The 53,334-nt window shown below is 39.3% G+C and overlaps 2 protein-coding genes across 3 annotated transcripts; one reads left to right on the top strand and one right to left on the bottom strand.

The window, feature by feature from the left end:
- Nucleotides 1-25,631: 25,631 nt before the first annotated feature.
- plg (plasminogen) lies at nt 25,632-43,830 on the top strand. Its single transcript, XM_006793555.3, has 19 exons — nt 25,632-25,786; nt 27,718-27,853; nt 29,567-29,673; nt 29,971-30,085; nt 30,170-30,309; nt 30,533-30,653; nt 30,758-30,876; nt 31,920-32,082; nt 32,962-33,086; nt 33,184-33,343; nt 34,315-34,496; nt 34,600-34,748; nt 34,848-34,941; nt 37,633-37,747; nt 38,352-38,426; nt 38,526-38,666; nt 41,267-41,373; nt 42,122-42,267; nt 43,428-43,830. The coding sequence occupies exons 1-19, from the start codon at nt 25,738-25,740 to the stop codon at nt 43,587-43,589; spliced, it is 2,406 nt and encodes an 801-aa protein (XP_006793618.2). The 5' UTR covers nt 25,632-25,737; the 3' UTR covers nt 43,590-43,830.
- slc22a2 (solute carrier family 22 member 2) lies at nt 43,579-52,586 on the bottom strand. 2 transcript variants are annotated; one of them, XM_006793556.3, is made up of 12 exons: nt 52,119-52,586; nt 49,970-50,017; nt 49,710-49,813; nt 49,296-49,450; nt 48,890-49,058; nt 47,413-47,527; nt 47,050-47,150; nt 46,758-46,972; nt 46,562-46,670; nt 46,370-46,482; nt 44,242-44,341; nt 43,579-43,911 (listed from the first exon to the last, which is right to left on the bottom strand). In XM_006793556.3, exons 1-12 carry the CDS (start codon nt 52,467-52,469, stop codon nt 43,821-43,823), a joined length of 1,671 nt encoding a protein of 556 aa, XP_006793619.1. In that variant the 5' UTR covers nt 52,470-52,586; the 3' UTR covers nt 43,579-43,820. The 2 variants fall into 2 exon arrangements, 1 of the variants encoding a protein (XP_006793619.1); XR_437010.3 differs by lacking the exon at nt 46,370-46,482 and having other exon boundaries at nt 43,823-43,911.
- Nucleotides 52,587-53,334: the final 748 nt, after the last annotated feature.

Raw genomic sequence — 53,334 nt, forward strand, 5'->3', positions numbered from 1 at the left:
TTTTCTTTAAATAAACACATTACCAAACATATGTGAGTCAAACAACAAACATTAAACAATATTTCAGATGGCACAAGCATAACCTTTGCTTTGTCTGATTTGGAATGCTTTTTTTTTTTTTTTTTTTACAAGTCCAGTCTCTCAGGTTTCCTGATCTCTCGTGTAGACCTCCTGAGCACAGGCTTGCTCGAATTGTCCATTCCAGTGCCGCTCTGGTCACGTGGAGATGTGGTTGCATCCTTACTTTGGATCTCAGTGACTTCTGAAGAAGCGTGTGGTACTTTCAAAAGGCTTCGCCGATTGCGACGAATGATTTGCCCATCTTCAGTCCTCACATTGAATGACCTTGGAGCCACTTCTTCGAGAACGGTAGCCTTGGTATTCCAACCATTTTGGTCCTCAACCCTGACTGTGTCCTCAACTGCTAATGGTCGAAGTTGCTTAGCTCTTCTGTCATAAAATGACTTTTGCTTCATCTTTAAGTGTCGAAACCTCTGACATACGTTTGAATGCGTTGTGGGCTTGACGCAGCTTGGCAGTGTGGTGCGCAGCTTTCTGTTCATCAGTAGCTCAGCAGGCGATAAACCACACTCAACTGGTGATGCTCTGTAACTGAGTAAGGCAAGATATGGATCTGAGTCACTATCAGCGGCTTTCTTTAATAGCTGTTTGAGAATGTGAACTCCTTTCTCTGCCTTACCATTTGACTGTGGATACAGAGGGCTAGATGTCACATGCTTGAAGTCATACTGCTCTGCAAACTTCTGCCACTCCTTGCTGCTGAAACATGGCCCATTGTCACTCATCACTATGTACGGGATACCATGTCTGGCAAAAATGGATTTTACATGTGTTATGACACACGCCGATGACAAGTTTGAAAGCAGTGCCATTTCAGGAAAGTTAGAGTGGTAGTCAATGACCACTAAATAGTCTTTGCCTTTAACATGAAATAAATCCATCCCTACTTTGTACCATGGTGCTGTTGGTGTTTCATCAACAACCATGGATTCTTTGGTCTGTTTGTTGCTGTACTTCTGACATGTCTCACACCTTCTTATCATGTTCTCAATGTCTTTGTTCAACCCAGGCCAAAAAACTGTCTCTCTAGCCCTTCTTTTGCACTTCTCAATTCCGAGATGCCCTTCATGTATTCTGGTAAGCATCTCTGGCCTCATTTTCTGTGGAATGACGATTTTGTCTTGTTTCAATAGCATGCCCCTGACTACACTCAGCTCCCCTCTAACGTGGTAGAAGAGTGGACACGAACCAACAGACCAACCATTTGACATGCTTTTCATAACATGTTGCAGTTCTATGTCTTGTGCAGTCTCATCAGCTATTTGCTTGGATTTCATGTCTGACACAGGCAGTGCAGTAAAGACCATGTTTATGTGAGTTTGAATGTCTTCCTCTGTTGTACTCAACATGCCCCCTGTGGGTGCTCTTGAGAGCGCATCTGCAAGTATCAGGTGTTTTCCTGGTGTGTAAACTAGCTGACAGTCATATCTCTGCATTCTCATCATCAGACGCTGAATTCTGGGCGTCATTTCATTTAGGTTCTTCTTGATGATGGACACTAGTGGGCGATGATCTGTTTCTGCAATGAAAGAGGGTAAGCCATACACAAAGCTGTGAAACCTCTCTAGGCCAAAAACCAATCCCAGACATTCCTTCTCAATTTGAGCGTAGCGACACTCACTCTCCGTCATGGACCTGGATGCGTAGGCTATAGGTTTCCAGTGCTCACCTTCAGCTTGCAGAAGTACTGCACCAATTCCATCTTTTGAGGCATCAGTTGACAGTTTGATCCTCTTTGAAGAGTCATAGAATGCCAATACAGGTGCAGTTGTCAGCGTTCTTTTGAGATGTGCCCACTCACGTTCATGGTTGGCTGTCCACTCGAACTCGTGCTCTTTATGGAGGAGTTCACGAATACAGGATGTGTTTGCTGCCAGGTTAGGAATGAATTTGCCGATGAAGTTCACCATTCCCATTATGCGTAGCACTCCTGTCTTGTCAGTGGGTCTTGGCATGTCCAGTATTGCCTTGACTTTATCTTGGTCCGGCTGAACACCTTGTGCAGAGAGCTTGTCTCCAAGAAACACAATTTCTTGCACTCCGAACTGGCATTTGCTCTTGTTGAGCTTAAGTCCATACTTTCGTACTCGCTCAAACACTCTGATTAGTCGTTCATTGTGCTCTTGCATTGTCGAGCCCCAGATGATTATGTCATCCACATAAACTCGCACACCTTCCAGTCCTTCTATTATGTGCTCCATTGCCCTGTGGAATATTTCAGATGCAGATATTATTCCAAAAGGTAGTCTCAGGAAGCAGTATCTGCCAAATGGTGTGTTAAAGGTGCAGTATTTGGTGCTGCTTTCATCCAGCTTTAACTGCCAGAAACCTTGTGAAGCATCAAGTTTCGTGAAGTACCTGGCACCCGCCATTTCACAGGTAATCTCCTCCCTCTTAGGTATTTGGTAATGCTCCCGTTTGATGTTTTCGTTTAGATCCTTCGGATCCATGCATATTCTCAGGTCACCACTCTTTTTCTTTACACACACCATGGAGTTGACCCAGTCGGTTGGCTCTTCAACCTTTCTTATCACTCCCAGGGCTGTCATTCTGTCCAATTCCGTCTTCAACTTATCTTTCAGTGGCACAGGAACTCTTCTGGCAGCATGCACAACTGGCTTTGCATTTTCCTTCAGTGCGATTTTGTATGTGAAGGGTAAGGTGCCCAGTCCTTTAAAAACATCTGCAAAGCTCTGAACTATGTTGCCTGCAGAGTCAGGTGGCGAGTCCACATCTGTGTTGATGTAATACACGCGTCTCACCAATCCAAGATCTTCACAGGCTTTGTCACCAAGCAGTGACTCATGTGCTTCAGCAACGACAGAGAAGCATAGTTGGTGCACTTTATCCTTTACAGTCACTTTTAGTCTGCATGTGCCAAAACTCTCAATCTCCTGTCCATTGTAGTCTTTCAGGGCCGATTTTGCTTTTTGTATTTTGGGCTTTTCTTTCATTTCTTTGATGTCAGATAAACTGATCAGATTTGCTTTAGCACCAGTGTCTAGTTTCAATGTGACAAGCGTCCCATTAATTGCCAGTGGCACTGTCCATTTGTCTTCCACTACGGCATTTATCTCTGTGTCTGGCTCAGTTTCACAGTTGACCAGACCAACAAAAAATGTGTCGCTGAGATCAGCATCTTCAACTGTGTTTATTGGTCGTTTTGTCTTGTTCTCTTTACCTTTTGAGAAGCATTGCTTGGCAAAGTGGTTCTTTCCGTGGCAGGCGGAGCATATTTTACCATAAGCTGGACACTTTTTGGGCATGTGCTTCAGGCCACAGCGCTTGCAATCCAACATCCTGTTGTCAGATCGTGGTAGTATGCGTTTCCCTCTCTGACTGGAAACTGCTCCCACAGTAGCGCTGTCACCAATGGCACTTGCACCCGTTTCACTGAAAGTCTTAACATGCTGCTGTGACAACTCACATGCTTGACAAATCCGTATGGCTCCCTCTAGCGTCAGGACGGTTTCTCTCAGCAGCCGTTCCCTGACTTTTCTGTCCACCACGCCAAAAACAATCTGGTCGCGGATCATCGAGTCACGTAGCGTAGCAAAGTTGCACGTTTGCGCTTTGAGTTTCAGGTCCGTCAAAAAGCTGTCAAATGACTCGCATGACTGCTGAATCCTCGAGCGAAAAATGTATCTCTCATAAGTCTCATTCTTCTTAGGAGAGCAATGGGCATCAAACTTTCCCATTATAATGTCAAACTTATCTTTATCACCCGGCTCATCGTATACAAATGTGTTGTACACTTCAATAGCTTGGGGCCCTGCTACTGTAAGCAGTAACGCTACCTTTCTTGCATCCGGCTTGCTCTCAAATCCCACGGCCACAATATATAGCTGGAAGTGCTGCTTAAAGACTCGCCAATTGCTGTCGACGTTTCCCGTCAGCTTCAAACTCTCCGGCGGCTTGATAGAATCCATTATCGCCGTCCACAATGCACCTCAGCCCAGATTTAGTTTTACTCCTGGTACCATGTTTTGTTTGTCTCCTTATTTATGAAGAAAGAGTCCTTTTGTGATCTGCGACGTACTTTATTCACCATGCTTGGTTAACCGGAAAAACAACAACCACCTTTTACTCTTAGCGCTCATGCCCATGTTCTTTACAGATAGTGCCACCTTGTGGTATGGCATGAAACTATGTTAACTTACAGCAACAGCTGCTTATCATTACAGTAAGTGCCCTCACTGACACAAACAACAGCTACACAACACACTAACTACACACCCCACACTAAACGTCACAAATCTCCTAGATCGAAAAACTCCCTCTCTCTCTCACTTGCTCGCTCTGTCTCGCTGCCGTTACCATCCGATCGTTTAGTTTGATGTCACTAGCTGTGTCTGGGCCTAAACTCTGCTGCAAGTCCATATATCAAATGATCACTGTGGCATTACTGAGAGTTAAAACACTGTTTAAAGTCTTTCATCTTTAATAAAATGATCAGCGTTCTGCTCTACCAGGTGTAACAATTGAGTTTAACATCCAGGCATCCATGAAAACGGAATTTATGACATTTAACGGAGTTAGAAGTTAGCAGGAAGTTAGCTCGCTAGCTTCTATCTAAATACAATATAGCATGTCCTGACTGCGGGGGTTTGGAAACAAAGTAAAACGTACAGCTCTGCTATCACTTCCAACATAAATTAAGACAGAAAACTAAACAGCAGTGATGTTTGTAGGGTTACTGAATTTGGCTAGCTGGTATACAGCTATGTTAGCATAATATAAACAAGCTAACTTTTTTTCCACTCGCTAAAAGTTAATGTGAGTGTTCTCAGTGGTCAGGAACAAATGTAATCGCGTGGCAGGATGCTGTAAACGGACCAAACTTCAGCCAGGAGAACAACTGAGATAATCCATCACTGACTGTTTTTAGGAGCTTTTTGAGATTAAATAGAAGAAAATACAAAGTATTAAACATGTTAACAACACAAAAGCCATATTAAACGCAGACTACTTTAGGCCCGGAAGTAGGATTCGTCATGTCATCACTTAATAATCTGATAACTCCCAAAACTTTCTCCTCTCCCTAAACAACCACATCCCACGTGTTGACTTTTTTTTTTTTAATTGGTCTACATGGTACATTTTTCCACCAATAGGAAATAGGTGGCTTTTCCCCCTTTCTTTACTGTTTTCGCGCTGTCCTTAGAAAATGCTTTGGAAAAAAAAAATCTAAAAAGTGATATAGAAAAAAGCATGGCTCATATATACTTATATATATGAGCGAGACAGAAGTTAAGCCGACATCATCCTAGTGCAAAGACAAGTGGAAGCAGACAAAAACAAGCATGCATGCTACAAACTTTACCCGAGTCATTTAGACAGCCGTTAGCCTATGATTCTCCTTAAGGGGACCTGATATGTTTAATATGCTGCTGAGAATATACCCCAGAAGAAGCGTATAGTATAGCTTTAATTTTGGAAAGAGCTATTTCTCTGTAATAAACTCTCTTTTCCAAAGATGAGTGGTTCCTCGATCAGATAGATTTGTCTTTTTATTACTTTGTTGTTTCAGCAACATTAAATTTAAAAACTGTACTTTTGAGTTAAAATATATATTTATAATTTTAATAAATGACAAATTAAAAAGGCATGAACATTTTTTTGTATCAAAAAAATATCGAACTGTAACACCAAAGTATCGAACCAAACCGAACCGTGAATTTTGTGTATCGTTGCACCCCTAATAAATATATATATATATATATATATATATATATATATACAGTGGGGCAAAAAAGTATTTAGTCAGCCACCGATTGTGCAAGTTCCCCCACTTAAAATGATGACAGAGGTCAGTAATTTGCACCAGAGGTACACTTCAACTGTGAGAGACAGAATGTGAAAAAAAAATCCATGAATTCACATGGTAGGATTTTTAAAGAATTTATTCGTAAATCAGGGTGGAAAATAAGTATTTGGTCACCTCAAACAAGGAAAATCCCTGGCTCTCACAGACCTGTAACGTCTTCTGTAAGAAGCTTTTCTGTCCCCCACTCGTTACCTGTGTGAATGGCACCTGTTTGACCTCATCATCTGTATAAAAGACACCTGTCCACAGCCTCAACCAGTCAGACTCCAAACTCCGCCATGGCCAAGACCAAAGAGCTTTCGAAGGACACCAGGAAAAGAATTGTAGACCTGCACCAGACTGGGAAGAGTGAATCTACAATAGGCAAGCAGCTTGGTGTGAAAAAATCAACTGTGGGAGCAATCATCAGAAAATGGAAGACATACAAGACCACTGATAATCTCCCTCGATCTGGGGCTCCACGCAAGATCTCATCCCGTGGGGTCAAAATGATCATGAGAACAGTGAGCAAAGATCCCAGAACCACACGGGGGGACCTGGTGAATGACCTGCAGAGAGCTGGGACCAAAGTAACAAAGGTCACCATCAGTAACACACTACAACGGCAGGGAATCAAATCCCGCAGTGCCAGACGTGTTCCGCTGCTGAAGCCAGTGCATGTCCAGGCCCGTCTGAAGTTTGCCGGAGAGCACATGGATGATACAGCAGAGGATTGGGAGAATGTCATGTGGTCAGATGAAACCAAAGTAAAACTTTTTGGTATAAACTCAACTCGTCGTGTTTGGAGGAAGAAGAATACTGAGTTGCATCCCAAGAACACCATACCTACTGTGAAGCATGGGGGTGGAAACATCATGCTATGGGGCTGTTTTTCTGCCAAGGGGACAGGACGACTGATCCGTGTTAAGGACAGAATGAATGGGGCCAAGTATCGTGAGATTTTGAGCCAAAACCTCCTTCCATCAGTGAGAACTTTGAAGATGAAACGAGGCTGGGTCTTCCAACATGACAATGATCCAAAACACACCGCCCGGGCAACAAAGGAGTGGCTCCGTAAGAAGCATTTGAAAGTCCTGGAGTGGCCTAGCCAGTCTCCAGACCTCAACCCCATAGAAACAAAACAAACCAAAACATCACTGCTCTTGAGAAGATCTGCATGGAGGAATGGGCCAAAATACCAGCTACTGTGTGTGCAAACCTGGTAAAGACCTATAGTAAACGTTTGACCTCTGTTATTGCCAACAAAGGTTATGTTACAAAGTATTGAGTTGTATTTTTGTTATTGACCAAATACTTATTTTCCACCCTGATTTACGAATAAATTCTTTAAAAATCCTACCATGTGAATTCATGGATTTTTTTTTCACATTCTGTCTCTCACAGTTGAAGTGTACCTCTGGTGCAAATTACTGACCTCTGTCATCATTTTAAGTGGGGGAACTTGCACAATCGGTGGCTGACTAAATACTTTTTTGCCCCACTGTATATATATATATATATATATATATATATATATATATATATATATATATATATATATATTATCATAACTCTGGATTTACTGGCCTATAATTAAAATTTAAAAACCGGTGTATACTTTGAAGTCCGATCTTTCAGCACGGGCTGAAAGACTCAGCGTAGCAGCTTGTTGCTATGTCAGCACTCCAGAGTGCATCAACCAACCACCTGTGTGAAATCTGAAATTTCCATGGTGTTGTTCAAAATGTGCTCTGGCACAATCATAAGCATCACTTGCTACTGAAAACAAGAAAAAAGCTAGTCTGCGCTATGGGTTGAACCATTTGTTATTTGTGGAGGGGGGTAACACTATGCAATATATTCAGTTTTAGCATTTATATTCACTGTTAACTGTAACTATGCTCAAAGTGTTAATGGTATCTTATTTTAATAAACAACACTGTCATATGCAAACCTAGGGTGGCACTTCGGGTGGCAAGAGATCATTTTAGGGTGGCACCTGCCACCCCATGCCACCCTTCTAGATCTGCCCCTGAATGAAACATTATAAGTCATCAGCCTAATGCTTAGGCATCAGTTGTTCCTCTTCATTATCCACAGAAGAAATACTTGAATATCTGTGCTTTCTAGAGTGACCTAACTCTGCAATGGGTGGAGGTCTTGGAGGCAGAGGAACATCACAAGGAGACATGAAAAAGGCCACTTCATCATCCAGTGAAGAACATTAATTTTTAAAATCAGGATGCATAACCTTATTAGCAGGGGCGGTTCTAGAGAAAAATTTTTGGGGTGGCATGAGGGTGGAATGGAGATCAGATAGGGTGGCAAAGTCGAAGCCATTTCTTTACACATTAGGTGCTACATTTTCTAATACATACCATATATAGTCAAAATACATCAATTTTTGTTTAATATAACGTAGTCTAACATTCTTTTTGGCATTAGCCGAAATAACTAAATATTTCAGTTACATTAAAAATATTTTAGATTTTATGTACTGTATAGCCTTTACAACAAATAAGCATATATCCCAATAAGTACAAAATCCAGAAACCTACACAATACAAGGTGGATTAAGTTGGACTTGTATTTTTAATTAAGTTTCACACTCTTTTTATGTTGGAAATACATTCAAAAGTGTATTACATCCTTACATTTACAGCAAAAGGTCAGAAATCTGCACTTTACAAAAAACACTGAACAAAATAATATGAAAAAAACATTTTTCGCCATCAGGATTCACTAGTCAAGTACTTAAAGTTTATTTTTCATTACATTAGGCCACGTTGAAGAATATTGTGTCTACAACAGCTGAATGCGGCAATTTCCATGTTGATGAGCAAACTGTCTGACAAACTCATCCGAATCCAATGCTTTTGTGCGTTTGGACTCAATACTGAGTATAGACAGATTGGACAGTCTTTCCTCTGTCATAGTTGATCGTAAATAGTTTTTAATTATCCTCAAAGCAGAAAAGGTCCTTTCACAAGATGCACTGCTGACAGGCAACACTACAGCTATTTTGCACAGCCGGAACAGTTCAAAAAACACATCATTATACGACTCCAAGAAACTCACAAATTGTAGGAGAGTGGTAGGAACTGTTTCATCACTCTTTGCAACATTACATAACAACATTAAATAATAAACATTAAGTACAGGAAAACTATCAGTGAATGTACAGAAATATAAACCTTGTTTTTCATGATTTATTGGGCTAATAACACTTACCTTTATGACATTCCCAGAGAATACAAATCAACAGTCTGAGTTGAAATCTGAATGCTGCGTGCAGTGTTCATTCAAAATGTCCCCTTGCACCAATCAGAGCATAGTGTTGGTAGCTATTGACAACACGTTGGAGGAGCTATGGGCTGAACCATTTTTTTAGGAGGCAAGGGGGGATTGTGCAATCAATTCAGTTAGTTTTAAAATTCATGCTCAGTACAAATTGAAGCTAGCTTGATTGAAGCATTAATGCTATCGTATTTTAATAAACAACATTGCCATATGCAAAACTAGGGTGGCACTTGGGGTGGCAGGGGCTCATTTTAGGGTGGCACTTGCCACCCCATGCCACCCTTCTAAATCCGCCCCTGCTTATTAGTGTCCTTTCACTGAAACCAGGCATCAGGAAGTGGAGGACTTGGAGGCAGTGGAATCTCATGAGGCAGTGGGCTGATACACTTTGGATCAGTGTCATCAGCACACACAGGTGATGGTAGAGGACTTGGAGTCATTGAGAGGCACCAAATAAGACCTCTCATGTTGGGGTGGGCTTTTATAATCGATTTATCGATTAAAATCGATTCTGGCTTGGATAACGTAAAATCGATTCATTAAAATCCTGATGAAAGCCGACAGCTCGCTGATTCTGATCTGTCAGCGGGTCCGCGCTTTATGTTCACGCCCTTTATGCGCTGATTCTAAAGCTGTTTGATGTCTCCCCAAATAATATTGACCGAACCAGCAGCAAAAGAAGATCCAAACTACGCATCACATAAACATCGTCATGTATTCACTCTTACTTTTACTGTTTTGCTTCGACCACGATGCACAGCTCTCTCTCGCGTGCGTGCTCGCTCTCTCTCTCGCGTGCATGCTCTCTCTCTCGCGCGCGCTCTCTCTCTCCTGCGCGCGCTCTCTCTCCCTCTCCCCCTCTCTCTCTCTGTACTGTTTTCTGCATTATTCGCTTGCTTGTTACGCACAAGTGTACCGTTGTTTACAGCGCTGTCAGCCGACGTTTTTTTCGTTTTATATACTTCCGATAAGAAAACCTAACTTCTGCCGTTCAATACTGAACAAATTTAAACTTTTTAAAATTATGCAAAATGCAAAACACTTAGCCATGTCTCTAATAAAACCGCTGTAACTTCAGAGGTAATGTTCATGTGTTGATTAATGGTTTTCTTTCGTTTTTGATGTACTGCAGAATATTTGTATAAAATCCCAGGCCAGGAAAATCACCTTCATGTTTTTCTGTGTTTTATCTTCAGCTACTTTGACACAAATGCATCTGCTGTGATGCTTACACCTTTGATAATGTGTCAGCTTCCTTTTTATAGATACAAAAATATGTAAATGTACTGATCTGAATTATAATATTTCTGACTGTCAAAATTTCGCAGATTCGAATCGAATCGAATCGAATTAAATCGAATCGTGGATCGAATCGATTCGGGACCTTGGGAATCGGAATTGAATCGATTCTAGAAATCAGTGACCATACCCAGCCCTACTCTCATGTTTAAGAGAAGGAAGGCAAGCATACTTCTTTTCAGAAGGTGGAGGACATGGAGACAGTGGAACATTACAAGTCATCAGCTTTATGCTTTTAGGTATCAGATGTTCCTCTTCATCATCCAAAAACAACAAAGTTGACCTTCGGTGCTTTCCACAGTGACCAAAAGCTTCAACAGGTGGAGGACTTGGAGGCAGTGGGACCTCACATGCAGGCAAGCTAATAGGTCTAAACATGACTGAGGGCACTTCATCGTCCAGAGCACAAAAGTCTTCATTTGATGAGTCTGGCTGCTTCTCTTTTGTCTGTGGAGGAGGCCAACTTTGAGCCAAAGGGATCTTGTGTTTCAGAGGGACATTCAGTTTATTTGACATTTTGCTCTCTGGTTCCCAAAAATCCTTGCAAACAAAGGACAAGCAGTAGTATTTCTTTGGAGGTGGTAAGATCCCCACATCTTAGAAGCAGTATTTGCTGCACACAAAACAAGGAAAATCAGCAGCTGATTATTTTTGCAACATATGATGCAAACAGATGTTTTAATGTCTTATTTTTTTCTTAATTTGAATAGCAAACATACCTGTCAGTACTGACATGCGAGTTAGTTTCTGAGTCAAACGTCTTAAGATGTGGATTTTCCTAAAAAAGTTAAATATTTTTATTGTTGTTGTATTTTTCTTTAAAAATTCACATGACTTAATGTTTAGAAACAGAAACAGTGAAGGGTAACTTACCACAGCTCAAGCCATTTTAGGTGTCTGTCAAGGCAAAGACCCACACAGGATTTGGTTTCTCTGTGTAACATTGCAGAACAGTTGTCATACATTTTCAAGTCAATTTCAACAATGCAATATCTAACAATATCTAATCAAACTGTATCATTAAAGCATTGTTTGGGTGGATAAATATGAAAAAAATGAAGATAAAAACAGTAATAACTGGCAATCAAGGTAAAACAACCTTATGAAAAAGGTCTTAATCATTATTGTTTAAAAGTCAATCTTTCAATCCTTACTTCAGTGACTTGTTTGAAGACTCTGTGCTTGCTGTCGGTTGCAGATTTGTGTCAAATAGTGAGCTCCAATGTTGTGTCTGTTCACTACCAGTGTAATGAGAAGACGGAGTGCAGGTTTGAAATTGTCAGTGGCAGAAGAATGCAGGAAAATCCTCAATGCAGCAGTGTTTGAATTTGTTTTAATGTGTATTTCATCTGTATAAAGTGCTTTGTTACGTCCTACAGAGCAGAAACTCATCTGGGGGCCTGTCTTCTCCTGTTTTTTTTTTTGTTTTTTTTGCTTATTTATTTTGATTTTTTTCTATAACCTACAGTCCAATTAGCTGCCCCATCCTGGATCAGTGGAAGCTTGAGAAGTGACAAAAAGCCATCACCTCTGTCTCAGCCGGTGGAAGCTGGCAGAAATCATGCTGTTAGACAGAATGGAAACCCCCCCAGTGCATTGCAATTTTTGCTTATCCTTATAAAATGTCTTTGGAAAAATTAAAGAAAAATCTTCTAATTCTAAACACCTTTTTCCATGGCAGATATGTTGAATTATCAATCAACAGTTACAAATAATTTAAGGGAGATGCAATTTTTTTTTGAAGACTTGGTCACTTCATGGAATTTCAATGACACAATCATGCCTGTTTTTAATGCAGTGCTGCCTGACGGCCCTTTGTGATGCAGCGATCCTATATGATTTTCTGCTTTGTCCCTTGATAATACTATGTACATGATGAGATATAAAGTACACTGGCAATCAATTGTAGTGATGTTCGAATCATGAACGAAGCGTTCAATACTCGAGAATCACTTTACTGACTCGTGAATCATAATTCACAAGCCCAACTGACTCACTGACTCATCCCTATTGCTGTTAGCAAACTAATTTCATTAGTAGAAATATATCAAACATAAAATTTAAATTGTGGGGAAAAAAACGACAGCCAGTTTCTTAACAAAAACATTTCTGCTCTGAACTGGAAGAAAAAACCCTAAGTAGAAGCTCACATCAAGACAATAGCTCCTCGGTTCACAGTAGCATTGCTCAGCTAACATGCTAATAGCACATTGTGGAAAAGATTTTGGCCTGATGCGCCATTTTCGGGGTCAAAACAAAGCGCAAGCAAAAAAGGAGCGAAGGCACACACAACAGCCATGGTTCGTATTTGCTGTGTGGTCGGCTGCAATGTTCGATCGCACGACCGGCAAGAGAATAAGCTTGAAAATGGTTTATCTTTTCATTCTTTCCCAACCTGGAAGCAACATGAGGCAGCTTGTGTATCAGATGTTACCAAACGAAGGCGTCTAGTCTGGATAGCAGCTGTGAGACGAGCTGATATCCAGTTCTCTTCCATCTCCAAATATCTGTTGGTGCTCCAGACATTTTCATTCCAGTAAGTTCTAAATATGTTCATATCACTCTTTATAGCCTATTAGTTTTATTTTCGATGCACTCTGAGGTCATAGCAAATTAGAACCTACATCCTACTGAGTGATTTTGCAGAACTACCTTTTATTTATAGAGTTGCTAATTATTTGGCATTATTGCAGGCAAACCAGCCTATGAAATGAGTGAAACACATCATGACTGGGTTCCAGCGCTACACAAGGGGCCTGCTTCAAACATACCACCATGCCAATCAGATTACTTCTTCCATGTGAGGGTGAAGAGGTGACCCTTCTGGATAAGATGGTGAAGATTTGCTGCGTTTGGTGAACAGTTTGGTAGTAAAACCAGGGAAAAATGAAACCTGCTCCTGTTAAATATTCTTAAGTCTTTTGCTGTATAAATAGCGGTATTTTTAAAAAAATACAGTAAATAAAGTAATGTTAGTAGTGGCTGATATCATGTAAACACTGTCATGATTTGGTGTAAACATTTTGTCATTTGTAAACTATAAATGATATGGATTCTACATTGTAACTGATGTGATGTTCTATAAAGTGTTTTTAATAATAAAAAAAAAGAGGCAAAAATTAGTTTGTTTCTTTATTCAATTTTTGAACAGTGGTTCTCAGTCAGTACATATTCAGTAAATGCAAATTATTTACATGGCAGTGCACTACAGGCATAAATCTAGACCCCTAGATTAAACATCCCACCTGCTCCACAGTAGCAGGTGAGATTTTTCTTTTTTGAGGACGGCTCCTTTGACCTTTCATTACGGATGATCTGTTTATGTTTTGATCAAGAGCCTTTTTTTGGGCAGCTGAAGAGGAGAAGTCTATCTTATGGCCAACCTCTGGCTGTATCTTGGTCATATTACCCAGCAAAACCCCAACACGTTCTCACTCCCAAAGCGTAACATTTTACCCTAGGTGACAAATCGTCAACATATTACGTTTTCGGCTACCCACCACGTTCCTAAATGACGACCTCGGAAAAATGCGGAAATATGAGAACCGCATGGACTCAATCTACACATGCTCTTTTTCTTCAAATCACTTAGAAACACGCTATTTAACATCATTAAAGTCCTGGTTAACCTCAGGAAAAAGGTTATGATTAGGGCTAGGAATAAGGTTAGGTTTAGGGCTGGAATACAGGGCTGGAACGTCTATTACTGCGGGAGCGTCATTGCACTGGATTTCGGCCATAACCCGCTGCGTACCATAAGAACGCCGAAGGTCTCCTTTTGCCTCAGGAACGCCCCGGGACGTGACAAAACGTCGGCATGTTACGCCTCGGGAGTGAGAACGGGCTGAAAACCCAGTATGCAGGTTCATCTGTAACAGTCCTTGTGCCACAGATCCGCACTGTTGCTTCTACATTAAACAGAAGAGCAGTGACATGGGTGCAGGTCTCTGCCCATACAGGTGCAGTGGGCGGCTTCAACCTTCCCTGTGATGCTCACAGTGACCCATGGCTGCAATGCTGGTTCATTCAGTCTTAGAGTGCAGTGCCTGAAACACACACAAAGTTCATTTAAAGACAAGAACTATGAGCCAAGGCAGACATAAATGTGTTTTATCTACTTTATCATAAATGTAACAAAGTGTTTAGAAAGTTAGCACATACATGTAATTTTTCATTTTTTTATGCATCCATCTATAGAACGCTGCATGTTATAGTGTAAATTTGCCTGTTCTCTCTCAGAAACCTGAATGAACCTAAAGTATGTAATGCAAGGATGTAATGACTTTCAAGATGGAGAAAGCATAAAGTGACAATTATGAATCACTTAATATGATAAGGAGATTCTGCAAGTCATTAATCAATGTATAAAACTAAAACAAAATGTATTTTTAGTGACACAAGATACAAATATGGAAGCAAGATGTATAATTAGAATTATTTAGAATAAATATGAATAAATCATTGCAATTTCTTTAACCATAAAGAATAACTAAATCCTTCAGGACAATGTCACATCAATGCACTGAACTCACTATGTTATCCCTCTAACAAAGCCTCCACATGTTCTCACTGTAATTTCACCCTCGTGAATAAATTTATGCTGCACTAATGTGAATGTTTGCAGGGAAATCAAACGCATTTCACACGCAGTACTCAAGCTGACTTACCTTTGTTTGAATGATGACTTGTACGCGCTGACTCCACAGACAAGGTATGAAAATATGTCAGGCTACGTCAATAGCGGTAGGTCTTCAGGGTTTCTACTCCACAGCCGTATTTCATTTCCAATGCACGCTATTTTCTGTAAGTACCGTTGCTTCGCCTCTGAACGCAATCGGTCTCTATACAGTCCATTCTCTTTTGAGGTGCTTTTAATTATCTGTAGTCGTCGTTCCAACACAGCGTGTTCTTTTTGATTCGTAGACCCCGAAAATGGCGCCGCGCTCCCACAATGCATTGCGGCGTGACGTCAACTCCAAAGCCCTACATCCCGCTTGTGGAGGCTGCCATCTTGCATTTTTGGAGCCAGAGTCTGCGCAGTAGTGACTTGAGGTGGAGCAACTGCGTCACGCTCCCGCCCACACACCCGCTGGACATGACCGCAACCACGCCCCCTTACACTTTTTACGTAGCCCGGCTGCTCCAGTTTATTTGCTGATGGGTTTACCGCGACTGACTACTCGTTCGGTTAAGGTAAATACAACCATGTCACTGTTACGAAAAAGACACACAGCTTATCATCTAAAGTCACTCTGTTGTTAATTCGTTTGCTAGATTAGCCGCTAGCATACGCAATGTGTTGGGGGCTTGTTGCTAGCTAGTTAGCGATGCTATACACCTGGTACTCTAATAGTCTGTATCATTGAATGATTCAGCACTCCTTAGGTTTTGTTATACATTTTTAGACAGCGATAAGATCAGCTACACACTCCACGGAGGCCCAGAGTTACTGTTAATATCAAAAATGCTGTCGTTTGAGATTTTAACATAAGGCTGTGAGTGTAATGGATCTAAAACGGTTTAAATCTTCAGAACCGTCTACAGTCAGGTAACATGGGAACTTTAAAAACAACAGCATGAGGTTTCAGTTGTGTAGTGTAATTTGTTCTTTTCATTTAATAATAGAGTCCATATTATTTCAACAGCTAAATTCATCCTGGAGAGAAACTAGTGAGGGAGACCATCAGGACCAAGCTGGGTTTCCTGGGTCCAGAGGTTTGGAGAAACTTCTTTCCTTTTTTTTCATCACAGCTGTCCTGATCTTCACCAGCAGCTCCCTCACAGGGAAATCTTCAGACCTCCTCCATAGGCCCACCCCAGGAGATGGATAAACCCAGCATTTCATCAACACTGTGATGAGACCTTTGGTTTGTGTAATGTTATAAATACTCGGATACTCCCCAGAGGCTCTGGACTTTTAAATAAAGATATTATATTCAGTCCTGTAGAAAGTTATATATTTAAAAATATATGATCCTCTCTGGCTACTCTGGTATGAGTAGCTGAATCACTTTATGGTAAATGACACACTATCTGCAAAAAACTCTAAAGGAATTTCAGATCACAAGTTTATAGTTAAACATACAAGACCTTCATCAAGTTTTATTTTATTGCGTCAGAGAACCTCAAACGTGCTCTTCATGCAGCTGAGTACATCAAGTGTTTAAAACGGAAGCTGTGCAGGTCTGAGATCTGCAGCTCTCTGAATCACCAAACTGAGGTCCTGTTAATGCTGATATATAGTGACACAGTTACATGGGTGATTAATACTTTTGTTTTTTTGTCTTTAACTTTATCAATAAAGCTGCAGCTTTCACTACAGCACATGTGGTACTTTAACCTTTGTACTGTTTTCATCAGTTCATTTTGCAGTTAACATGTGAACATGTTGGATGATCTGTCTGCTGTCACTCAATGGGGCTGAGGTCTGAATCTGAGGGCAGCTCCTGTAATCACAAAGAGAACAGAATTATCACAAACTGAAATATAATGTTTATCTCTCAAATCTGAAATAAAGCTGATCCTTCTCTGTCACACACACTCAGGATCTTACATTTTTTCAGTTCTACAGTTTAATTCATAGTTACAGATTAATGAGGAGTTACTGAAGTACAAGCTTAGTGTTACTGTCTTTACACATGTGGAGACTGAAAACATGCTGTTCTTTGCACATATTTAATAATCAGCTCTGCACAGGAGCTGAAGCAGAGTGCAGCTTGTTGTTTTTACAGTATAATACTTGTAATAAAAGTACAGTAACGATAATTAGTGACTGAGCAGCCCGGGGCGTTTCTCTTGATTTCTTTAGTTGGTGTAAATTCATTCACCTGCACGGATAAGCTAAACAAACTTTACAAAGCAAGTTTCCCCGACAGCCGAGTGTTCATCTTAGCTAGCGAGGTCTCAGGACTAAGCTAAGGACAGTAGTTACGAATTAGCTTGCAAACACGTTTAACTAATGCTGGGCTTACACTTTGCGATCTTTGGCCCATTTTGAGCCGATTTTTGAGTCGTGTGACCGTTTTGGTGGTCGGCCCGAGTTTGGCCTTCATCGTGTGTGGTGCATCGTGTAGTATACGTGGGGTAACGAGAAGCAATTAACACCTCACGACCAACTCCCGATCAGCAATTGCTTGGTTGTGAGGGTGTCACCGTAGCCGCTCACACTGCGCACGCACAAACACATAAACATCAGTGAAAAAGACAGAGTAGCACAGCACTGCAGCATTATCTGGACACAAGCGATGGAGGCACAACTTGTAGAACTTTGGAAAGCTCATCCGAGCCTTTTCGATGTGGCCTCACAAAATTATCACGACCAAAACAACCGTGAAAATAGTTGGATTTACATTGTTGCTCAATCACAGCTGCCTGATCAATGTTTTCATTAGCAATTTAGCAAAGTTGATGGTGTGTGTGTGTGTGTCTGTGTGAGTAAAAGACAGAGAGGGAGAGCGAGCGACAGATTTTCTGTTATAACCTTCATTTTATGGACGCACAGTGTGAGCACTCGGGTCGCATCAGAGCATCGGGCCGTATAGTAGACTTGTAGTCAAGACCGCCTAATCCGAGACCAAGACAAGACCAAGACCAGAGGGTATCGAGACCAAGACAAGACCAAGACCAGAGGGTATCGAGACCAAGACAAGACCAAGACCAAGACCAAGTCGAGACGAGACCAAGACCGAGACCAAGTTGAGGCGAGACCAAGACCGAGACCGGGACAAAAAAGACTAACTTTTGTGTGCTTTTGAGGGCTGACATGATGGTGACTGGCCCCAAAGTCATCTGACAAAACAGCGATCACCTCCAACAACTGTCTAAAGAATGGGAAATATGTAACTGGTTTCAGTTATACTTTATATATAGATAAAATTGTAACATCAAACTGAAGATTATAAACTTGAAATTGCATCATGTCCTATTGTAGTAGTACTAGTCAAATTACACTGTATGATATCAACTTCCCTAAAATGAATAATGCCTGTCAACACAAAGTGATATGCAGATGTTATTTAAAAGTCAATGGTCACATTTATTTAGTCAAACAACACCATTTTAAGTAAAATTCTGTAATCAAACAATATAAAGACATGTGCACACCTCACATGAATCAGATGCAAACTACAAATATTACATACCAATACAAATTGTGCATTAATAAGAATAAGAACAAGTGCTTAAAAGATTCTGGCATCTTGATGTCTTCAGTGGCATGAGATTACAACACTGCCAATTAAATCAAGCCTGTTGTTCAGTAGGGCAGGAACAATAGAACACAGACATTATGAACAAATAACAAATATCTTATGAACAAATATATAATGAACAAACAGCATATTTTCAGAGAGGAGGGAGAGAAAACAGTTCACATTTTAAAACAGTGATTGATTGCACTTCAAGAAAACTAAAGATTGCAACATCTTATAGCCTAGCCGTGCGCGGTGGGGTCTCATTAGAATGCCTCCTCTACTAAAAACCCTCTCAACTGGGGCAGAAGAGGCAGGGACAGAGAGGACCTTCAAGGCAACACTGTGTAGACTGGGGAAACGCTCTTTGTTTTTTGACCAAAAGGTGAGTGCATCACAGTCAGAGTCATTTATGCTGTTTAGGTACTTGCTTATTTGTGCATCAGTGCTCGAGTCCTGGTTTGTGCTGCGTTGCAACCTAAATGCCTTGTAGCGTGAAAGAAGACGTTGTTTTGGGGGTGGTGCTGAGTCACTATCTGATAATTCTGTGTCTTCTTCTGTTGGTGCTGCAGGTCTGTCTCTGTCTACCTCTGTGATCAAAAGGTCTGGAAAAGGGTGCACACACACACACACACACAAAGACAGGATTAGACAGGATGCTTCTGATGATGCTATAAAACCAAAGACAGTGATAATAAGTGGAACAACAAAAACAACAATAACAATAAATTATTATTATACAGTCACCTATTAATGACTTTTTAAGGTCATCTCTGAACCTCTTCAGTGCTGGTCCGGTTTCACCATTTTGGACATCCAAATCTACCCAGGTCAGTCCAAACTGGGGGTCGAGCATAGTGGCAAGGAAGTAGATCCGATGGCTAAACGGCTCTTCTGGATCCTTTTCGTCCATGCAAATCTGCCTGAAAATTCCAGAGAACCGTTTCTCTAAGGATCTTTTCAGTGCCCTGACTATAGTTACGACCTGGGGCATTTGTACTTCCATCTTTATAAGATGATTCTTCAAGTCCAGAACAGTGGGGACCACCATGCTAATAGTCACCTGATGATCACCTTCTGTAAGGTCTGTTGCATCAGAAAAAGGCTCAAGCAAAGCACAAAGGTCTTTCAGCTGAGCCCACTCTCGGGTTGAAAACACTAAATTCTCTGTATCGCTGCACATTTCAGTGATGGCCCCGTGGTCAAGTGTGATCAGAGCCTTTAACTGTCTGTAGGTGCTATTCCAGCGGGTGTTGTTTCCTGCTGGGATGGACTTATTGGAGCCAAAGTGTGCCTCAAACAAGTCTTTGTGGTTACTACTGCTGTGCAGCAGGTTTGTAAACTTGCTGGCTTTGGCAATAGCTCTAGCTATTGCCTTTACCTCTTTCATCCCATCACTGATTACAAGTTGCAGCGAGTGGGCAAAGCAAGAAAGACGTTCACCCGTTGACCATGGATCAGAACCTTCTGCATTCTCCCACATTGTTTCATCATCGAGGTCATCACTGCTGTCACCTTCAGGGTGCTCTACTTCTGGCATCCTGACTTTAAAGGCCCGCTTCATATTGGATGCATTATCCGTCAGAATGTAGCTTATTTTATGGCCAATGCCATACTCCTCAACTATTCTGTCAAATGCTGAGGCGATTCGTTCGCCGCAGTGCTTCCCTGTGAAATGCCTACAGTCAAGCAAAAATGATTGTAAACTGTAAGAGTCCTTGTTCTTGCAGGCAACATGAGCAGTAACTCCCAGGAAAGTACGAAGCCTCCGGTCAGACCAGAGGTCTGTTGTTATTGCTACATTTGGCTGGACTTCCAGGGCTTTGATAATGTCACCCTTCACTTTAGTGACAAGGTGAGGTATCAGCTTCTCTGTCAAGGTGGTTCTAGACACAGGAGTGTATTTGCTATCCAAGACATTCAGGAAGTGTCTAAAATGTGGATTCTCAACGATAGACAGGGGGAGAGAGCATCCAACTATAAGGTCCTGGAGGATGGACTGGGTGATGGCCTGTTGCCTGGGTGAATTTGGGGAAAATAAGTGGATGCTTGGAGAAAACAATGATAATTGAGGCTGTGTGGGATTGACCGCTATCACTGATGTTGCAGATCCTGCTTTGTACTCCAAGTACCTACAAAACAGGGAAATAGGAATCTGTAAAACATCTGTTTCTATTCAACCACAAAAACTACTGTATCTTACAAGCACAGTAATTTTAAACCTATCAATGAGGGCAGACCTTTGCATACAAAATAACCTAATCTAATCCAGTGTGACACATATAGATCATTAGGCACAACTAGTAATAATGAAAATACTGGAGTGTTCAGGGTTGCAAGACCTTAAATAACAAGAACAGAAAAACAGTTGAATGGAATCTACAAAAGACAAAATGTCTGTGCATTAACTTTGCATGTTTCATTAAGCCTCCTCCTGCCAGTCAGCTATCAGACACAGCTGTATTGACAAGAAATGAACTACTCAATAAAGTCTGAAGTTACACCAATACAAAATAACTGTGTCTAATAATGCTAAAATAGCCCCTACACACTGGACTGGTTTAGTAGGGCAACATAGTAGAAAACACCTAAGAAAGTCATAGTCAAAGGTCCTTAAGTTTGATTTAAGAACTTTAGGACTCAGTTTTGCGATCCGTGCTATCTGGACCAGAGCCATAGACCGCTCTGATCTGGGCTTCACTGTCGAGAACGCCGCTGTTAGCCGAGCAATGTTATAGGGACACTCTTGAAACGCCCGTCCTTACTTACGAGTCAGCAACCACATAAATATGCCCATTAAAGTCGACAAAAAACCACACCATACCAGCCCTTAAAGTGCTCACTGAAATGGTTTCGATATATTTCTGCTCAATGAATTCACCAAAATACCTAAAGTTAGTGAAAATTGTTTAAGTAGCTGATAGCCACTGCTAGCGCTAGCTACCTGTACATAGCATGTAACGTAACGTTAAGTTAAAGTTAAGTCTGCAGGGACGGTTGCAAAAAAACTGTCCCTACATAATTTATAACATTTGAAGAACACATTATAAATAACAATATTACATAAACATGACCTGGTCATCTGAGGTTGGAAAGGTAGTTAGAAGAGTTTGAAGATGGATAGATGGCTACTGGCTAGCTTACCTTTGAGGGTGTTTGCGCTCCAGGTGCCTGGTGAAGGTTGAGGTAGTCCCGGCTGTCTCGGTGAAGGAGACTTTGCAAAACCTGCACTTTGCCGAATGCTTCTTTTTTGCATTTACCAAAAACTCTTTGTGTTCTATGAACGCAAATTTTATGACAGACGAAGTCGCTGACATTTCTGTAACTTACTGACCGGGCATACTGCTCAATCTAACGGGTTGCATTTAGTTGTGTTTGAAGGGCGCGAAAGGCGAAATAATAAAATGCCACAATGTGGAGCGATTTGAGCATGGCTGAGCCACTGTGTGTCGCTGTGTGACAGCTGAGCAGCGAAAGGAAATTAATTGAGGAGCCGGTGTTGTGCCAAAAAGTGATTGCCTGCCAAAAACTGATTTCCAATGTTTCCGTGTATTTTTTATGTGTAATATCTTTATGTATGTTGGTAAATGCTCTCGCTCAATGGGAGTCGACTATTTTGATTCACTACAAAGCACTCTCTAAGCACGGCTCTTAGAGCTAAAGCTTTTGCGCATGATACATTATCGAACGTTACGCTGTGTGTCATGGATACTGTTGACTCCAAATCTCCCGACCACTATGTTGATCTGAGACAGCAAGACCGAGACAGCGAGACCAAGACAAGACCGAGACCAAAGTCCGTCGAGACCAAGACAAGACCAAGACAAAAGTACGTCGAGACCAAGACAAGACCAAGACAAAAGTTCGTCGAGACCAAGACGAGACCAAGACCACATAAAAGTGGTCTCGAGACCAAGACCGGTCTCGAGACATCCAACTCTACCGTATAGTGTGAGACCCTGCATCGTGACCTACGAACATATAACCTCTGTGAGTCAATCGTGCAGTTTGAGCAGAAGCTGAATAACGCGACTGAAAAAAATCGCACAGTGTATGCCCAGCTTTACCAAAAAAGTGCAGCCGGTCCTTTTGTCGGGTAGTTCAGTTTACTGAAGAACACCTCAGGTTGTCAGGGTAAAACAGTCGGGCGTGTTTCCGAAAAGTAAACGCTGGCCCTCCTCTCAGAGCCTACGCTCTATCTGCTATTCCCGAACAGAGGTACTCTGTTTCTCTGTGACTGGAGCTGTCAGTCAAAGCTGCTATGATGACGTTTCACCCCAATTTAACATCACCACGGTAGGAATTAGAATCAAACTCATGGGAAAGGAGACCCCTTGAACATAAATCAGCATCATGAGAACTATTGATAACAAAAGAAAGAATCTTTGGAAAAAAATTATCTGAGGAGAATTAATTTATTTTAGTCCGACCCCAGTCCCATCCAGTAACATGGAGGAGGCGGGGTTTATGACCTATACTGCAGCCAGACTCCAGGGGGCGATAGAGACGTTTTGGCTTCATTTTTGGGGAGCTGTCGCATCGGCCATGTTTTCTACATCCCTTGATCAGGACTCACACCCCCCCCTCCCTTCCTATTATAAATCACAGCTCAAACGAATCACTCAGGACTCACTCGCCCCCTCCCTACTGGCTCACAGCTTCTTCTTCTTGGTTGGCAACCAATGTTAAGGCGCTTTACTGCCCCCTGGCTCACAGCTCAGAGGACATATATATTTTACACATTTGAGGAAAATACAAATAAAATAAAATAAAACAAATGTTCCCTTTAGAAATCTTTTTCCCCCTTTTTTGCTCTATAAAAACAGTTGTTTTTCTTTTTCAGTCACTCATCTTAGCAGTAGGATATACATGAAAAGAGAAACAAATTAAGTTTGAGTGAAAATTTACATTTTTTTGCACTCTCTGGTCAAATGACTCAAAAAACACGATTCACTTTGGTGAGTGATTCATTCAAACTCGATTCAGTCAAAAGAATCAAATTTACCATCACTAATCAATTGCCCATCTTTACTGTAGGGCAGTGGTTCTTAACCTGGGTTTGATCGAACCCTAGGGGTTCGGTGAGTCGGTCTCAGGGGTTTGGGCAGAGCCTCCGCCATGACATGCACGGCTCATTTTGTGCACCAGTAAAAAACATATCTACGTCTTGAATTTGAAAAAAATCATATTTTATTTTTCACTAAAGAGGGGTTCAATGAATTCGCATATGAAACTGGTGGGGTTCGGTACCTCCAACAAGGTTAAGAACCACTGCTTTAGGGGAACTCTGCCTCTTTACTGTGAGCTTTTTATACCCAACCATGTTACTGAGCTGTCACTTAACTAGTTACAAAATAACTAGTAACAAAATGTTCTACAGCTGTTTCTTTTTAGTAACACTTAGTTTTACAGCAACTTCCAGTCCAACGTTTTTTTTAAATAGTTACTGTTCATGAAACAGTACAAGGACTCAGTTTAAACATTTGATATGTTTTTTATACCCTGAATGTTAATACTCTGCACAGGAGCTGAAGCAGAGTACAGCCTGTTGCCTTTACAGTATAACACTTGTAATAAACGTACAGTAACAGTTAATACATTATGGGTTCATTCAGTGATTTAAAATTATTGAGTTCTGTTTTCATTTACAGTTTTCAAAGCTTTTTGGAACTGGGTTGTATTTTAGTCAAATTGTTTTTGCTCAAATGAGATTTAGATGAAGATCAGATCACATTTTAAGGAGTTATTAAGTCATTTCAATTCAGTTTTGTTTTTTTACTTGTTCTTACAACCATATTCCAAATTTGACTAAAAATGCTCTAAAATACAAGAATAATTATATATTTTTAATGAAGTAAAATTGAACACTAGGGACTTGTTCTTGTCGTACACTGATCTGTCTAGAGTAGGTTGTTTGGCAATCCAGTGTTTGCAGTGGAGGGGCATTGGTCCATTTTAGCTGAAGATTAACCACTGATATTGATTTCATTGTATCTAGATCACATAATATTTACCTGTAGAATGAACATTCTGCTACCTTGTTCCATTAACAAACACAAACAGGATTTATAATTTTAGATGACTTTCATTATTCAACTAAAACCTATTGCAGCAAACCAAAAAGTTCAACTCAAACAGGGCTTAAAAAGGAAGCATTGCTGAGTGAATTAAAAATTGAAGGATAATTTTAAAAAATGAGAGATAATTTTAGCAATATTGTTTAATTATGAAACTATAATAAATGTGTCACAAATGTCTTTGTTCCTCAGTTTGCAAACACATGAAGAATTACTTGGTGCTGATGCTTCATTTAGACTGGGTTGTCTAGTTAAGTGTGAACGACCTGCCTTCAGAAAGTGATTAGTTTTGCTCCTGACAACTCGTTATTAATATTAACTTTATAAAAACATATAGATTAACTCAAACTACTAAAGACTAAACCAAAAATAAAAGTAAAAATAAAAGTAAACATTCTCAATAATGAAAACTAAACCGCAATGAGCAAATCCACTCTATGAACTAACCGAATTAAACTGAATTAAAATTGTTATTGCTCTAATTCAAAGCTTAAGTAATGCTATGCTTAAAACAAAGAGCATAATTGGAATACAAAAGAAGACACAAACCCTCACATGATATCTAAAGAAGTCAGAGTTTAGGGGTAGTTTTTTTTAAACCGTGTGTGATTGGCAGAAGGCTGATCATTACATCCAACAACAGATAAACCCTCCAAGTTCTCTCTCAACTCTCTAATGTGGTTTAATAACTAAATAAAACTGGGAATTAAACAACACTTGGTGCAGCTAAAAAAAAATTAACAATATGCTACACATAATTGAGAATGAAATGCTGTGCTTTTCTTTGTGATGCAATGATTTTGCTGGCGCTCATAAACAAGGATTTTGACCAGCAGCTCTTTTGCTGTCCTTGTTGGGACAATGATTAACAAGTCATTGAATTGCCCTATTTGTCCCCCCGACATGCTAAAAGAGGCCCAATAATATACCACGAGGTGTCTCTTTGAGTTAGTCGATGATGAACTGCTAGTTTTTGGGTCTCACCATGGGCCTGTACACAGCAGCTTTCCTCCTGGGAGCCTTGATCTCCACTGGTAAGTAGTACAACTACTATAGGGCATGTAAAGATGATTTTTCTGGTTATTTGTTTAGCTCTGTTTTCTTACATTTAAAAGATAAACAAGGGTTTGAGGTCTAAACCCTTACAGCACAGGACAATGACTGACTAACACTGTTTCCTCTTTCAGATGATAAAGAATAAAAATAACTCAGCCAAAGTAGAAAAATATATCCTCATTAGTTAAAACAGGTCTAATCCAAATTAATACAGAATTTGTTTAAATGTGGGTTTTTGGAATAAGATCAGGCAGTGCAATGAAGGGTTTTTTTTCTTACATTTACATTTTGGTTTACATTTAGTTTAAATAATGGAAAACTTTCAAGTGCTAAATTCTTAGAATGCAACAATAACAGTAGTGAATATTTTTTGCTCTCTTTTACATTTCATATGCTAGAAATAACTCAGCCAAATAATAAGCACAGAGCCTCATTTTTTCTAACAGTCGTTGGTCTAAACAGGTCGTGACAGACCACATCAGCACATTCAAAGCTATACTGTTGTTCAAGACTTGAATAATTAATTGAATTTGATAAATGTAAGTTTACATTAAAGTAATTGCAGGTAATTCTGTGTTATTTCATTTATAAAGACTCAAAAAGTTGTGTAATTAGTGTGTAGGATGACTTTGTAATGATTTTGTAGCCTGTACACTGGTTCCTTGTAGTCAGATGACGTAAAATGGATTGTTTGGCTACACGATTTCCCAATAAACCCTCTAATCAGCAACCTTGACTGACTGGACAAAACCTGCTTATTGACAATGAATATATACTCTCTTTTAAAATGTAACATTTGGGTACATAACAAAAAGGACAGTTAGTCATGTTAGATCACTGTTTAGTAATAATATTATTCAGCTGCTGCGCAAGGTGGAAAAGAAAAAAAAAAACATCTAAAATTAAGTCTGACAGCATTTGTATTTTGCTGTTATGAAAACTGCTAGATTTGTAATGAAATGTATCTAATAGCAACAGACGATAAGTTCAATAGCACTCTTGATGTGGGAGTCTAAAGGTGACTTGCACTTTGGGTTTTATATTGATCTAACAAATAAGATATGTTGAGCTTTCGAGATGCTGGTTTTGTTCCCTAACACCCTTATGTTTTCTTGTGTTATTGCTAATTTCCCAAATTTAGCAGATTTCCTAAAATGTGTTCCTAAATGTACTGCATTCATTTTTATGTTAGTTTAATGAGTTAATAGACAAAGATTTAATTTATGTGTCCAACAGAATGATTATATAAAATTCATTCCAACCACACAACTTCCATTTTTCCTTTTACTCCTTTATACACGTAAGTCTAGCTAACACTTCTATGACTCCAGAGTCCACTGCCTACAGCCTATGACAGTGAAAAAGCTTAAATCCCAAAGACCTGACTGAATAATAACTGAATACACAAAAAGGTTTTTAAAATATATTATTTTGTGTTATCTTATTAATAATAATAATAATAATAGTTGTTGTTATTATTAGCTTACATGTGAAACTTAAAACACTGTTGTTTCACATTATCATCACAGACAGTGTTGTAGCAATCACAATAACTCACTCTTTTTAGGGTTGAAAGCAATATTATACTGGGGACTAAAACTAGCACAGACTCTAAGTCCCTGCTTCAAACCAGCACTGTAGGGAAACAAAATGAGCCAAATCATCAGTATACATTAAATGATTAATAAGGTTACCCACCATACATGCAGTCTTACATTTATTTTACACAACAGAAAGATCATCGAGATACAAATAGAATATAATAGAATAGATAGATTCTTTTGTTTTATATTTAAAAAAATGAAATGTGAAGTCAGGTTTTACTCATCTTTGAGCCACACAACAAAGAAAACATTGATAAATGGTGTAACTGATTTTTTGGGTTTTTTTTGGATGTGATTGATTGCAGTTGGTGGCAATGACGTGGAAGGCTACTCCAAAACTGAAGGTGCATGGATTCTCTCACTGAATAAACGAGTGTATTCAGTTAACACTGTGGCTGAGTGTGCCACCAAATGTAACACTGAAACATCTTTCACATGCAAGTAAGTTCACATCTCATTTCGTTCTGTGGATCAAAATGCTGCATATATACAGAATGGTATGTATATGCAAATACATTTTTTTTTCCAGTTTTAGCTCCTACTCCTGCCATTATCCATAGGGCTGCATTTTACCCTCCACATCTGCTCCAGTTGTTCCTTTAGCTCCTGGTGGTTTTCAGTTTTCTTGTGCTTCTTCTTCCTGATGTTGCTCTGCACTGGGATTGCCACATCTATCACAACTGTTCCTCATCATCATCTATCTTCAGCTGTATTTGTGGATGCTCCATGATTCAGGTTGTGGCTCTGACACTCATTGATCGTTACACTCTTTCCACTGCTTGTAGAACCTGAAGGTGCCTCACAATGCAAGGTGGACACCCCCATGCACTGTGAGGAGTTTTTGTTTCTTGACATCAGCTGCATCTATTGCCTTGTGTGGCCAGTGTATTTTTCACCCTGTGGATCTGATGACCAGTAAGCCTTATGTGTTTTTGACTGGGATCTTATTCCTACCATTATGCCTTGTACAGTGCACGCACTCTAATATGGTTGTGTGAAGAATTGAGTTTGTAGGTTGTCAATCCAGTTCAGGGTGGTCTGCTTAGTTGTAAAGTCCTGTAGCGCAGCTCTATAGACCAGGAGCTGATGCTTCTGCTGTCAGTTGCTATTTTCAATGCCTTTCTGAGCTATTCTTGTGTATTGACTCATGTTTCTACTCAGTTTAGTTGCTATGATGCTTGAGAGGAGCTTCCGTGTTTCTATGGAAGGTTGCTGTGGTCTGGTGTTACTGTAGGTCCACCAGCCACTTGGCATTGGTGTGGTGTGGCACCTCTTTCTCACAGATGTTCTTTCAGTATTGTTCAGTTTCAACTCTGGGTGGGTCTGGCCATTTATTCACTTGGCAGCTGCTTCTCTAATAGATCTCTAGTTGCCAAAGCCACAAGCCTTTGTTTGACAGTTTCTAGAGCCTTAGTTATGGACATCTTGCTGTCCCTCTTATTCATTCAAGGCTTGTCTCTCATGACAGTCTTCTTAACCTCACTTTACTGGCTAACATTTGTCTGGACTTCCTTGTAGACTTCCTCTACTTGCATCCTTGATCTTATATGCAGGTGCTTCTAAGATTACTGTGGCAGTGGATATGAGCTCATCATCCCCATAATCAGTGATGCTGATGGTGGGGATGGGGTATAAAGCAATGTCATAACATCACATCTGCAAGCATCTCCTCTGATGGGACTGTTAACCAGGAGACTCGTGCTTTTGCTTGGGTGGCTACCTTGGCTACATATTTTCTCAATTCAGTAGATGCATCTGCCGTTGCAGGTGGCTGGGCACCATTTAGTTTGGATTCACTGCTCTCTTCTACGAGGGTTGGCTCAATATTTTCACACTGCTCACTGCTGTTCCCATTGTACTGTAGACTCTGGATCTCAAGATTTGATAACAGCTTCTCTTGATGTTATTAAACTGAGCAACTTGGTGCTTCTTGGTTAGTGTCAGTATTGGCTTTCTCCTCATCCATAGTTCCCACACGAGCTGCATAATCCCTCTTAGTGGGTTAGATGTCATAATAGGTTTCTATTAATACCATGTTATCAATCCTTGTCCATGTATGTTCCAGTGGCCACCTCAACTCCTAATGTGTACTTAACTTAGATTTGTATAGCAACTTGCAAGAAACCAAACAACACCTCATTTTTTTCCACACAGGTCTTTTATCTATGTTGAAAAGGACCAAGAGTGTTTGACAACAGCAGCAAACTCTAAAACAGTCAGTGTCTTTCGCAGAAGCAGCACAGCTTTATATGAAAAAAATGGTAATGATCCTAATTTTTCTCTATGACTAACACTAAAGCTTCTGTTTTCATGTTGTCCTTTCTGTCAGCTACAGTGACAAGTCTTTTCTAGTTTACATGTTTTTTGTTTCCAATGCTTTTTGGTGACATTGTAGTTAATATTATAAACACAGTAGAGGACTGAAAGTTAAACACTGCTGCAATTTAATTTAGTTTCATAAAACATCACAGAACTCAGATCAGATACATTTTTTTACTATAGATAATGCGTGATAAACATCAATAAATCTATTTCTAGTCTTTTCTTTTCTTTTCTAGCATATCTTCTGGAGTGTGTAAATGGAATAGGAAGAGATTACAGAGGAACAAAGTCCAGAACAAACTCAGGAAAGATCTGTCAAAGATGGGACTCAAGCTACCCACACAGGCCAAAGTATGTGTTTGCATTTGATTTTACATCATCATTTCATATCCGTCTATAGCTTTGTGAAATTTGTCCTTAATGTTTCTGCTGCAGTTTCACGCCGCAGAGCAACCCACTAGCAGATCTGGACTCCAATTTCTGCAGAAACCCTGATGGGGACAGCAATGGACCGTGGTGTTACACTACTGAAGCTAACACCCGCTGGGAGCACTGCAACATACCCAACTGCTCTGGTAAGATTCATAAATCTCTGTGTTTGTTTTGTTTTGTTTTATTTCGCCAACATACATGTCTAATTGTCCTCTAGCAGCCATTTCTCTTTCAACAATCGCCATTTGTAGCTAATATGTGCAATCTAGGCACTACACAATGTTCTGAAATACTGATATGCAATATGGAAGAATGGTAATTATCATGCTATGATATTTCAGATAAATCAGTGTTTTTCCTTCACAGAGGAATGTATGGTCTGCAATGGTGAGAATTACAGAGGAAAAATCTCCACCACTGAAAATGGCTTCACCTGCCAACACTGGGACTCCCAGAAACCTCACAACCATGGCTACAATCCTAGCACGTAAGACAACATGAGCAACACTTCAGTGAGCTTGTTGTGGACATTGAAAACATTTTCCAGAAGCTACGCTAAAGCTTAAATACTTCTGCTTATGCTTTGTTGAGTCTTCCACAAAAGTATCTGGAGGAGAACTACTGCAGAAACCCAGATGGAGATCCCCGACCATGGTGCTTCACCACTAGCTCATCCAAACGATGGGACTTCTGCTCCATACCGCGCTGTAGTAAGTCCTCACGTTTAATGAGGATAAGAATTTCACAATATTGGAAAATTTGGTGCACCACTGATGTTTGTTGCCAGACCCCACAGATCTCTATTGCATTGACATTTCACAAATGGACTGGTTCTTATATAGCGCTTTTCTACTCTTTCTGAGCACTCAAAGCGCTGTACACAACTTTTACATTCACCCATTCACACCAGCACATTTTTCTAAGTGCTTTCTAAGGTAACATTCACACACACATTCATACTCCGATGGATGCATCGGAGAGCAATTTGGGGTTAGTATCTTGCCCAAGGATATTTGGCATGCAGACTGGGGAAGCCAGGGATCGAACCACCAACCTTCCGATCAGTAGATGACCTGCTCTACCACCTGAGCTACAGCCACCCCGTAAATGTCAATGCAAACCCTGTTTAACCCCATTTCCTGTACAGAACCAATCAAAACTGGCTCTATATACATCCATTCGCTTCCGCTTATCCTTTTCAGGGTCGCGGGGGGGCGCTGGAGCCTATCCCAGCTGTCATAGGGCGCGAGGCGGGGTACACCCTGGACAGGTCGCCAGTCTGTCGCAGGGCCAACACACAGGGACAGACAACCATTCGCACTCACTTTCATTCACACATTCACACCTAGTGACAATTTGGATTATCCAATTAACCTATCCCCTCAGAAAATCAATTTAAATACAACTGAAATTTCCACCATTTAATAGTGGTTTCCTTCTTTGATGCAAGCCTCAAATGCACCTGCAGTTTCTAGACAACAATGTAAACAAAGCATTCAGAAATCCATGTTGAATGAATATTTCTGTTCAAAGCAACATCACCCACTGCAAGAACCCACCAGCTTTAAAAGTACAAGTCAATGGAAATATAACAGAAAAAGAATTGAAATATGTAAAAACAATAAACCTTTTTTATAGCATCTTTCAGAATCGAGTTTAAAACATGCTTTTTACAGATAATAAAGAGAGTGCAGATGTTTGACATCTTTTTTTATGACTTCTCTATACAATCCATCTTGTCTTCTTTTCTCAGCTACTGAACCTCCCACCATCATCCCAGAGGTGGACTGTGTCACCAATGAAGGTTTAGCATACCGAGGAACAATTGCTGTTACGGAGACTGGCAAAACGTGCCAGAGCTGGTCGGCTCAGACGCCACAAATACACAACCGAACTCCACAAAACTATCCTTGCAAGTAAGAGCTGAACCTGAAACCAGTGTCAGCCTGATTTAATATGGTGAACAAAATATTAGTGGCACAGTTCAACTTTTTCATTAATAGCTTTTAGATCTATTGTAGAACTTCATGATCCACATGATAAAGGTAGAAAATGAGAGAGAAGAGGGCAGTAAGTGAATAAGGAAGTGCAGAGAAATAGAAACAAAGAAATGATGGTATGAAAGAGGATAAAGAGTGGAAAGGCATTTAGTCCAGATATCTATTGAGGTATGGAGAGGCCTAGGGAGAGAAGGCAGATTAGTTTTTAACCAGATTGTTTAACTCAAATGATCGAGAGTAAAAGGATGCCTGAGGAATGGAGAAGAGGTTTACTGGTACTAATTTTTAAGAACAAGGACTATGGGCAGAGCTGTAGCAGCTGTAGCGGCGCAAGGTTGATCAGCCATTTCATGAAGCTATGGGAAAGGGCTAGGTTAAGAAGAAGAGAGTCGAGGATCAGTCTGCAGCAGTATGGCTTCATGCTGTGAAAGAGCACTGTGAATGTGATGTTGCTACAGAAAGCATGCTGCTGAGAGAGGAACAGTCATCCTGTATATCAAATACTCAGCACTGTCTCCAAATTTCTGAAAACAAAGTTAAAAACTTGAACTTTAAAATTAATTTTTGTATTATTTCTTTTGTCAGTGTAAACAATCCACCATTGACAAACTGAGATGGTTTGAACTGTGGAGTATGACCACTGTGCTTGTACCAAAAAGAAAAAAAAAGAAGAATGTCTATTGTTGACTCTTACTCAATAACCTGTTTTTGGTTTAAGGACCCTGGTAAAAGTATCACATGAAATCTGAAAGATGATCGCGCATTTTTGTGTTTTTCTGTGTTTATCTTTGTCAGAGGTCTAGACAATAACTACTGTCGCAACCCTGACAATGAAAGGAGGCCCTGGTGCTACACAACTGACCCTGACACTCGCTGGGAGTACTGCAATGTGACACGGTGTGGGAATGAAGCTGCAGCAGGTATAATATTAGTCAACTTATTCCTTCTTTTAAAGTCAGCTTCATCTTCTCAAAATGTAGCCAGGAATGTTCTTCCTTTCTTTACCTTTTGCTGCAGATGATCCAGTGATCCCCCCAGATGCAGAAAATTGCTATGAAGGGAATGGTTCCAATTATCGGGGCATAACATCAGAGACCATCAGTGGGAAAAAATGTCAGAGATGGAGCTCCATGACTCCTCACAGACATGAGAAAACTCCAGAGGCCTTCCCAAATGCGTAAGGATCAATTACATTTTATACACAGCAGAATTTTATACAGGCAGAAGAGCGTCCTGACATTTTTGAGAAACCTACTGCATAATGACAAAACAATCCACAATTTGTCTAGAGATTAATTATTGTACTTTACTTGGACTTTTGGGAGAGGAATGATAAGGATTCTAGCTACTCAATAGCCCTGGGTTTTCTTTGGCAAAATTTTCATTTCTTGATGCACAAAATGTTGGTGAAATCTCTCATTTCCAGATGTGCAAGGTGCCAATTCCATAGGCACTAATTTACCCTGACACCATCAGAAATGCAGGCCTTTGAACTGAGTGCTGATAACAAACCGGGAGGTCCCTTATCTGGCCTTGCCTTTTATAAACATGGATTCTCCAGATTCTCTAAATATTTTGATGATGTTATCTACTATAGATGATGAAATATTGAAAGTCTTCACAATTTTACTCAAGGAATATTATTCTTAAGTTGTGCCACAATTTCTACCACTTGCTTTTCCATGTTGCTCCTGATACATTTGAAGTGAGTTGTTGATATGTTTCACGAAATAGAAAAATGTCTCAGTTTAAATATTCAGTGTGTTTTCTATGTCCTATTATAAATAAAATATTGAACTTATCTGGATTGGGATTCATTTTTGCAAATCATTTTGTTCTGTTTATCTTTAATTTTATAACTTTTCTTTTCAACCTTTTTTCTTCAACTTACTTAAGAACCATAGACAAAACTGTCCTGGACACCTACGGTGTTGTAGGTCAAAATATGACAAATACTCGTAAAAAAAAGTAGCAGCTAGAAAGGCTACAAAGGCTAATATTTGTTCTAAGGATGATGTGCCAGTTGATTTGTTATATGATAAATGAGCCAGCAGAGATTTATAGTCCTCCTGAGGTTTGACTCCAGGAGAAAAAAGTACCTTGTTTTGTGGGTCGATATCCTAATGTTCCAGATCTACCTTTCAACAGAGACCTCAGTAGAAATTGGTGCAGGAACCCTGATGGAGATCAAGCTCCTTGGTGTTACACTACAGACCCCACAGTTCGCTGGGAGTACTGCAACTTGGAGAAATGCCCTTCAAAACCTTCAGGAACCACTCGTCCTCAACCACAGGAGCCCTCCACTAACACCCAGACACCAGCAGAAAGAGGTAAATCAACTTTTTTAAAAATGTGGATTTGCCAACATTTTGCTTGCTTGTCAGTTTTTTTGTCAGTTCTTTCACTTTTCCTGGTTCTCTGCTGCTGTTTTAGACTGCAAGATTGGAAATGGAGAAACATACCGAGGTCCAACTTCTGTTACTGTGCTGGGTGTGACCTGCCAGGCGTGGCGCGCTCAGACTCCTCACGAACACAGCAGCTTCACTCCAGAGACTCATGCCAACAAAGGTCTGGAAGGCAATGTAAGTGTGTGGGTGTTGCTATATAAACACTTTGGGGAAAGGGCAGAACTCTTTGTTTTTTCTCTAGCCATCTAACTCTCCCCCTCTGTCCACTCTCAGAGCTGCAGAAACCCAGACGGTGATGTGAATGGACCATGGTGCTACACTACAGACAGAAACAAAAAATGGGACTACTGCCAGATCTCCGACTGTGGTTTGTATATTCAGTATTCAGTATATTTTATTTGTATTTGCAATAATACTCCATCACTGTGACTCTACAGTAGCTCAGTCACAACTACAGACTGCAGTGATAACCAGTGTTGGGCAAGTTAGAATAGAATAGAATAGAATAGAATAGCTTTTTATTGTCACTGTTACAAGAACAATGAAAGGCAGTTTGGCATCTCTCCATGTGTGTGGAGTACACAATAGCGTTAGTATTTACACAATAACAGACAAATTTACATTTACATAAGAAAGATATGTACAAGTTATACATGCACCTGCAAACATACACGCACATACAGTGGCTTGCAAAAGTATTCGTCCCCCTTGAACTTTTCCACATTTTGTCACATTACAGCCACAAACATGAATCAATTTTATTGGAAGTCCACGTGAAAGACCAACACAAAGTGGTGTACACGTGAGAAGTGGAACGAAAATCATAGATGATTCCAAACATAAACTGCTATTATTGCGTTTGCTGTGAGCTCTCTCGGCAATTAGAAGGGTCTACACTGAACCATCATGTATTCTATGTCCGGGCAGCAGTGGACGACTTTAACTGTGTTGTTGGTGCACCAGTTATTGTTTACAAACACTAGCAGACCTCCTCTGCGTTTCTTACCGGACTCTTTGTTCCTGTACACTCTGAACGTAGCGTGGCCCGCTAGCTCAATCGCAGTGTCTGGGGTAAAAGAGTCCAGCCAAGTCTCTGTGATGATCATAACACAGTAATCAGACAGCCTGAGGTGATCCACAGTCGTAGCTCATCCATCTTGTTATTTAGTGACCATGAGTTGGTGAGGAAGAGACTCGGAATAGCCGGCCTGTGTGGGTTAGCACGTAGCCTAGCCTTCAGTCCAGCTCTCTTCCCTCTCTTCTGTTTCCTGTGCCTCCGTCGCCTACGCCACTTCAGCGGTGGTATGGTGAAATTAGAGTCGGTGACCCTCCAGATCTCAGGGGGAATTGAGTCCCAGTCATGCATATCGGAGTAAAAGTGAAACAAAAATACACAAAATAAAAAGAAAACCGCTAAGTTGAGTAGAGCGCCGGGCCACTGCGACTGCTCGCGCCGCCATCTTAAAACATAAAGTTACTTTGAAAAAGTAATTCATTATAGTTACTAGTTACTTCTTCAAAAAAAGTAACTGAGTTAGTAACTGAGTTACAAAATTCTAAAAGTAATTAATTACTTGAAAAGTAACTATTGTGTAACTTAAAAAAAAATGTTTAACCCTCTGGGGTCCAGGGTATAATTGGCCATTTTAACCACTTTTGATTTTACCTCTACATTTCACCTTTAAAAACTATTTACTTTGCCTTGTTTGGTCCCATTCTTTTCAGCACAACCTCACGTGTCTCAGTTATGTTTTCATTTTAAAAGTTTTTAAAGTTGTTATTATTATTATTATTATTATTATTATTATTATTATTATTATTTACTGTAACAACCACAAACATGTTTAATGAATCATATTTCATAACTTTAAATATAAAGATTAATTGTCAATTTTAAAATCCTATGCACAAGTTTTTACAAACAGTAAAAACAGTTATTTGCAGCCATTTAGCTTTTACCCTCTTTTTATAACCATTTCAAACTATTTACATAACAATCAGGCGTTCTGCATTCAATAAGATGCCACACAAATTATTTGTGCCACTCCTAAAAAATAAATTCTGTCCACTATAAAGGAGAACATCACAGCCTGATACCTGCAGACAGCAGTCACCTCATTGTTCTGACACACAACACAAATCTATCCACAACACTACACACTCCAAATATGCTAAATGTCACAAATCTCTCACATCTCAAAACTCGTTCTCTCTCTCTCTCTTGTCCCCCTCTTCCTAAACAACCAAATGTCATGTTGCCATATCCGTTTTTGATTGAAAAATGCACCATGTCGACCAATCAACACAAAAGAGCAGGTTTTTTTGTTTTTTTGTTTTTTTGTTTTGGTCATAAGCACAGAGTGCTTGCTAGCTCTGTCCTTAGACAGTAAACGTGAAGAAACTATTCAGGAAAAACGCTGCGTATATTGTTTATCATGACTCTGGTTTTACGTGGCCTATCAACATAATTAAAAACAGGTATATATCACCTTGTTGCTTTGTCATCTTGAAGTGGTCATTTGATTGGCTTACCACAGCTACTTTATTCTTCCTCAGTGAAACACCTGCTTAGCTCCAGGTGTACCAAAAAGTGATCGTCGAGCAGAAAGTGATTGCCGTCCGCAGGAGCGCGCGGAGCTGCTTAAAGCTGTAGCGCCCAGATTACTTATGTAGACAGCTACTTCCGTGCAACTGATATAAGGTGCGGTAAGCTGAACACAGCTTCAACCGTCTGTTTGTTGAAAAATAGTAATGCGACCGCACTGCATTTTGTTGTTAGTAACGGTAACAGTGTTGTAACAATAGAAATAGTAATTAGTTCGTTTACTCGTTACTGAAAAAAGTAACGCTGTTAGTAACGCCGTTATTCCCATCACTGGTAATAACTCTTGTCAACTCTTTCAGTTTCAACAGAATTTCTTTTTGTCCGTTCAATTTTCCTGTGGCTGACAAGGGACTTCTGTCTATTAATTACTTTCTCAAAACTTGAAGCTAGCTTTGTCTTTTTTTGCTTCACTGGTCTTGTGAGAATTCATGACAATAAATCATTACCTTGCAGCTGGACTGGAATGTGGAACACCAGTTGTCAAACCAAAACGCTGTTTTGGTCGTATTGTCGGCGGCTGTGTATCGAAGCCTCACTCATGGCCCTGGCAAATCAGCCTCCGGACCATGTAAGGATATAACATCAAAGAGTTACATTTTTAAATTATTAAAATTTAAAAATATTAAATTAATTATTTTAATAGAAAAATATACAGAAGGTTTTTTTGTTCGCTTGTTTTTTGTTTAGTTGTTTTTGTTTTTGCTTTTTACCGAGGTATTAGGTCTGACTAATAATAAAAATGAATTATTAAAATTCAGACTAAAAGTAATATATACATGAACTAGTTTTTTTACCATCATTCTGAGACAAGATATTTCTAATTTTAGAGATATTGTGTAAATGTAGGAAGGCAGTCCTACGTATTTGTTTAATGAGTGTGTCAAAAATGACTCCAAGATTCTTCAGTGTTACTGATGGACAAGGTAACAAGATGAAATGTGGTGTTTAACCAAACATGGTGTACCTTGCATGATGAACACAATAACCTTAGATTTAGAAGCAGAAAATTAGAGATGATTTATATCAGTTGTCTGATAATTGTATTTTTGTCAGTTTGACTTTATTTGTCAATTCACTTTTTACTATTGTTGACTCTTAATATCTGTATTTTTTGAAGCAAGCTGTTACAGTTCATCTGTACATTTTGAACTAAATGTCTGTTTTTCTACAAGTACGGGAACCCATTTTTGTGGAGGAACACTGATCCATCCTCAGTGGGTCGTGACTGCTACTCACTGCCTTGAGAGGTCAGAAGAGAGCCACCATTAACACCTGAACCTCAAACTCTGCAATAACTCAAATCCTAAATAATTAGTGCCTATGTTTCTACATGTTATACAATATAGGTCAAGCCGCCCTTCATCCTATAAGGTACTCCTGGGTGTCCACACAGAACTCGCCAATGAGGTATCAAAGCAAGAGAGGAGACTTGAGAAAATAGTGAAGGAACCAAATGGAGCGGACATTGCTTTGCTCAAACTCGAGAGGTCAGTATGGGTCTAATTATCCCTGATCAACTACAAATAGAAATTGTGTTAAATACTACAGCAATTGGAAAACTGGATCAGTCAAATTCATCCATAAATTTGGTCACTGGACACAACATATATAACTGTAAGCATGTAAGCATAACTGTAGAAACAGAATAGTCCAAGATTATTTAATGATTAAATGTCATAATGTGACATGTGCAATATCTCAGTCTTTCCTTATTCTGTGCAATTACCATCCCACATTACAGCCACAAACATGAATCAATTTGATTGGAATTCCACATGAAAGACCAATACAAAGTGGTGTACACGTGAGAAGTGGAACGATGATCATACATGATTCCAAACATCTTTTACAAATAAATAACTGCAAAGTGGGGTGTGCGTAATTATTCAGCCCCCTGAGTCAATACTTTGTAGAACCACCTTTTGCTGCATTTACAGCTGCCAGTCTTTTAGGGTATGTCTCTACCAGCTTTGCACACCTACAGACTGAAATTCATGCCCATTCTTCTTTGCAAAACAGCTCCAGCTCAGTCAGATTAGATGGACAGCGTTTGTGAACAGCAGTTTTCAGATCTTGCCACAGATTCTCGACTGGATTTAGATCTGGACTTTGACTGGGCCATTCTAACACATGGATGTGTTTTGTTTTAAACCATTCCATTGTTGCCCTGGCTTTATGTTTAGGGTGGTTGTCCTGCTGGAAGGTGAACCTCCGCCCCAGTCTCAAGTCTTTTGTAGACTCCAAGAGGTTTTCTTCCAAGATTGCCCTGTATTTGGCTCCATCCATCTTCCCATCAACTCTGACCAGCTTCCCTGTCCCTGCTGAAGAGAAGCCCCCCCAGAGCATGATGCTGCCACCACCATATTTGACAGTGGGGATGGTGTGTTCAGAGTGATGTGCAGTGTTAGTTTTCCGCCACACATGGCGTTTTGCATTTTGGCCAAAAAGTTCCTATTTTCATCTGACCAGAGCACCTTCTTCCATGTTTGCTGTGTCCCCCACATGGCTTGTGGCAAACTGCAAACGGGACTTCTTATGGTTTTCTGTTAACAATGGCTTTCTTCTTGCCACTCTTCCATAAAGGCCAACTTTGTGCAGTGCACGACTAATAGTTGTCCTATGGACAGATTCCCCCACCTGAGCTGTAGATCTCTGCAGCTCGTCCAGAGTCACCATGGGCCTCTTGGCCGCATTTCTGATCAGCGCTCTCCTTGTTCGGCCAGTGAGTTTAGGTGGATGGCCTTGTCTTGGTAGGTTTACAGTTGTGCCATACTCCTTCCATTTCTGAATGATCGCTCCGTGGGATGTTCAAGGCTTTGGAAATCTTTTTGTAGCCTAAGCCTGCTTTAAATTTCTCAATAACTTTATCTCTGACCTGTCTAGTGTGTTCTTTGGACTTCATGGTCTTGTTGCTCCCAATATTCTCTTAGACAACCTCTGAGGCCATCACAGAGCAGCTGTATTTGTACTGACATCAGATTACACACAAGTGCACTCTATTTAGTCATTAGCACTCATCAGGCAATGTCTATTGGCAACTGACCGCACTCAGACCAAAGGGGGCTGAATAATTACACACACCCCACTTTGCAGTTATGTATTTGTAAAAGATGTTTGGAATCATGTATGATTTTCGTTCCACTTCTCACGTGTACACCACTTTGTATTGGTCTTTCACGTGGAATTCCAATAAAATTGAGTCATGTTTGTGGCTGTAATGTGACAAAATGTGAAAAAGTTCAAGGGGGCCGAATACTTTTGCAAGCCACTGTATATATATACATATTGCTTTTTCTTCTTTGTGTATTGTTTTCTTTACTTTTGCAACTTAGTGGACCTGCTACCCATTCCCAGTTTGGAATGGGAACTGTGGGTTTCTGTATCTTCTCCTTCTCTTTATACTTTGGAGATATCCCATCACTGGCTGCTTTATTTTTTGGATTTGCACAGAATTCGTGCAATTTTGTATGTAGGACCACATTGCCCATTCATTTGGAAGCTCAGGTGGTTGGATAGCCTTCCCAGCCTTCCCAGTGTAGACTTCAAAGCTGTGAATATAATATAATATTGTTGTGACTTAGAAGAGGCCAAATCTTGTCTCACCACCCATATCCTCTGTGGCTTGGCAGCTGTTGTCCCTGAAATAGAGAAAATATTTGATGGTCTCTCACCGCGCAAGAGGCATCACATCAGTGAAATGTGTACAAATCTTTGCACAAATACATGAAATAAAATATAATTACACACAAACACACTGTCAGCAAAGTCTTCCTCAAAAGTACCCCTTACAGCACAACATTGTGCTGAGGCAATGAAAAGAAAAAGTGGATTTCTATGTACACAAAATTTTAAAAACGTCATAAAATCTAGCAAAAACACGTGTTCATGTGTTTTTGATTTGCTCTTTATGTCACAGTAAATATTATAACTAGGACTCTCTTACCTTCGTACGTCCACCATTTGGTCTTATTGCTATGTGTCAGAAAAGAATACCCCATCTTCATGCTTCATAGTGGCCCCCATATGTTATTGGACTGAAATTTGATGCTTCTCAATGTACGAATATATGTTGTGTGTGCGTTTTCAGGCCTGTGCTAATAAACGACAAAGTACAGCCTGCTTGTCTGCCAGAAAAGGACTACATAGTGCCCAGTGGAACAGAGTGTTATGTTACTGGATGGGGAGAGACTCAAGGTAGGTCACATTTATGTGTGCTATTGTTGTTATTTGTGAGAATTATCTGAATTCCTGATCAATTTGTATAAATAAATACATAAATACAATGCAAAGTGTCTGGTTATGTTGTTTAAACCAATTTTGATCACATGTTTTTGCTTACTAACTCACGATGCATTATAGATAATAAACTTAAAACCACTGAGCAGGTTAATATGAAATACAATCAGGTCTTGTTTTGTAAAATCCTCTGCAAGATGTAATGAAAGCTTTTCACCACAAAGTGTCACTGTTTAACCAGAGCGTTTTTACTTAGCCCAACCAGCACTTTAATCTTCTGATTGAAATAATTTTGTACTCCTACCTTACAGGACAACTTATAAACAATTCTTCTATGTTTAGTTTTAAAAATAAGTTTGATCTTTTAACTATACCCCACATCATTATTATGTACAAATGTTGAGTAAACTCTGGCTTGAATGGTGCTGATACTGTATGTCGGTTTGAAATACAATGCACAGGTGCCTTGGACATAACATTGTAGCTGTTTAATCATTTATAGAATGTTTTCCACTTTGTTCAAACAAAGTAGCTTTTTTAAGACAAAAATTACCTTTAAGGAGACATAAAGACCAGTGCAATAGAACCAACATACAAGAAGTTGATAATAGTATTTGTTTTTATGCAAACAACAGCCACTGTAAATGGTTTAAACATGTCTTATCATAATGACAAGGAGGATAACCGCTGAGAATTGTGTCTGCAGGTACGGGAGGTGACGGCACCCTTAAGGAAGCTGGTTTCCCTGTGATTGAGAATAGGGTCTGCAATCGCCCAGCATACCTGAACGGCAGAGTCAAAGATCATGAGATGTGTGCTGGAAATATCGAGGGAGGAACAGACAGCTGCCAGGTACAATTTTTATTTAATATGTTTACAGTAGAACAGTTCACCATACATGAGAAAAGATTTCATAAAGTTAGAGTACTTTGGATTTAGAAGTTCTTTCAACAATCAACTATTAAACTAACACCAAATTAAAAGTCATTCTAAAATATTAGAAAATTGCAGACTGATAAATTAAAGCTACCAAAATCAAATAATTGCAAATTAAACATTCAAACCAGGAAAAAATTGATTTTACAAACATGTTAAAGTTTTTTGAGTCCTCTGTTATCACACACAGAAAAATGTATCTAATCAACACTAGACAGATGTTTGAACTTCTCTTATCTGTTATGCATGTAAATTTTCCATATTAACAGTAAATATTTAGATGGTTATTTAGATGATTTAAATCGAGATATAAAGAACTGTGATGACAATGAGTGCCTGATGGTTGTTTTAGTAACTGGAATATTGACTAAACATTTCTCTGATACTTGTTTGAATTAAACCTCCACTTATTTGTAGCATTGATTAACCATGGAAAAAGCGACCCAATTTTAAAATTATATTAACATGAATGGGTTTTGTGGCACACTCATGTTATAAGTGATGTTTAGTTCTGGGGTGTCAAACATAAGGCACGGGGGCCAAGATAGTCCTGAAGAAGACTCAAATCCAACCCACTGGACAATGATAGAAAATGTGAAGGCGTGTATCAATTCTGAACTTTTAACTGTAATTTAATAAGACTGCTCACCCCCATTGCCATTCATAGTACACCAACATAATTTACTAACAGGAACAAGTAAATAAGAGGAAAGTTCCTGTTTTGGGGTCTAGAGTAAATTCTGTAATTTTACTAATTTATTATTTTTTCATGTTTTTATTTTATTTTATTGTCTGGCCTGCCTAAAAGGTAAAAGGACTCAAGTCAAATGTGTTAAATAAATCTTACTATCCCACTTTTTCAATGTATATAGTCAACAACAAATACAGTAGATGTGCTGTTTCCAATCCCTTAATTAGTCTTTTGTTATATTTTTTAAATGAGCCACTGGCCAAACAATTCTTCTTTTTTTTTCTCTGTTAGTTTTGCCAGCAGTTAACCTCAACGGCATCAAAAGCAGCTAGTGTGTGAATTGAACAGTAAAATATATGTATATGTGTGTGTTTTCTCCTTGTAGGGTGACAGCGGTGGTCCTCTAGTGTGTTATTCGCAAAACAGGTTTGTCTTGCAGGGTGTCACATCCTGGGGTCTGGGCTGTGCCAATGCCATGAAACCTGGCGTCTACGCTCGAGTGTCTAAGTTTGTGGACTGGATAGATAGAACCATCAAAACCAACTAAACTGCAATGTGGTTATTGAGGATCTTAACATATATACACTGTTCTGCTCTGATATTACAAGCACTGCTGTCTGATGTGGCTACACTATAAACAGCGCATGTTAATGGTTTAAAAAAAAATAAGGACAATGAACAATGAATGAAATTTGGAAAAACAATACTTAAATGAAACAAGGAAATTATACAAATATTAAAAACGTAATTCCTTGTGTTTGGGTGAAATAAAATGTAATCATTCAGTAGTCGTTTCCCTCTTTTTCATCTGATCTTCAGACTTCAGAAGATTCTTCATTTGATGATTTTCTTCTTGGCTCCGCTTTTTCCTGAGAGAAAGAAAACATTTTGACACTACACCTACAAATAATGCATAGTAAATGTCTATTGAGATAAGTTTCCTTATCAGTTACAATGAAACTTTAGTACAGATTTTCTTTGAATTTTACTTAAGTTTTACAAAAAGCAGTGATGAAAAACAAATGCTAATTGTAATGCCTTTAAAAAGTAATATGAACTCAGAAGAAGGATTACTTTACTCATTAATATAACAAGTTATACACAGTGCTCTTCATATGGACCTCTGGACTAATACTTTAGCTGTACTCAGTAAACGGGATTCTGAATGTGTTATGACCGAAAAAACTGGGACATTTTACCAATTAGGGAACTCAATATCATCAATGGTTTCAGGGAGAGGTACTCCTTTGGTTTCAGGAAGTAACAGCACCAAACCTCCAGCTATGATTGCCACAGCACCTGTACCAAAACAAGATGCAGATAATGTCAGTGTAATTGCAAAATTATTTCAATTATTTCCTACAAAAAAAGTTAAAGACTTTTCAATTTCAGATATTGTTCTGTTTTTTAAATCTCTGGTCATAATCACACTTAGGCTACTAAAATATATATTTCTGACTCAAATTGTTGTTGATTAAAAACTAAATAAAAAGCTTTTAACATCTTTGTAATAAATAAAATATCGAATGAATAAACAATTATCACTTTCTAAAACACTCCTATAAAAGCATTAAAGGAACTGGTATCAGTATAAAGCATTTTCTGAGCATTTTAGTTAAACATTAGCTAAAAATATTACATTTAATGAATTACATGAATTATTTACTCCAAAGAATAGTTACACAGGCAGTTAGTAACATTGTATTATACTGTGTGGATGGCTCAAACTCTGGACAGTGGGCACTATAAAATGAACTGAAACTTGTAATTTGTAATTTAACAGATTACTTCCTTTGAATAACCTATAAGATGTTAAATTCTAGTTTACTGCTTCAGGAAACATCCTGAAGTTGTTGTGGAAAAAATAATGGCTAAAATTGGGTGACAAAAACCATTCACAGTCAGCAGCCAGTACAACCATTACTCAAACCTGCAAGGCAAGAACATTATTCTATAAGTGATGTAATTCAACAACACTGTTAGTGTCAAAATATTTTTTGTAATTTCTTTGTAGTTTTACATAAGTAAAAATCCACATTAAGTGATGAAGGGGTTTTACAGCAGCAGTAGACTTTTTTAAAAAAGTTTTAAACATTTTTAAGGACAAATATGGCAAATGGAAACATAGTGATGCTATATTACTACTATATTACTACTTACTACTTTATTCTATAAATAGTGTCACTACTTTGTGAAATTATATCTGATCCATTTGTTTTTCCTTGTTAGGATCTGTTATTAAGAGTACATTATTAACATTTTGTGGATGTTTTTGAAAAGGTAAATCTATGAACTTGATTTGTTACCTTTTAAAACCCAGTTACTAGTTTTATAAAAAAAAATATTAATAGTTGCTATTTAATTTTATTATATTAAATATAGATAAAATATATAATATGTTATTAATTAATTACAACGAACAAAACTACTTTTCTGCCATTTTAAGCTTAACTATTACATTACATGCATGTTTGAATATATCATTAGGTAATTGTGCAGCTTTTATCCATCTAAATGTGTTTTATTTATCATATACATTCTACAGAAGAAATCCTATACAGCCCATACGGAAAATCTCTGACATATTTCCCCCAAATCTTAATTTTAAAATTTTTTATCAGTATTTTTCTGGCAACCCATCGGCAAAGTAATATTATGCTTTTAGGGATTTTGTTTGTTTGGTTTTGTTTTGATTTGAGGGACGTTCTTTGTTGTTCTTGTTCCTCTTTTTTTCTTTCAAGAAAAAAAAGAAAATAACAAACAGCTGAATCTTTATCTAAAATGGGAAAACTCAAGAGATGAAATCCAGACTAAACCTGCTTGTTCAGCTGCATCTGTACTCTTTAATTCTAGTAACATCTATGTGATTTGGTGAGAGTAAACACCTTTAAAGCAAATGTCAAAATAGATACATTTCTCTAACATTAGTTCATCCATCCATCCATTCGCTTCCGCTTATCTTTTTCAGGGTCACGGGGGGCGCTGGAGCCTATCCCAGCTGTCTTAGGCCAAGAGGCGGGGTACACCCTGGACAGGTCGCCAGTCTGTCGCAGGGCTAACACACAGGGACAGACAACCATTTGCACTCACATTCACTCCCGCATTCACATTAGTTGAGCTATGTAAATACATAAAATACAGAATATTTTTTGTACGTATTTTGTCTGTAGATTCATCCTTTTCCAAAATATATTAGTGGCAATGAGCACAGTTCATTCTTAAGAATTCAGCCTGAGAAGACATAAATATGAGGTTTTGCACCTTTCATCTGGTATTTAACCTTTTTTTTTTCATATACATGCTTACTGGTAAACATTATAAACCCACCAAAGATGATGAGTGGCATTTCCAGCCAGATAGCAGCCAGTCTGTACAGCAGGAATGAGGACACAATGCCTCCAACATCACACAGTGTAGAACAAACAGACACTGCCAGGTTCCTGTATTCAGTCAAAATGATGGAGAGATAAACACAATTTCCTGGTTATAACTTCAGCAGGTTATAATTAGTTTCCTCACCTGACAAATGTGGGGTAGAGCTCTGTGTTAACAAACACCACCATCTCAAAGGCCATGGTGATCCCCAACCGACCGATACAGGCAACCGCTGTCTTTAACCAGAACAAGCCTGAGATACACAGGAAGTCAATAACCAATGGGTACCAGGGTGGTGACCATGTCTGTGTTTTCTGTATAGTCTATGCATAAAACTCACTGTCAGGAATGAAAGCAGCAATGAAGCAAGAAGCTCCAGCTACGATATTCGCAGTGGCGAATGGGAGACGCCGGCCAATACGTTCAATGGTGAAGAGGATAAGGAAGGCAGCAGGAAATTCCACCAAGCCAGAAATGAGAAAGTCAATGTAGACGTTTCCTCCTGCTATCCCCAAGCGCATGACGAGGCCTTGATAAACCACAGCACTGGTGAACCTGTGCACAACAAACACAGAGGTTCAGCATCACCTGCATGTAGGCAAAAAACGTGGGTGATTTCAGGCAAGTCTCACCAGTTGAACATGAGGATGAAGGTGTGTTTTCTCATTTTTGGAGTTCTGATTAGGTCCAGCAAAGAGGCAGAGGTAGACTCACCTTCACCATCAGTCAGTGACTGGGAAATAAAAACATGGAAATGTGAGATTAAAGCAGGATTAAAAAGTGTTAATATGATAGGTCTTAATGTTTCCTGTTAGTGGAAATGAAATGTTAGAGAATAGTTTTGGTGATTTTCTTTATCTTTGTCAACAAATTCCATTAAATACTAAAATCAGCAGTAAACTGATAAACATATTTGGTGAATATATTGTTCCTTTAGTCATTGCTATCCATAAACTCTTAAATTGTTCTGTAAGTGAACTATTTAATCGGCCTACCTCCGTATTCTTGGACAGTGTCCTGTGGTTCTCTCTGGCCATGGCTTCAGTGATCTTCAAAGCTTTGGAGGAACGGTTCTGAGAGATGAGCCACCTCGGAGACTCTGGGATAAACCTGAGAAACAAAGAAGTGTCTAAAGGTGCAAGTCTGTAGATAAAAATCTTAACTGAAAAGATTTATACATTATTTAAGTGATGAGGAGCTTTTTAACTCCCTGGAAAGTGACTATGGTAAATATGCAAGGTGAAAATGGTTATTATTATGGAACAAGTAAGTAAACCAGCATATTAAGCTCATAGCTCTTTTGCACATAAATCTATTTAATACTTCAATTTTTTTGTCTCCGTGTATTTATTCATATTTTTATTTTATCTATTTGTACATATTAACCGGCATCTGCGTGTGGACAGCAGAGAAAGAATTTCATTGTACAGAGAGACGCTTTTTCTTTGCACACATGACAATAAACACTTTGAATCTTGAATCTGAAACCACAGCAGGAGAGGAAGAAGTAGTACATCTCTATCCACCTTGCTGACTTCCATAGCCTTACTTCTTGCTTTACTATTTAAAGGCCAGAGTGCTTCCTGCATCAGCACAGAACAAAAGCAATGAGATACATCATATATAAACCATAGTCCCAAAGATAATGGGCAGTTTTCCATTTTCCTTTTACTATAATAAATTTAGTGGAAAAATCTATTTTGATCAAAAAGGGAAACACCATCTTATGCTAGAAGTACTGTAAGTCTTGTTTCCTGATCCAAACTCACATACCACTTTACTAGGTAACCTGCATATATGCCTATTTGTGCAATTATCCAAACAACTTGCAGTAGTGCACAAAATCCTTGATTAGTATCCAATTGATTAGTATCCAAATGTGTGTGCTAGGAAAGCCAAAAACAGGTTTCCACCCTCAAAAATCGCTTTACAATTCCACTATTCATTCACTCTCACATTGACTGACAGAGGCGAGGCTGCCATCTCGCGCCATCGGCCCCTCTGGCCAATGGGCAATATTGATAACACTATTATGTGAAAAAATGACATAGACAAATGTTGGACATTTCTGAACAAGTACAGATCTAAAATTTTTCATAAGAGTGATGAAAAAGTGACTAGTAGCTCATTTCAAGAGAGCATTTTTTCCTGGATGATCACGCCATGTGGACATGGCAGTCCACATGGCGTGATTGGTAGTCCATTGCCTTGCCCCCGACTCCCTAACCCTTACTTGCCTCAGAGATCAGGCAATCAGCATGCTGAACACTGGAATATTCATATATACATATATATGAAGGTGACGCACTGTCATAAATGCCACTGGTCATTTATGAGCGCAAAGGCAGGCACAGACAATTTTTTGTATCAATAAAGTGGTCTGTTTTTGTTTGACATTGTCATGTGTACATGATGACAATGTCAAACAACATTGTGATTTTTTTTTTCCTTTTTGTTTGTTTGGTTTTTTACCAGTAATAACACACGAAGAGCATGTAGGGCAAAGTGAAGGTGACCTGGAGCCAGCGCCAGTCTGTGATAAAGTAGGCGAGCAAAGGAAGGATGAGGAGACCCACGCTGAAGAACATCTGGTACAAGATACCCACTGTTCTCCTGTACTTCACACCAACAATCTCTGTGACTGACAGAGGGACAGGAACAGTATTAAAAGTAAGACAATTTTGTTAGAAACAAAACAATATGACATGCAAAAATAACACAAGTACATAAATTCCACAAATTTAAGCAAATTCTTGCATTATTCACCTAAAAATAATTTGAAAATGTATGATCAAAAGTTAGGCCATGTCATTTCTACACAGTTAGTTATGAAGATGCCTCAGAGCACATCAGTTTCAGAAAACATGGAGATGATTACGCAGCACATATGAGGTCATCCAGCCTCCTTTGACACTGAAGCCAAGGATGGTCCTGAACACAAGGATGGAGATGTAGTTTGGCGCTATAGCCACTGCGATCCCTGCTACTGCATTCAAAATGTTGGACACCAAGAAACTGATCTGCCTGCCAAACCTGCAGAGTGAAATGGAAAATACATCAGGTGGGGATTTGTTGAATGAATATTATTTTGAAAATAATATATTCACACCAGGACACATCAGAGCCACAAGTCTAGCCACAAGAGGCCTGCAGGAGTGCGCCTATTCATACCACACAAACATGCCTTCATGTGTTTCAGGGGTGTTATAGTTATATTTTTCTATAAAACACAGTTGTAATTATATATGTTACCTGGCCAGCACAGTAAACTTGATGGTTGTTGGAGCCTCACCTGTCAGCAAAGTATCCAAAAGCGAAACTGCCAACCAAGAAGCCCACATTGAGAGTAGACTGGAACATGTCCACCAACCATCCATCTGAACACACCAGATTGAACTGAAGAAGGAACAAAGACATTTTTGCATGTCTATATGAAAACTTCCAATTTCACTTACATACCTGCACAGTTTAGTCAATTAATACAGAGACATTTTAGGGAATTCTCTTAAATCTAAAGTAACTTTGTTAAGTTTACGCAAACTGTCTTCTCACCTCTGTGACGAAGGATTTCCTGCCTTCATACTGATACTCCCAGCTTTCCTGAAAGACAAAAAAAGTAAACAGTTAATCCAATACGGACAGTTTAAACACTTCACACAAAGCTTTTCAGTTGTGTTTTTCGGTCATTTGTCTTCCCCAATGGGAACACAGGCTCCAACTGTCAAGGTTTAACTCTGTAAACTGTAAGGTTTCACACTTTTAGAGGCCTTGTCTTGCTTACAACACACAGTTTCTTACCCTTTTCTTGTTGATCCTTGCTGAATACAGTGAGGCAAAAAATATTTAGTCAGCCACCAATTGTACAAGTTCTCCTACTTCAAAAGATGAGAAAGGTCTGTAATTTTCATCATGGGTATACTTCAACTATGAGAGACAAAATCCAGAAAATCTCATTGTCTGATTTTTAAAGAATTTATTTGCAAATTATGGTTGAAAATAAGTATTTGGTCAACAACAAATTTGGTCAATAACAAAAGCTCATCTCAATACTTTTTAATATACCCTTTGTTGGTAATGAAAGAGGTCAAATGTTTTCTGTATGTCTTCACAAGGTTTTCAGACACTGTTGCTGGTATTTTGTCCCATTCCTCCATCCAGATCTCCTCTAGAGCAGTGATGTTTTGGGGATGTTGCTGGGCAACACAGACTTTCAACTCCTTCCAAAGATTTTCTATGGGGTTAAGGTCTGGAGACTGGTTAGGCCACTCAAGAACCTTGAAATGCTTCTTACAAAACCACTTTTTCGTTACCTGGGCACTGTGTTTGGGATCATTGTCACGCTGAAAGACCCAGCCACGCATCATCTGGAATGCCCTTGCTGATGGGATGTTTTCAGTCAAAATCTCATGAAACATGGCCCCATTCATTGTTTTGTTTACATGTTTCAGTCTTCCTGGTCCCTTTGCAGAAAAACAGCCCCAAAGCATGATGTTTCCACCCCCATGCTTCACAGTAGGTATGGTGTTATTTGGGTGAAACTCAGCATTTTTTCTCCTCCAAACATGACAAGTAGAGTTTTTACCAAAAAGTTTCTGTTTTTTTTTTTTTTTTTATCATTTTGTCTCTCATAGTTGAGGTACACCTATGATGAAAATTACAGGCCTCTCTCATCTTTTTAAGTGGTAGAACTTGCACAACTGGTGGCTGACTAAATACTTTTTAGCCCCAGTGTATATGGACAAGGAAAATTGTTTTCTTTGGTTGTATTCTTAATAACTTATTATCTACCCACTATTAAACATTGCCAACTCAGGTGCTACTGAGTAGCATGAATTAAAAGATATGAAGATTAACAGAAAGCAAGAGGTATTCATTCATACTCATAGTGGCATTTTGGAGCCAGCCTCAAGTGTCCATTAGAGGAACTTTAGTATTTGGCACTTTGTTTTCTTCATGGATGACTTTTCTTCAGTCACCAGTGGCTGAAAACTAAAAGAAGTGCACTGGGGGTAGAGTAGGACCTGAGCACAGAACAAGCAAGAACAATGTGTAGAATCTAAAACCATAGTAAATGCCTGTTGCGCTGATTCAAATTATTTTAACGCAGTGCTCAGGGAGATATCTGGTCTCTGATTCATCGGCAGAAGGAAAGCGACGAGTCCTAACATCCAGTCAGGCTCATAAGTAAAAATAGTGTAAACTATCTTCAGCCACAAGGGGTTCTACAACAGATGGTCTGTCCCCCACAGAGTCGTATTATCAACATCATGGAGTCTGTGTGGGACTGATTACATCAAAAGCGACTGAGAGAGCAGAACACAGAACAGCTCTGTGAATTTCTCTAACATGTTGGAACAATCTACCAACCAAAAAACTGTACCTCGAACACTTTATCTTGTGTAAAAGTAGTTAAAGGCTGTTTTGTTTTGTTTTGTTTTGGGTTTTTTTGGCCTTTCCATAATGTCACTGATGAACAAAAATATTAAAAAAACATTTTTAGTCTTCTTTTTGTTTCTACTACCTATAACAGCACTGAATCCATTATTTAATGCTCAAGACTGACATTATTAAACTATAAAACTATAGTTAAATTATAAAACATCACCCATTTATCTACGTAAACTGTGCATATGAAACTATACATGAAACTATATGAAAATTATACATAAACACTGTGAAAAACAGTCATATAGGAACTGACCTTGCATGCTGTAAGTGGGACTCCACTCAGGTCCAGTTCCTGTGTGTCACAGGTCAGCTCTGTGGCATTCCAGTCCACCTCATACTGCTCGCAGGTGCTGTGCTGCACCAGTCCAGAGCTATTGACCAGAGGCACCGTCAGCCTGCGACTGTCTGTCAGGTTCCAGCCGCATGCATGCCTCCTCTCCACCACTGCAGGGTCCCGACACCAATGATCAGGGGTGAAACCCTGGAATACGATGCCGACGTATACCCCTGCAAAAGGCAACGACAAGAGGCAGAGCAGGGCAAAGATTCGCCTCTGACAGCGGCCAAATGACCCGGCCTCTTCCAAGAGGTCATCAAAGGTCATCCTTACTGTCACAAAGTTTAAGAAATCAAGTCAAATCTTGTTCTGTTCAGCAAACCATGGATCAGTGCAAACTATCAGAGTCCCTTCAGGGGTGCTTAGACCTCGTGCACCTCACACCGGTCGATCCACAAGTCCAAAGGGGCCAGATGAAACACAGCTGGGTAACAGCGTGTTACTGTTTAATAGAGTCAAACACAGGAAGAAAGCGGGATTATGCAATCATTAAATGTATGTCTTCTTTTTTTTTTTTTGTTCTCTTAACAAATTTTATTTGTTGAATGTTAAATGTTAAATGTTTGTCTTCTTAAGGAATGCTTGAATTGTCTTAGCTTCAATATTTATGCACGATCATCACATCACATGACACAGATGGTCAGTTGTCTTTTATTTTTCTAAGAAAATGGTGTGACGTTTATTAACTACACAATAAAAATGACTGTGTTTGAATCACTCTGCCTCCATCCACTGTATTCCTGGAATTTGTAAAAAAAATAATAATAATAATAATTTACCAAAATTAACCAGTACATATTTATTTTCTCGTATTAACCGAAATCAAAGAAGTTTATAGAATTTAGAGAAAATCTAACTTGATTAAAAGAAGTTGAGCAAATCAGAGAAATCTCTGTCTGGCCTTCTTCACCTTGGAGCAGCTGCTCTGTGCCCGACTCTGTGTTTAGGCCCAGGGACCGTGGATAAATACACAGACATGTTTGTGGATATTGTTGTAAGTGCATTTATTGACTTCAAGGCATTCACAACCCGCTAACCCCAAAGTTTAACCTTCACAAGTAAGTGCCAAACCCTAACACTAATGTAAATTATACATTATAAAACTAATCCTTCAAAGAGAGACATTTAAAAG

The sequence above is a fragment of the Neolamprologus brichardi genome, chromosome 15, assembly GCF_056152115.1.
Source record: "Neolamprologus brichardi isolate AB-2024 chromosome 15, ASM5615211v1, whole genome shotgun sequence".
Lineage (NCBI taxonomy): Eukaryota > Metazoa > Chordata > Actinopteri > Cichliformes > Cichlidae > Neolamprologus > Neolamprologus brichardi.

What these genes read in the sequence shown, in the direction of transcription:
- plg (XM_006793555.3), top strand. Translation starts at nt 25,738, where the DNA reads ATGGGCCTGTACACAGCAGCTTTCCTCCTGGGAGCCTTGATCTCCACT. An exon ending in CAAATCAGCCTCCGGACCAT is followed by an intron (nt 37,748 to 38,351) that starts GTAAGGATATAA and finishes TTTTTCTACAAG; the next exon opens with TACGGGAACCCATTTTTGTG. An exon ending in GCTACTCACTGCCTTGAGAG is followed by an intron (nt 38,427 to 38,525) that starts GTCAGAAGAGAG and finishes TATACAATATAG; the next exon opens with GTCAAGCCGCCCTTCATCCT.
- slc22a2 (XM_006793556.3), bottom strand. Translation starts at nt 52,469, where the DNA reads ATGACCTTTGATGACCTCTTGGAAGAGGCCGGGTCATTTGGCCGCTGT. An exon ending in TCCCACTTACAGCATGCAAG is followed by an intron (nt 50,018 to 52,118) that starts GTCAGTTCCTAT and finishes TTTGTCTTTCAG; the next exon opens with GAAAGCTGGGAGTATCAGTA. An exon ending in CTCTTCGTGTGTTATTACTG is followed by an intron (nt 47,528 to 48,889) that starts GTAAAAAACCAA and finishes TTTGTTTCTCAG; the next exon opens with GTTTATCCCAGAGTCTCCGA.